Source organism: Haliotis rubra, unplaced genomic scaffold, assembly GCF_003918875.1.
Source record: "Haliotis rubra isolate DU_JTF1 unplaced genomic scaffold, ASM391887v1 Scf434, whole genome shotgun sequence".
Classification (NCBI taxonomy): domain Eukaryota; kingdom Metazoa; phylum Mollusca; class Gastropoda; order Lepetellida; family Haliotidae; genus Haliotis; species Haliotis rubra.
This window is the reverse complement of record NW_025767118.1, coordinates 172-60,989: the sequence shown is the minus strand read 5'-3', so window position 1 is coordinate 60,989 and position 60,818 is coordinate 172. Positions and strand designations below refer to the sequence as shown.

Here is a 60,818-nt window from a genome sequence, read left to right as displayed (position 1 = left end):
CTGTGTTGGGGTGGATACGGCGAAGTCCTGGGATGGTTCGGGCAGTCATCACTGCAGTCTGAAACCTGTGGCGAAGATGGGTCACCCTTATCCATATGTCCTGTCTTGGCGTTGTTACACGTGGACGTCCAGAACGTGGCCGATCGATGACGTCATTTCTGTTCTGGTAGCGTCTCACCAGTGCAGAAATGGTGTTCCGGTGGTGTTGACGTTGTGCAGACGTGAGCCTTGGCATGCTATGCGTTTCAATAGCCGTTTAATTTTTTGAACGATCGCAAGGGCAGGGGTCAGCTTTCCAAAGTGACAGTATTGTGTTGCATTCATTTGCTCTGTTTCTCTTTACCGGAATGCACGTGCAACAACGTATTGCACGTCTCAAGGACGAACCCACTGACGTCACGGAACGTGGCACGTGCATGCATGTTGGATACATGTCACTAATCTCTGAGTTTAAATCCTTATGTGTCTACACTGGTTGATAAATTTAGATTTTAAATTTTTAATGCACAGTTTCTTTATGTGCCTAGTATAGTATATACTTCAAATGAAGCGCCTCGACTTAAGCTAACCGAAGCGAATGGAGATCTGGGCCTCTTTTCACAAAGCACTAAGGTGATTGTAAGTCACTAACGTAACATTCCTGCAATGTTAAAGAATGGGAGTTAAGGTTAACCTTAGTAAAGGTTGCTTCATGAAAGGAGTCCCTGATCCCTAAAGCCCTTAAATCACTCCAAGGATTGATTCATACATTGTGAGCCTTACACACTATGAATCGCCGAACAGTGAAATGTTTTCGTTGTTGCGTAATGTCATAGTCAGTTTTTGTGGGGTAACAGGTTTGCTCAGACAAGTCAGTAAAGTGAGCAGAGACACGGGGAAACTCGACTAACCTGAATAACGTCCGGTGATCAAGGCCTTGCAGGAAAGGCCTCACACTATAAGCCATCTATTAAGACGTGATCCTTCGCAGGGAAGGGTATCCCTTCCTATATCACCATAAAGAGAAGGGCAGCAAAATATAAGCTGCCCTAGTCTGTATCTTACACCCATTGATTGGTGTTGCGTGCGTATTGAGCGGTGATCGTACTAAGGGAGGTAACTCTCAGCTGGTATTATCAACATAACTTTTGTGAGGCTGTTCCACTGTGACTGGACATACATCTCTAAGGTAATAATTATAGTTTAAATGATAAATTCTGAAAAATATAAATAACAGACTGGCGTCCGTAGACTTGCCTCTTAAAAGGATACACAGTGTTTGCCCTTAAATCCTCAAAACCTGCAGGCCCGAAGGACCCAGAACCATAACATATTGTGGGTCCTGATCAGAATGTGTAGGCCCTATATTTTAAAATGGAAATAATACTCTTAGTTATTGGGGATGAAAAAGCTGTCGGCCTGCAGAAAACAAAAGCTGTGGGTCCGAGTGGTTTTAAGCGCAAATGAGGCGGCTTAGGGCCGAAGGGCCGACGTTAATTTCGAACGCTGAGGTTACAATTACCATTCAGCACAGCCTTGGAGCATGGTATCACATTGACAAGCATATACATTGTACTGGCAGCCGGCTATTGAATGGAACACTTGGCACGCGAAGTATTACATTTATTGAACACTGGGGAGTATTGAAGTCAAATCGATGTTATGCTGGTATTGTTACATGTTATTACCTGAGGTACCTCCAGTGTTAAGTCTACTTTTACTTTCAATTCGAGGAAATGAAATCAAAACTAGATAGGCTTCCTCGAAGTGTAGATGACAAATACATTAGGAAGGACCTTTGTTTGCTTGACAACCGCTGATCATAGATTTCTTTCTGCATAACGGTACTACATGTAGTAACACACGGGTAAGTTTGATCATGATCTTATATCCAGTGATTAATATTGTCCTTGTATATATACCGTTAAAGTGTGTTAAGAAAGTTCTTTGGAGGTGTCATGTGTCAAACGTATTGGGCTAACCTTGTGACAGGCGAGTGGAGACACGATTTGTTACTGATAATAACTTTCTTCTTTTTTTCGACCAAAGTAATGAAATAGTTATGATCAATAACTCTGTCTAAGCTTATAAGTGAATGAGTGAGTTTGGTTTTACGTCGCTTTTAGCAATATCACGGTGGGGGACACCAGAAATGGGCTTCACTCATCGTACCAATGTTGGGAATGATCCGAATCGAACCCGGGTCTTCGACTTGACGAGCAGACGCTTTAACCACTAGGCTACCCCACCGCTCCTTAAGCTTTGTATATTTCAATATAAAATCATAAATTTCAAGCATTAAAGCCAGGAGGGCTCATATCGACCCTACCAACCTCAAGGAGAATATTCCAGCCGTGATATTGTTGGAATCTTGCTAAAACCTCCCTCTCTCCCTCCCTCCCATGAAACCCACCCACCTACTCACTCATTCACTCAGATCAATTGCCTCTCCCGACCTTAATCGCAGATATGTACATTGATACTCGTTGATACTGCTATATCTGCACTGGGGTGGAACGCGTGGACTCGTCCATGGTGACGCAACAGATAGTCTCGTGAAATTGATAGACTCGTCCACAGGGGTGAAATCAGTCAACCCGTCCAAGGAAATGCAGTGGTAAGATTGAAATCTCGCTTTGAAACAGACCCCCAGGGTTGTGAAACGAAGCTACACGTCGGTTTGGGAGACATGTTCTGTGCACATTCCTATAGTCACTGCCATGTATTGTAACCCTTCTATAGTGCGTTTGGCTCCAAAGCGGACCGTGAATTGCAATCTAACTCGAAAACTAATAAACATATAATACTCAATGAAAAGCTGATCATAATCAAAACATCAGACCAACTCTGTGATTTGTTTGCAGAATTTATGTCCTAAAATTAAAAAAGTTGTTTAACAAACTATCATTAAAATATTGACACAGTTCACTATTTGTTACGAGGGAGGAGTGCAGAGAAAGGGACAGCCAGGTGTTAGAGAAGCACGTGCACAAGTACCGACAAACTTATTGATTCATTAGCCTGTGCTGTGCCGTCTCCATCCTTTCTCGAACACCTGGCTGTCCCTTTCTCTGCACTCCTCCCTCGTAACAAATAGTGAACTGTGTCAATATTTTAATGATAGTTTGTTAAACAACTTTTTTATTTTTAGGACATAAATTCTGCAAAAAACTCACAGAGTTGGTCTGACGTTTTGATTAATATCAGTGTTTCATTTAGTATTTTCTGTTTATTAGTTTTCGAGTTAGATTGCAATTCATCGGTCCGCTTTTGAGCCAAACGGACTATTGCAATTGATCGGTCCGCTTTTGAGCCAAACGGACTATTTTTAAAAATAATTATTCGTCTTCCCGTAGTGGGCATGTCTCTGATCGTTTGCTTGGTTGGTTGTATATTTGTTGTTTAACGCCGCACTTAGGAATATTCCAGCTGTATGGCGGCGGTCTGTAAATCTTCGAGTCTGGACCGGACAATCCAGTGATCAATAGCATGAGCATCGATCAACGCAATTGGGTTACGATGACGTGTGTCAACCAAGTCAGCGAGGCTGACTACCCAATGCCATTAGTCGCCTCTTACGACAAGCATGGGTTGCTGAAGACCAATTCTAACCCGGATCTTCACGGTTCACACAGGAATACAATCCATGTAATTTGCGTGTAGAAAATAAGAAAGGTTTGCATCATCACAGTGGCAAACTCACTGTTCGTCAAATTGTATTTACAACAAAATAATTTCCTTTGAAATGTTCAATCAGCTCGTTGAAAATTGTGAAAAATATCCACAGATGGTCTTTACAAATTATGCCCATGTCGGGTTTTCGAACCCGTCTCTTTGGTGTGATGAGCGAACACTTTAACCATTAGGCTATCCTACCGCCCCTGAACACGACGACCAAGCTATAACTATAAAGTGAGCGAGTTTGGTTTCTTACACGAACAATATTCGAGTTCTAACGCGTCGTATCAACATAACCTAAATAAAATATAGTGTTTTGCTCGTCACGCCGAAGACCCGGTTTGATTCCTCACGTGGGTACTATGTGTGAAGCCCATCTCTGGTTTTCTTCCGCCGTGATATTGCTGAAAGAGGCTAACATCTACCTGACTATTAAGGTCATTTTTTGTTAAATATGCTTCAAAAACGCTTATGCCCAAACTTTCATGATTCAATCTAGGGCAAGGGTTAGGGTCTCCTTGGTTGCAAATCCCAAACCGGGGTGTTAGGGTAGCGTTCATTCGTCACACTGAAGACTCGGTTTCGATTCCTCGCTTGAATACAATCACATGTATGAAGCCCGGGCCATTTTTGGCGTCTCCCTCCGTGATATTGCTGGAATATTGCTTGAAGCGGCGTGAAACTAAAACTCACTCACGTACATCCTAAACCGACATGTATGTATTGTATTCTACATGCATGATCGATACATGTACAGTCTGCCACCAAATTACATTATAATTACTATTTTCAGCTGAATGGCGCTTGCAAAGTCCCAGAATGGATTCCTTCCCCAAGTGTGTTGTGTGCAGCAACTCCTTCAGGTACAAAGGACCACAGCCGCACATGCTTCCCTGTCTACATCCTGTATGTGAGGACTGTCTTGAGTCAGTAGTACTAACAACTCTGCTCTGTTCCATCTGTATGGAAAGCCACGACCGGAATGGTAGGAACTTTCCCGTGGACGAGGTCGTCCTGGAGGAGGTGTTCCGCGAGACGGCCAAGCATCTTCCTTCATCCTTTCGGTGTGGCAATAAACAGGATGGGAAGTGTCCTGAGGCTGAGTGTTGGTGTGAGGAGTGTGGAATCTTCCTCTGTAAACACTGTGAGAAGTCTCACAGAGAGATCAAAGCAACAAGAAACCACAAGATGCAGTGGACATTCGACCTCTCATCGACAGGTACAGGGTCACAAACTAAGTGTGAGGAACACAGCCTACCACTGGACATCTATGACATAGACTGTGACTGTTTCATATGTCCCCAGTGTTTCTATGTCGAACACGCCGACCACAAGACACAAGCTGCCGAGAGATTCCTCACAGATGAAAAGGATAATCTGAGCGATTACATGAAATCCATTTCTGACAAGACGGAACGCATAGCAGTAGCTCATTCGAACGTGGATAGACAGGAAGAGGTTATTGAACAAAAGCTACATCCCTTCGAGAAGTCATGAAATTCACCTTCTCCGATATGAGAAGTATGCTGGATCAGAGAGAGAAGCAGATGCTTGTAGAGGTGGATCACCTTCTGGACTCCATGAGGATCATCAATGACAATCGACGTCCTGTCCTGAAGTCATCAGAGACCATTTGTCAGTCGCTCCTTGACTACATCAAAAAGACTCTCCTCTATGCATCACCTACCCATCTCCACAAACTGAAAAGCTCCATTACACAGGCGTGTGAGTCATGTATCAGCGACGAAGTTCCAACTGTTCACAGACTCGAGTCGTCTGTTGTCTTCTCAAAGCAGAGGCTGCACGAGTTGATGTTACTGGTTTCGTCCTTTGGGACCTTCTTGACTCCTATAGAGGCTGATCAAGCGGATGAAATTACTTCGCTTGAATCAGGTAACTATGGTTTTGTTTATATCATTATACTCAGGTACCAAGTTCTGAATTGGACTAAAGGTAGACTAACTTCTTTGATCTTTGTGTGGCATTTTGAAGTTGGTGTGATGAACAACTGGGAGAGTTCTAGCGATTCAGGTAGACTAATAATTCATAAAATTGTCAAAAGAATGTACATACTTGTTTCTTGAAATGGTGCAGTGAAATTTCACCTGGCGAATTTTTAATGAAGAACGGTATAATTTATTAATTTAGCACACTCTGCCAAAGGTACGTGAAGCTGACGATACTTTGTCTTTCTGCAGTTCGTGAGATGACACTCGTGTCAACTATTGCAAACCTTCAAACACAACACAAGGATGCAGAGGAGGTACAGTTGTAAACGTAGTCTTGTAACTTATTGAAGTGTATTTGCAGCGCGGCTTCTTATATTAAGAACACGCTCAATGACTGATTAATTTATGCGATTGATTAATTAACATAATTGAGGCAGAAAGTTCACCTCAAAACCGTTCGAACTGGATAATACAATACATTGAATTAAAGTAGCATTGACATGGCGTCCAATCTCATTCAAATTAAATCATATAATTATTTCTCGCTTAGCAATTCTGGGGCATTCTATAAGCAATATTACGGTAAACGTTAAACATCTGTTTAGCGGTAGCGAGCAGTGTGCTCTGATTTTACTAACATGGACACTGTGTCATTGCATGCATTTTATATTGATAAATGAATTGAACGTGACCAATATCTACGTGTACTTGGCCCCTATCCACAAAGGGTTCGTAGCTCTACGCCGTTCGTAAACCTATGATGAAGTATCGAGTTACGATGGATCGTAAGGCTAAGATGTCTTTGTGGATCGGGCCCCTTGACACATAGGGAAACTCCACTTGACTTGCAACAGAAAACTCATACCTATTTTAACGTGTTAATTGTTTTGTTTTTCTTCTTTTTCCCCTTAGAAAATAGAATCACTCACAGGCAGTATTCAGACCCTCCAGGAGGAAATGGACCGATTGCGTAAAACTATTGTCAGTTTAGACAATAAAGGTAATTGTCTATAAACTGATGCCTAATACAGTTTTCTTACTTTAACTTCCCAGGCCTGTTCAGTGACTAGTGTCCTTTGCTGTGCTGTCCCTCTAGCCATAGAGATATAACACAAAATATCTCCACTATTTGATAGTGGCCATTGCTGTACTGCCCTTTGCCATAGAGTTATAACACATGGTATCTCCACTATTTGACAGTGGCCTTTGCTGTACTGCCCTTTGCCATAGATTTATAACACATGGTATCTCCACTATTTGATAGTGGCCTTTGCCATGCTGTCCCTATACCCGGTGAATTATAACACAAGGTATCTCCACTATTTGATAGTGGCCATTGCTGTTCTGCCCTTTGCCATAAAGTTATAACACATGGTATCTCCACTATTTGATAGTGGCCATTGCTTCTGTTCTGCCCTTTTGCCATAAAAGCCATAAAGTTATAACACATGGTATCTCCACTATTTGATAGTGGCCTTTGCCATGCCGTCCCTATACCCAGTGAGTTATAACACAAGGTATCTCCACTATTTGATAGTGGCCATTGTCATGCCGTCCCAATACCCATAGTGATAACACGATTGATTGAATTTATATCTGAAACACAATGTCGTGATGAGTCGGGATAACATATTTAAAGGCATTACTCACGCAATTCCATATTCCGTTCTTCTACACTAGGTAGTACAGGTTTTCAGGTCAGGATCACATTCAGTCACTGGTTTGATCCTCAGTAGGTAACCATGTTGTTTTCAGTCCTCAACGGCCGCACGTACCTGCATGTACTGGAGAGGGACCAGGACTATGCCATTACTGCAATTGAATGTGAGCAAATTTGTATCATATGTACAATGGGATATTTGATATACGAGTGTCTTAATGTGAGAAGACAGGCCAAATCAAAGTAGATCGTGGATATCTATTAAGTGTGGATAAACTGCTAGAAGTGACAAGTGGAAGCAAAGCCATCCTTCAGATATCTATTAGTTTCTTAATACATGCGTGCATGCAGTCATCCGCCCACCCATGTTGTTTTGTAATTGGATTTCATTATTGGTTGGATGAATGCATGAAGTCCTGCTAGCTTGAAATGGATAAGGGAAAAAGCGAAATCGCACTGATTATCTCGGAAAAAGGGGTTTCATTCATCACTTATTTCTCATCTCTTCAGGTCCGGTTATGATGTTTGATCCAGAAAGGGTTAACCGAAGGGAGGTGCACAACCGTGACCAAATGCTCATCAACAGGAGAAACTGGCAAATTAAGAGCCATGGTATACAGTCAGATCCTAGAAGACCAGCTCTGAAGAACTACTACGGCACCTGCAGCACCTCCCCACTGCCCTCTAGCGGCCTGGTGTACTGGGAGGTGGAGGCGGATGTGGAACTGGACAATCCTCTGGGTGATCTAGAGCTTGTGTTGGAGGTCGGGGTGTGTGGAGAGGATGTCATGGACAACGCAGCCTATATTACAGGCCAGCCATCTTCGTCTAGCCTCCTGATTGGTGTCATCGACAATAGCAACACAATTGCACTGTGTCTTACAGTGGATGGACACCCTTTGTCAGAAAGGATGACGTGGTTGACAATGATGCGGGCACGCATGCCAGACTACAGTACGGGGTTCTCCTCGACATTGATCAAATGAAAATAGGCTTTCTTGACATCATCCATCGGGAGATTTTGGGATGCGGACATGTTCGTGTGATGGGTTCCAGTCCTGAATTATGGCCAATGTTTGGGGTTTATCATGGCCCCAGAAGTGTTGCCATGAAGATTGTGTCTTGCCAGGAGATTAAGATGGAAGCCTGGAAGAAGGAACTCCTTCAGGGAGCGTCAAGCCAGTGATGTCATGAAACTGTTGCACATTTTGTGTTGTCCATGCCAACACACTCATATCATTGCAGCATTCTTGTTTTTGTACCTTATTTGTACCAGGCCCATATACATTTGAAATCAACTGTACATAAATATTGCATAATATATATGATTATATCATGGAATGATTTCTCTTCATATTGTCCACAACTTAAATCTCTTCCAGTACAATATTGAAGAGTATGTGCATTCTTTTCTGTTTATTTGCTATAAATGTTTTATATTCATATTTTATTTTTGTGCTTTTAATAAAACAAAAGAATTTTATTTGGAGTCAGTTAACATCTGTTCTGAATTTGCAAATGATCATAGAAACATACTTAGGTTTGTTTATAAAGCAGCTGTGAATAAATTCTGCTTGTTGACAAACAGTCATGTTCTGTTATTGACTAAAAGTAAAACTGTTAATACTGAGAAAACAAAATAACAACCAATGACAATCTACATTCGTTTGCCACACTAAATACATACGTCCACACTGGTACGACATGTGAGGTAAATTGTCGTAGACCTCGCTGTATTACAGCTGAAGTAAGAAGCCACTCCATGACCTCCTCTCGGCAAAAGAGGGTCGGTGGGGTTAGCGTTTGGTTAAAGCGTTCGCTCGTCACGCCGAAAACCCGGGTTCGATTCTCCAAAGGTACAATGTGTGAAGTCCTTTTCTCGTATCCCCGCTAAGATACTGCTGGAATATTGCAAAAAGTGGTGTAAAAACATACCAGACTATACTCACTCATTCACCACTCGATAAGGCGTGGTCTCCTGATATTTTACAACGCTTCGTTCACCAACTGTTATCACGTGTAAGTATCCAAGGGAGGCTACTCTATTGCCTAGCGCACAGTCAACATTGCAGTTTTGTCGTTGTGTGTGGGTAGATCTCTCTTGAGCTGCTATTCAGGTAACGGGAATATTAACTGTGTGTGTGTCATACGAACATGATCCTTACTATGCACTTATAAACTGTCAGATAAAATGTGTGTGTACATCTACATTATACAAACCTTTCTGGAAAACACCTGTTCCTATTTAACCTTTCGATCCCAGAATGTTGCAACTAACGACAGACAGTCAGGCTTGCCTTGCGATCTGATATGTCCGTGTGACATTCCGTGATATTGTATCTGTCTTTTGTTTTCTTTACTGAGTGTTTGTATGGGCGGTTCAGGCTGTTGTTTGTGTTCATGTTGGTATTATACCCCATAATTTTGCTGAAAGGGTCGTTGTCGGCACGGTTACTACAGATGTGTACCCCAGGTACGTTTCTGTATACAGAAATGTACCCTGGCCATAATCAGAATACAGAAATGTACCCTAGGACGATTCCATTCTGCATTGTGGAGTTTTCTTGATCGGAACTGTCATACTGTTGTATTAGATGCATTTGATTGCGTTATATAAGAGCATACACAGTATAACGAATATTTCACGATGCACAACGTACACCACTCTCAATCAGCTGAATGGGAATAACTACATACGGTTTCGGTATTGGGTCGCGGAATATGGACTCGTCCGTCGTTTAGGGTACCGGGTACGTTTCTGTAGTTTGTCTTTGTTTAGGGTACATGTCTGTATACAGAAACGTACCTGGGGTACATATCTGTAGTACATGTGCCGACAACGACCCCTTCAGCCATAATTTCAGGTCGACGTTGAGACAGACACAGCATGTTATTCTAGGGCTTCAACGAGTCCATTTTTGGACTCGAGTACTCGAGGGTGAGACTCGACTCGGACCCGAGTACTCGAAATTCATACCTTTCAAACAAACGATAGCGTAACCGGCATGACATGTGTTCCGATCACAAAGGGAACACTTACTTCTTTCCGACTTCATATCGTCGTAGGTGTGACTAACATTTCCTATTGGTCAGAATCAGTATTTGGATGTTTACTTGACAAACGTTTTTTTCTTCGTACTGCTTGTACTGCTTGCAAAATGCAGTGAGATACGGCACAGGCGGCATTTGGTTATTTTGCTCTTTCACTATCCAGATCAAGACACGCCCATACATTTGATTTTTTATCTTTCTCCATGTCTATCAATGGTCAAGATAGTTACCTAATCATTTTAAAAGTGAAAACTCAAACGATGTATCATATTTAGTCTCATCTGCAGACTTGTAGCAACTAATACCATACAGCCACACCGTGTGAGGAGTAAACTATTTAATCTAGGTGTTAATAAAAACATTATCAGATGGGTTAAAGAATTCAGTGTACATAGAACTCAGTATGTCAGTGTCAATGGCTATCAATCTTCTTTGCTCTCAACCTCTACTGACCCGTGAAGATCCGGGGTAGAATAGGTCTTCAGCAACCCATGTGCTTGCCATAACAAGGCGACTATCTTGTCGTAAGAGGCGACTAACGGGATCGGGTGGTCAGTTTCGCTGACTTGGTTGACAAATGTCATCGGTTCCCAATTGCGCAGATCGATGCTCATGCTGTTGATCACTGGATTGTCTGGTCCAGACTCGATTATTTACAGACCGCCGCCATATAGCTGGAATATTGCTGAGTGCGGCGTAAAACTAAACTCACTCACTCACTCACTCAACCTCTACTGGAGCTCCACATGGCTGTGTTGCTTCATCCGTACTCTTCGTTTTGTATACCAATGACTGTTACTTGTCAATATATGACTTGTTCACTGTGAAATTCGCAGATGACGCCACTGTTACTGGCCTAATTTCTGATTCTGAACATTATTATCGTCAAGGCATTGACAAAACCGTAATGACAGTTTTTTATCAAACCTTTATTCAAAGTGTGTTGACCTACAATTTTCTATGTTGGTATGGGGATCTGTCTCATCGCAACAAAAACAAACTTTTCAAAATTGTTAATACTGCTTGCAAAATTTCTGGAGTGTCTTTCGAGTATACTCCCTTTATCTATGAGCGCCAGATTGTCAAAAAGGGAGCTAAAATTAGATATATTTGATCTCACCATTTTGAACTATTTCCTTCTTGACGCTGTTGACGATTACCTTCCCTCAAAACAAACAGGGCTAGACAGTCTTTTATACCATCAAGTATTCATGAATGCAACAAATATTTTGAATCACCATCATGTGATTAGAACTAGAATTACCTATGTGGTTAATTGAATTATATCATGTCAGTTTTATTTATAAATAGCATCTCGTTTTGAGCATGTAATTATTGTGTATATTTTTGTGAACTGTGTATATATTCATTTTGAGACAGTTTGGATGTATAAGAATTTCCTCCGGGATAATAAAGTTATATCTTATCTTAATATTAGACGTTAACGGCCGCTCATGCTTAGCACATGGCAGACAGTCTGTCAACGTCAAATAATCCGAGTTATCTTCCCTTTTCGAGTCCTCGAGTCCTTGAAAATGGACTCGAGTCCAGCTAGACCCGACTCGTCCTCGAGTACTCGGGTACCCGTGGGAGCCCTATGTTATTCCGAGACAAGCCGAATAGCAACTCGTGCCCCTCTGGAAGGATTTCATATTGGCGCATCAGAAATACTTTTAAACAAGGACGATAACTCTATTCCTGTTTGATTCCAATGGTACTTAATATCACCGAAGCACTCGTATATTGTATTGTTTTGTTTTCGTTTATTTATTTATTATAAAGAATTAAACCTCTAAAACACCTACAACTAAAAGAAAGGTGAACATAATATTATTTGATAAAAACACACCCTAACATAATTATTACCATATGTTGCAAATGTTTATCTCTAAACAGGTTTAAGAATCACCTGTATGGTTTTACGCCGCTTTTAGCAATATTCCAGCAATATCACGGCGGGGGACACCAGAAATGGGCTCCACACATTGTGCCCATGTGGGGAATCGAACCCGGGTCTTCGGCGTGACGAGCGGATAATACGTAATATGTTACACATGACAGTAGTATATAGAGTGGGAGCAGGACCTTCGTTTGGTTGAGGGAAATTAATATGCAGGAGAACTCATTCATAGTCAAATGGGTGCATGACGTCACAGATCAGAAAGTTAATGAGCCGGTGTTTGTATTCATGCGCTCATGCGATCTCGAATGAAACCCTTCATTAAACGAAAAACAAAGGTGTAGTCAATGAATGCCTTATAATAGAGTAGGATGTAACCCGCGCTCACCGACAGCCCGACCTAATTTCTCAAGCTTTCTATTCAAACCTGATTAGAGGGTGTGTGTTGGAAAGTACATAATAATTATAGGATTATTTATTATTATAGGATATTTATATAACGCACATATCCAGGTAACTAGTGCATGCTCAAGGTGCTGGTATTTTTTCCCTCGATCATTGGATGTCATTCTCAACGGCACATCGTATTATCAATCTCAACTCCCTAGGGATCATACAACTCTTGCTGCCACTAGGCGCACCGTTTATTAATTCTAGCCACGTTGACAGCACCTATGTGGGGCAAGATTCGATCGGCCGCGGCATTCCACGGGTCTAAAAACTTATTGCAGCATCTACAAATCATTTCCTCGACAGTAAGCAGGCATTTTCTCCAAACCCATCGGCAATCATACTCACTTGTCGGCCATAGATGGCCTTGACATTTAAATGGCTTCCAATGGCTTCATGACGTTGAGCACATGTTAATCTTGGCATGATGTGCATGTGACTTTCCATGTGAATTTGTGAACGTTTGAATGACCAAAGATCAAGCTTTCGACAGTGACCGACCAGTTGCCAAGAAAGGTAACAATGTGTGAATCCCATTCTTAATACCGTAATATACTGAACATCATTGAAAACGCACCATCTGTAAATTTTGAAATATGGTAATAGGATTGTTTTGAGAGTGAAAATGAACGTTGGAAATGTTGTTAATAACACAAAAGACAGCAAAAGAATGTTGGTGCTAACGGTGGTCATACACGTTACTGACTTTCCAATATGACTCTATCTTTCTTTCATGGTCAGCTGAATTAAAACTTCACTATTTTGCTGGATTGGTTGTTGTTTCTTTCCTTTACCAATCATCGGACTACAAAAGCATGTAAAATTTACACCGATTGCTCATTTATGCTCTTGGAAATCCAAACTAATACAGGTGGTGCGTTTTCAATGATGTTCAGTATATATAGATATTGCCCAAAGATGCATAAAGACCCATCAAATCAAATGATCAGGTTCAAATATTTTTCTAATCTGAAATACTTTGTCAGTGTATGAAATACATCTTCAAAGTTGTAATATGATGAGAGGTCATCGATGTGTTTGTTACAGGATGGATTCAGGCCCTGTGTCCCCCAACTGTGTGGTGTGCAGCACCTCCTTCAGGTACAGAGGACCACAGCCGCACCTGCTTCCCTGTCTACATCCTGTATGTGAAGACTGCCTCAAATCACCGGAAGTCACAACTCTAGATTGAACTGTCTGCTTGAAGAGTCATGATAAAAATGTTGGGAGTTTCCTAGTAGATGATGTTGTTCTTCGTGGGGTCCTCAACCAGACAATGAAGCACCGACCGTCTGACTTCCAATGTACCAACAAGGTGGATGAGAACCAGGCAATGTCTTGGTGTCAGGAATGTGAGGACTATTTCTGCGAGCACTGCCATATATCTCACTCAGAGGTGAAAGCAACTAGGAATCACACAATGAAGTGGATTTCTGATCTTCCATGTACATCGACAAGATCCCAGTCCGTCTGTGAGAAACACGGACAACGTTTGGACGTCTATGATAAAGACTGTGACTGTTTCGTCTGTTTCCAATGCCACTACGAAGATCACACCAGTCACAGAACTGATAGAGCTGATATGTTCTTGAGTCGTGAACAAGACGTCTTGAAGGCATACATAAAATATGCTTCAGAGAAGAAGGAAAAGATCATTTCAGCAAAAGAAACAGTTCTTGTACAAGCAAGACGTACTGACGAGAAGGCCGTTTCCCCTCCGAGACACCGTTCAACACACTTTTTCTGAGCTGAGAGATGTGATAGGTCAGCGAGAGAAGGCGGTGCTTGTGGAGCTGGATCAGATTTTAGACTCCATGAGGAACATTAATGACATGCGACCACAAGTGCTGGAGTCATCAGAGACAAGCTGCCAGTCAGTCCTTGACTACATCAACGAGAGTTTCCTCTACGCCTCACCTTCCCACCTCCACAAACTGAATAGTTCCATCACACAGGCCTTTGAGTCTTGCATAAAGGCTGACGTTCCTGCTGTTCACAAATGCGAACCGTGTGTCGTCTTCTCAAAGCAAGGTTTACCGGATTTGAAATCCTTGGTATCATCCTTTGGTAGTTTCATGACTTCAGTTACCCAGACGGAATCACCTATGGAAGCATCACTTAAAACAGGTAACTGTCGCTTTGTTTTTTACGTTCTTTTTTAACCAGATCGAGGTGAGGATATAAAATGTTATGTGTACATATACCTTCAGATTTTCTAATTATTAATACTTTCTATTATTTGAAAATTATAGTGATACATTTGTTCGAGTGTGTTCTCGGTGGTGTGTTTGTCGGAAGGGTGTATATGTTTACTGAAGGATATTTGTAATTATTACCCACGTGGTCAACGTATGGGTAGTTGCATATTAATCTCGTACGTCACACGAGTGTCGTATCGCGTTGACCTGTGTCGTAACGACTTGACCTGAAATTCTAACGATTTGATTGGATAACCGATGACCTCTCAATTAGGTCACATTCTGACGTAACTATTTTTTCATTCATAACAAACACGTGAATTCATTCATTCTACAACTTAAATGCATTGTGGGAATGTAAACATTGTGAACGTTGCCGTGTCGCTGTTTAATTGTGAGTCGAACTGAGACATTATATCTGTCGAAAACATAAACGCAATGTTTCCACCAGTGATGTTAGCCGAATGAAGCAACTGGAAACCAAGAAACGAGGTGCAACGGAGTAGTTTACTGTAGGAGGCTGTACGAGGCGATGACAACTGACATGCATCGTGACGTCGGTTACCATGGCAGTGACGTCATTAGTGTGACGTCATGCAAATATTGTACTACAGTACAAAACTCTTCCGCAACCTCTTTATGAAACCGGTTTCGGTTTGAAACCAAAAACATAACAAAAATACGCTATTTTGCCAATTTAAATGCATGTAAGACGTGGGTAATAAATAAAATACCACACTCGGTCTCATTACATACGAATTATACGAAAGTCGTGACCTTCCTATGTTATCTGACCTCGCTTTCGCTCGGTCAGATACCATAAGAAGGACACTCGTTTCGTATAATTCGTATGTAATGAGACCTCGTGTAGTATTCTCTATTAGTCACACTCTGCTGTGTCGAACCTATGGTTGTCTAGAAGTGAATGTTTTCCCCTTTGTATGCATTCATTATTCGTAATTCATCGGTTCTGTCGAATCTGGGCTACCTCGAAGTATTCACGCAGGTGCCTTCAGCTTTGACAGAACAGTACTTGTATCAACTACGGTTTACGTTCATGTTATTCAAAAACAAGTGTATTTTACATGCTATGAATTGGTTACTCCTGTTCCATCAATAAGCATGTTTTGGAATGAGGATAACATGTCTAAAGCCCTACTAGCGTTGTACCCTGTGTATTTCCTGGCTATATCTGCTGTTAATGTTTTCTTCAGGTCTTCAGATGGAACTGGAAGCAGATATTCATGACTTTCAGACACAGAACAGAGAGGCTCAGACGGTAAATCCTTAAAATTGGAGTTTATGTTCCAAACTATGAAGGACGCAAGACGCAGACGTACGGTAGCTCTATTGGTTTATAAATTTAATACATTTTGTCTGTCGCAAATGATGTGCTTATTACTAAAAAGAAGTCACTCAACCTATTGTCACTGGAATAACATGTTTAATAGCGATGGTCACAGTTAAAACATATTCAGATGTTGAAAGTGCTCTGTTAGTTTATACCGTCCAGCTAATCAGTGCACTGGAAAAGGAGGCCTCTCAGAATGAACAGAAGGTGAAGACTTTGCAGGAGGATTTATCCAGACTTCAGGGGATCGTAAGTCAGCTGGACCCCATTGGTAAGTTTCTTCAGTGGACTGACTGACTGACTGAGTTTAGTTTTACGCCGCTTTTAGCAATATTCCAGCAATATCACGACACCAGAAATGGGCTTAACACATTGTGCCCATGTTCTTCAGTGGACAATACAGTCGTAGATGATCAGAAACCCTGTCTTGTCATTATTTGCTTCGCTACGAACCTTTTGTTTTCGTGTGTCTCGTGTGGTAACTTTCACACTTGTTGAAATTTGGATTGTTTTACTGTTTCACTTACACTTCACCATTATTAAATAGGCCTCCTCATCATTACGCATAAAATGTGAGTTTGTAACGCCGCAATACTGGGGTTATATTACATCTGCCTGTAAACAATCAAGTCTGGACAACACAGTGCAGTGATTGACATCATAAGTATCAGTCTCGTTACGATGACATCAACCAAGTCAGGAGTTGGTCTCGTTGGTCTGAAGAGTATTTCTAACGCCGACAGGGGTACAATGGGGTGAGAGTAACTGTCCTTGGGTTCTATCTTAACCATGAACCATATTCGACAACCAATTTACCATCCAAACACGAAGGACGATCCACGTCATAAATCGTTATGCATGTAACATTGCATTGGCAGACAAGCCCCAAGCAATTCCAGTAGAATAAATCAAAATTAGTTATCATTCATATTAAACTTTAAGCTTTCTTTCCTTACAAACTCCTTCATCTTTCTTAGAACTGTTATAATTACATTTTTCTCAATTCTCATCTTTTTCAGAGATTTCTTATACATACTGCTATCCATTCACAATTATTCAAAACAATTATTTTTCTATTTTGTTGCTTTACACGCATCAGCCGGAAAATTATCAATGCATTGTCTTGCATTATACCTTTTCTGGTATTAACGTAACGCTTAAGGTACCATTTTTCCAGGCTACGACAAAAGCACGTGTCTGCATGTGCTTGGGGCAGTGAACAGAGGGCGACATGTAGTTGTATGTAAGTATATTTTCCTCTAAGGTTTAAGCATATTCCAGGACAACTAAGCAAGGAAGTGTAACATGACCTGTTCACTTGTTATGTATAAACGAGTTATTATTCACAGCTCGACTGTAATCCGCCAAGTGATGTTTAAGTGCAGATATAGGAAAGGATGGTCATAAAATGTTATAGTTTTTAAAAACTCCACTATCACAATAATGATACATGCTATGAGTTGTAACATCCGATATTTAGGCACGATTGTCGGGAATAGAACTAGGACTTTCGGCGTGACGAGCGAATACCTTTACTAGCGGGCTACCCCATCAGCCCGCTTATATATGATACCACCAGGACGACTGAATGTGTGTATGTCTAAGGCTTGCTAAAACAAGCGTAAGAACATACGCGATGTATGCTGGATATTAACTTTTATTTATAGACATTGTATCTTGTCTTATCCTCTGACAGGTTCAAGGATGATGTTTGATTCCGACAGAGTAAACCTGTACAAAATACACAGGTGACAAAGGCCTAGCTTTTTAGCTTTTTAGCTTTTTTTTGAGCTCTTATGAAGTAACATAGGCAATATGGTTTGGTATTGAAACATTTCATTTAATGTAATTTTTGCTTAAGCCCAAGGTTGACATTCAGTTCATCGTGTGTGAATACTGACCTTACACAAAGTGTACGTATGGCTACAAAATCAGTTTGAAAAGAAGTTAAAGAACAACCATAGGGGGTGGAGGTAGAGCAGGATACGATTCAAACTGAGGTCGGGATACGATTCCCAGTGAGGTAGGGATATAGGGCTTTGTGATTCCATTATTTATCTGACAAAATATGTATATGTCTGAGGCTGCTAAAACAAGCGTAATTTTATAGGCGATATATGTGATAGATATTAACTGTTATCTATAAACATTGTATTTTGTCTCTGACAGGTCCAAAGATGATGTTTGATTCCGACAGAGTAAACCTTTACAGAACACACATTAATTACAAAGGCCTTCTCGTCAACACCCAAAATCCTGAATGGCGAGGAATGGAGGTACAGGGCACCAGTGGGAAGATGTTGAAGAATTACAGAGGCACCTGCAGCACCTCCCCACTGCCCTCTAGCAACCTGGTGTACTGGGAGGTGGAGGCGGATGTGGAACTGGACAAGCCTCTGGGTGGTCTAGACCTTGTGTTGGAGGTCGGAGTGTGTGGAGAGGATGTCATGAACAGTAGTCATTTTATCGGCGATAAGCCTAATTCATGCAGTCTGTGCCTATCAAATGATGAGAACAATGTGAGGAGGTTTATAGCTTTTAATGGAAAGGATATAGCAACATCTGAAGTGTTTGAGAATAAGGTAGGAACATCCGTGACAGTAAGGTACGGAGTTCTTGTTGATACTGACAAGATGGCGGTATCCTTCCTGGACACCAACAAAAGAGAAGTGTTGGGAACTGGATGTATTGCTGACAGCAAGCCACAACATAGTGCTGGGTACAAGAGAAAGATGTGGCCTGTATTTGCAGTTTATAGTAGCCCAAAGAGAGTTGAAATGAAACTCGTGAGTGGACCGGATCTACAGATGGATGACTGGAAAAAGAAGCTTCTCGAAGACGCCATACATGTGTACTGAAGGGAATTGATACTGAGGCTACAGTCACAGCTCCCTCAGGATCACATGAAGTTCAACTGTTTTTGGACATTTGCTTAAATGTTAAATATGTGCAGAGATTATAAATGGCCGTTCCGCATAATTGATAAAGAAATGTGATCTAGCGTGTTCGAAGAATAAGGAACTTGCTATAGGTGATTTGTTTGAAAAGTACATTTGATAGGCAATTAGGTAAGATGCCTTTGGAGATGCTCATGTGGGTTTGGTTCGGAATATTATTGTTTGTTATGATTAGGTCTGTAGATGAGGATTTAAATGTGAATCTATTTGAAATGTGCATATATCTGAAATATGAATCTCTGATTATGAATTTCTTTCTCCCCTCCCTCAGATCCCCACCCCCCAAAGAATTAAACGAAACAATACTAGAAAGATAAATAATATGTTGGCTCGCATATGACAAGTATGAATCGCATGTATGTAACACCACCAAATGAAACTACAGCATTTTTCAATTCAAACAGCCACGATTACTGTCTCCTCTGAGTACTCTGGAACAATCTGACAGCTCTGTAAAAGTCAAACTATCATCGAACAATATCTTTTTTTGCTTATCAAATCGATTTTATTGAACTGAATTGTGAGGGCCACCCATAAAACTTGCGTCAAGCTTGACTCGTATGATAATATTTTGAGAGTCATTTACAAAATTGTTGCGTCAAATACCCAGGAATCACGCGGCATATAAAACCCTGGTCCATCTCACAGCCGTAAAATGCCTCTTGACCAAAAAGTATTGGTTTCAAAGATAATCGAATGAATATAGTCAAATGTATAATCAAACCAAGATCCAGGTTGTAACTGATTCAGGATAGTAATGGATGCTATCTCCTATGAAACCATTTTGTCCTTTTATCCGTTTGACCATTAAATACTTCTTGTATCATTTTGTTGTCGATAGGGCAATGCTAAAAAAATTTGAACATAAAAAAACACACCAAAAACAAACATTTGTGAGACAAGTCTGTGTCGATGAGCCCGGGTTTTGAGTGACAGATGCAGAACGTCGCTGGTTTATTTGTTGATTTATTTACCTACTCTCTGATAATACAAATGAATGAGAGAGTAAACGTGACCTTAAGAGGATGCCAGAACAAGACATTTTTATATATCAGAGACGATATAGCGGAAGAAGTCAAAGTTCGAAATCTTCCTTCGAATACTTATGTTCAACTTCTGAGTCAAGACTGACGATATGAATAGAATAAGTTTGATTTTAATTGTAATAACAAATGTTTGTTTGATATGGTTGATATTGTTTTTAATGCTTTTGTTAGAGCCGATTGTTACCTTTGCATTCAAGAAAGTAAACTGACGTCTTCATTTTCACTTGACTGCCCATGAATCTTATTACTAGTGACCAATGTTTTAGATGAAGAATCTACTTTACTGGAAATTGAAGACGTCATTATTATACTAAGAATCTCAAAACCGTCGTTCCTGATGTTGTTGTACACGGATACATTCCAGTTAGTTTTGAGCTTTCTTTTTCTTTATGCTTATGATATAGAACCATATTTGTGCAATATGGCAGCAGCTGTATTAAACATTACTTGTTTATGTTGTGGATGTTGCATTTTATTCATTAGTATTTTTGTATGAACAGCTCAATTGGCTGCGACACTTAAAATAATCCCACAGAATTCACTAGATTTCTGAAGAACGTATTTTATTTTGTGGAACCTAACCGTAAACACTGATAATAACGAAGATCCATATTTTCTGTGGTACTAAATTTGAGAAAAGGAGGAAATATATTTCGAGTTATGTTTTTATTTTGTGCATTAATATAAATAGCTAGTGTTTATTTCCAAAACATTGACAAATTGTCTAGATCTGTTAAATGTACATTTACCCAATCTCTGTATAAAATGTCACCCCATCTTTAAAGCAACAGTAACAAAAATACATCTGTGTTGATGTGATGCATGGCAAACTGATTGAAAAGGTTCTCATTCAGTTTCTTTGGGACATATTGTGAATAAAAACGGTACACCTTTATATGCCTTATGGTGCACGTACGGAATACCATTTCAGTTGTTAATACAATTGTCATGTCAATTGTCATGTTACGTTTGGAGAGAAATTGTCAGTAAAAAGAAGGAACCATCGTTTTTGTTGTGTTGTGTTTTGTAAAGTCTGTGGCCCTTTAAATGGTTGTCATGAATCAGATATGTATGGATAATATACTATAAGTTTAAAATCCCATTCCATGCAATCTTCCTGATTGAGATGGTCAGTCACCAAAACACTCTCAGACACATATGAACAAAACTGGATAAAGGAAAATTCTGTGAAAACACATCGAAAATCTTAAGAATTCTCCGCATATGAAACATTTACAACACTGGAACGGGTGTTGTTATACGAAATTGGGATTCGAACCCATGATTATCGTATCCCAGGAGCAATGGAACTCATATATGAGTAAACAGAGCTCACAGCAATCACATATATTATACGTCTGTATGATGTAAGATTCTAAGATTTGTTTCGTTTGGTATCGTCTTACATGAACTGTTGGGACGACACGATGTACGGAGCAATGCTGGTGATGCAGTTCCCGAGACCAATTAGGGGTTCCAGAGAATTGCAGTGCGATAGCCTCCATAAGCGAATCCAACCAATCCAACGGCTCCGTACAGCATGGCTATAGCTACCCGGAAGCGGAAGACAGTTTGCCAATGCTAATACGAGCATTGATACGGCCGGAAGCATACATCGTTGAGAACTAGACAAAACGCCGTTATTTCATGCTGCAAAGCAAACTTTCACTTTCACTTACATATAATGTTAGCTGATGATGTTATTGAGAATTGGGAAAAGTAGAAGGTCCTTGAGAGTGAGTGTACATGTATATATATACCACTTATATATCATGTCACGTAACCCACGCACAAAGATGACAATTGGTATGTATACCACATAAATATCATGTCACGCAACACACGCACAGAGGAGAATTAGTACATATACCACCTATATGTCATGTCACGTAACACACAGACAACGATGACAATTGGTATATATACCACATAAATATCATGTCACGCAACACACAGAGAGAGGACAATTGGTATATATACCACCAAATGACATGTCACGTAACACAGACAAAGATGACAATTGGTATATATACCACATAAATATCATGTCACGTAACACACGGACAAATATGACAATTGGTATATGTACCACCTATATATCATGTCAAGTAACACACACAGAAAGAAGACAGTTGGTATATATACCACATAAATATGTCACGTAACAAAAACAGAGAGGACAATTGGTATATACACCACCTATAGATCATGTCACGTTACACACAGACAAAGTTGACGGTTGGCATGTGTACCACATTTATGTCGTGTTGCGTAAGAAACAGAGAAAGGGCAATTGGTGTATATACCACATATATACATGTATCCTGTCACGTAACACACACGCACAAACACAGAGGACAACTGCTATATATACCACATTTAAGTCATATCACGTCACACGCACACACAAGAGGACAATCGGTATATATACCACATATATATCATATGATGTCACGTAATACACAGAGAAGTGGAATATATACTACATATAAACACTGATACACTGGGTAGAACAGGCCAGTGGGTCAGGATCACGTTCCGTCAGTGGTTTACACGCATACGGAAAACACACACACGCACGCACGCACGCACGCACGCACGCACGCACGCACGCATGCATGCATGCATGCATCCATCCATCCATCCATCCATCACTCCATCCAGACAGACATACAGTCCTCTTGCAATGAATCTGACAGTGAATGGCAAACCTTTAACCAGCAAGGATGACGTGGTTGACAATGATGCGGACACGTATGCCAGACTACAGTACGGGGTTCTCCTCGACATGGATCAAATGAAAATAGGCTTTCTTGACATCATCCATCGGGAGATTTTGGTGTGATGTGTTCAGGCCCTGAATTATGGTCAATGTTTGGGGTTTGTCATGGCCCCCAAATTGTCGCCATGAAGATTGTGGGTGGCCAGGAGATTCAGATGGAGGCCTGGAAGAGGGAACTCCTTCAGGGAGGATCAAGCCAATGATGTCATCAACTGTTGCACACCTTGTGTTGTCCATGCCGACACACTCATTATAGCGTTCTGACGACTAAGTAGAAGGTCCACTTACATTCCCCAGAAATCCACAGAATTTGAGAATGACATTTTATTTGAGTTGTTTACGAATTACGATCGTTTACATTATGACATCTGCTTGTGTCCGCCCGTCCGTCCTCTGTCTGTCAGGAATTTTGGGGATGCGGACATCTTAGTATGATGTGTTCTGTCCCCGAATTATGACCAATGTTGGTGGCCAAAAGCGTGTTGGTGGCCATTAGATTCAGAGCGAGGACTGCAAAAGGGAATTCCTTCAGGGAGCGTCAACCCGGTGATATCTTGAAACCGTTGCACACCTTATGTTGTCCATGCCGACGTTCTCATATCATTGTACCATTCTTGTCAACTCCCTAACTTGTACAAGGCCCATACACGTTTGAAATCCATTGTACTTGGGGATAAATATTGTATATAACATAGGATTTTATCTCGGAATGATATTCTCTTTATATTGTTCACAATTTGATTGCTTACAATATTATATTGAACTGTATGTGCACTCCTTTCTTCAATGCATTTTTTATTTTCGTATTTTCTGTTCGTGCTTTTCAATAAGGCACAAGATTTTGGTTTGGAGTCGGTTAACATTTGTTCTGATTTCGATTATGTTCATAGAAATAGATGTACTAAAAGTACTGTCGGAAATAGAAAAAAACTGTATTTTCTCATTTATATCTACAATTTATGTAGTTGATATGTGAAAGTGCGAAATATCTGTTAAACTAACTACAGTCTTAGTGGGAGGGACATAGGAAACGGAGAAAAAGGACTTTACTGAGGGGAAATTAGTGCAGAAATGAGCAATGCGTCCAAAAAGACTTATTTGGAACTGACCATGGCTTTCTGCAAATTAGTGTGCGACGATATTGTATTACAAAGGACACTTTTTAAATGCCCAATTTGAAATTAGACGTAGATTCATTATAAACGATAGCTGACGTAAAAATAATAACTTTTATGCTGAAACTATTAAGGGTGTAGCTTCCATGGAGTCTCACTGTCACTATAAAAAGAAACAGATAGGAGGGGTCGTCTCAAAAGCAAAATCTGGGGTCGGGCTGGGGGATAGGTGAGGTGAGGTGAAATTGGGTTTTACGTCGTGCTTGAGAATATTTCGCTCATATGACGACGTGCATGCATGTGTATGTGTATGTGCGGCTGCTTGTACTAGCCCAGACTGAAGCTGGTTTTATAGTGCTGAATCCCACTGAGATACCATGTTGCAGTGAAGCATGAATACCCCACTCAGACACATTATACTGACTCCGAGCCGACCAGTTCTTGTTGTGCCCATTAATGCCGAGCGCCAGGCAGGGACCAACAAGTACCATGTTTTAACGTCTTATTGGTATGACACGGTCGGGGATCGAACCTGCGACCTTCCGCTCTCCGGGCGGACGCTCCAACCACTACACCACGGAGGCGGTCGCTGGGGGATAGAGATATCAGCTAAGATAAGATAATCCTTTAGGGCAATTATACTGGGGAGGTACACGGCACGTCATAACAATTTACACATAATATCCGGTCCTGTCGATTTTCGGGTGGTCATGCCACCTATATACTACGATGCGTTTCTATGGTTTTCGGGTATCATACTCTTTTACATATCTCAACATAAACTTTATGAAAGAAAGACACGTAAGATGTTAATCAATAGATGAGACATAGTCAACACACATGAAAAAGCACAAAATATCTTTGAGACGACCCCTTGTGCCTGTAGGCAGCACGTGCATTTCATGCCAGGTGGGTCGACGGTCCGTCGTCATACCTGGCTGAGCGACCTAATTGCCATCTATAGTCTGATCTATTGTTTTCAGCAGCTCTTCGTATTTTTGCCCGATTTTTGCCCGATTTTACGAGTAAACATCTTTTTCTGGATATCGTATTACGCATCCCACTGAACGCCCAGTTAGGCCGAAGTCGGCTATTTCGACATATGCTATTTGCAATTGTGTAAATTTTAGGGATACAGAGTAACAGCCTAAAAACAGGGTTTTTTTCTATTTCCGACAGTACTTTAGTATATTTTCGATAGGGATAGTTTTATCTGTCGGTATGTCCTCAGAATATGTGATTACTGTGTATCATTATGTGGAATATTTTAAAAGCGGAGTAAACTTCTACTTGCCTTTGGAGAGGACCAACTGAAATGTGCTGATGTATTTTCTGTTCTATATAAATTTTTCTTGATATATCTTACTGTTCATGTTGACGTTGAAGCAACTTGGCCATGTTTGTCATGTATGTATCTGCAATGTTTCTGTCAATAAATGCAGCATCGGCAAGTTATTGTCTGTGTCTGTGTTGTCATGACAAATTGTGTATTCAATATAATGAGCTATATTGGAATGAGTGAGTGAGTAGGGTTTTACGCTGCTTTCAGCAATATTCTTGCAATATCACGGCAGTGGACACGAGAAATGGGCTTCACACATTGTACCCTTGTTGGGAATCGAAACCGGGTCTTCGGCGTGACGAGCGAATGTTTAACCACAAGGCTACCCTAACGCAATATGTCACGCTGTTGCGAATAAAGTCATGTTTGGAGCATGGTTTTACGCCGCTTTTAGCAATATTCCAGCAATATCACGACAGGGGACACCGGAAATGGGCTTCACACATTGTACCCTTGTTGGGAATCGAATCGGGTCTATGGCGTGACGAGCGGACGCTTTAACCACTAGGCTAGCCCACCACCGCTCATGCTTGGATATGTCATAGAGAGAGAGAGAGAGAGAGAGAGAGAGAGAGAGAGAGAGAGAGAGAGAGAGAGAGAGAGAGAGAGAGAGAGAGAGAGAGAGAGAGAGAGAGAGAGAGAGAGAGAGAGAGATTCACATTGCTACTCCATAAACATCTTCATCACCCAACCTCCCATCCCCAACCCAAGCTATAACTTAAGTACGGGCTGATTAACTGGGAGTTAAGGTTGACCTTAGTAAAGGTTGCTTCGTGGAAGGAGCCCCTGACCCCTAAATCCCTTAAATCACTCCAAGGAATGATTGTAATATTGTGAGCCTTACACACTATGAATTGCCTTATAGTGAAATTATTTTCGTTGTTGCGTAATGTCATACAGGGAGTTGAGTCACTGGTTTGTTCCTGACAAATCAGTAATGTGAGCAGAAGAAACTAACCTGAATTACGCCCGGTGATCAATGCCTTGCAGGAAAGGTCTCACACTATAAACCATCTGTTAAGACGTGAGTCCTCCACAGGGGAAGGCTATCCCTTCCTATACCACCAAAAAGAGATGGGGAGCAAAATACAATCTCTCCCAGTCCGTATCTTACACCCATTGATTGGTGTTTCTTGTGTATTGAGCGGTGATCGTACTAAGGGAGGTAACTCTCAGCTGGCATTGTAAACATAACTTTCGTGAGGCTGTGCCTCTGTGACTAGACTTGCATAAATATTTGAGGAACCAATTAATAGTTTAATTGATAAATTTTGAAAATCATAACAGACTGGCGTTCTTAGAAGTGTCTCTTTAAAGGATACACATTGTTTGCCCTTAATCCTGAAAAGCTGCAGGCCCGAAGGACCCAGAACCATTAAAACTTGTGGGTCCTGATCAGAATGTGTAGGCCTTATATTTTAACATGGAAATACAACTCTTAGTTACTGGGGATGAAAAAGCTGTCGGCCATAAGGACCTGCAGAAAACAAAAGATGTGGGTCCGAGTGGTTTCCAGTCGGCTTCGGGCAAGGACCGACGTTAATTTCGAACGCCGAGGATATACAATTGCTATTCAGTACAGGCGGCTTGGAGTAAGGCTACACAGTGACAGCACATACATTGTCCTGGCTGTCGGCTATTGAATGGAACACTTGGCACGCGAAGTATTGAATTTATTGAACTCCGGGGAGTATTTAAGTCAAATGACGATGTTATACTAGTCTTGTTACATTACGTAACTCGCTGAGGTACCCTCAGTGTTATGCCTACTTTCACTTTCGCTTCCAGGAAATGAAATGAAAACTATAGATAGGCTTCCCAGAAGTGTAGGGGACAAATACATTGGGAAGGACGTTTGTTTGTTGACAACCGCCGACCTTAGCTTTCATTCTGTATAACGGTACTACATGCAGTAACACAGGTAAGTTATTTCATGATTTTATTTCCAGTGATCAATATTGTCCTTTTATATAAACAAAGTGTGTTAATAAAGTTCTTTGACAGTGTCATTTCTCAAATGTATTGGGCTAAACTGTGACAGGCGAGTGGGGACACGATTTGGTTTCCTCGCGTTGTGACTAGTTGTAGATATTTATGTTCTTCTCCTGTTTTTCGACCAAAGTAATGAAATAGTTATGATCAATAACTCTGTCTAAGCTTATTAGTGAGTGAGCGAGTTTGGTTTTATGCCGCTTTTATCAATATTCCAGAAATATCACGGAGGGGGGCTCCAGGAATGGGCTGGACACATTGCACCCATGTGGGGAATCGAACCGGGGTCTTTGGCGTAACGAGCGAACGCTTTAACCACTAGTCTACCCCATCGCCCCCTAAGCTTATTATATTTTATATTTCAATATAAAATCATAATTTTCAAGCATTAAAGCCCATGAGGGCTTATATCCGCTCTTCCAACCTCAAGGAGAATATCCCAGCCGTGGTATTGCTGGAATCTTGCTAAAACCTTCCTCTCTCCCTGCTTCCCTCAAACCCACCCACCCACTCATTCACTCAGATCGATTTCCTTTTCCGACCGTCCTTAAACACAGATATGTACATTGATACTCGTTGATACTGCCATATCTGCACTGGGGGTTGAACGTGTGGACTCGTCCATGGTGACGCAACAGATAGTCTCGTGAAATTGATAGACTCGTCCACAGGGGTTAAATGCGTCAACCCGTCCAAGGAAAGGCAGTGGTAAGATTGAAATCTCGCCTTGAAATAGATAGACACCCAGCAGGGGCGGATACAGCTTTTTGAGAAAGGGGGGTGCACACTATTGAGAATAGGAGGGGTGCACACTTCATTTTCACCCGAGTTTCAATGGCCATTCAATAAACTTTCAGGACAAAAGGGGGGTTCGCACCCCTTCACCCCCGCTCTGGATCCGCCTATGCCCAGGGTTGTGAAACGAGTCTATTCGTCGGTTTGGGTGACATGTTCTGTGCACATTCTTATATAGTCACTGACATATATTGTAACCCTTCTAATTATTCGTCTTCCCGTAGTGGGCATGCCTCTGATCTTGGTTGGCTGGTTGGTTGGGTTGTTGTTAACGCCGCACTCAGCAATTCCAGCTATATGGCGGCGGTCTGTAAATAATCGAGACTGGACCAGGCAATCCAGTTATCAACAGCGTGATCATCGATCAACGCAATTGGGATAGGATGACGTGTGTCAACCAAGTCAGCGAGATGCCTTTAGTCGCCTCTTACGACAAGCATGGGTTACTGATATCAATTCTTACCCTGATCTTCACGGCTCCCACAGAAACAATCCATGTAATTTGCGTGTTTATTTAGATAATATGTAAACTTTGCATCATCACAGCGGCAAACTCTCTGTTCGTCAGATTATATTTACATTAAAATATTTTCCCTTGAAATGTTCAATTAACACGTTGAAAAATGGATGGGCAGAGATGGGCTTCACGTGTTATGCCCGTGTGGGGAATCGAATCAATCTAGGGTTAGGATTAGAGTTTCTTTGGTCGTACATCCCAAACCGGGGTGTTGGGGTAGCCTAGTGGTTAAAGCGTTCACTCGCGTCACGCTGAAGACTCGGTTTGAATACAATCATATGTGTGAAGCCAATTTCTGATGTCCCTTGCCGTGATATTGCTGGAATATTGCTAAAATTCACTCATTCACAACCTAAACCCACATTTGCGTCCAATGCGGAAATGTATATATGTGTGATCGATACATGTACAATTAGCCATCAACTTACATTTTAGATATCATTTTCAGCTGAATGGCGCTAACAAAGTCCCAGAATGGCTTCGTTCCAAGTGTGCGGTGTGCAGCACCTCCTTCAGGTACAAAGGACCACAGCCGCACCTGCTTCCCTGTCTACATCCTGTATGTGAGGACTGTCTTGAGTCAGTAGTACTAACAACTCTGCTCTGTTCCATCTGTATGGAAAGCCACGACCGGAATGGTAGGAACTTTCCCGTGGACGAGGTCGTCCTGGAGGAGGTGTTCCGCGAGACGGCCAAGCATCTTCCTTCATCCTTTGTGTGTGGCAATAAACAGGATGGGAACGAGGCTGAGTGTTGGTGTGAGGAGTGTGGAATCTTCTTCTGTAGACGCTGTGAGAAGTCTCACGGAGAGATCAAAGCAACAAGAAACCACAAGATGCAGTGGACATTCGACCTGTCATCGACAGGTACAGGGTTACAAACTAAGTGTGAGGAACACGGCCAACCACTGGACATCTATGACATAGACTGTGACTGTTTCATATGTCCCCAGTGTTTCTATGACGAACACACCGACCACAATACACAAACTGCCGACAGATTCCTCACAGATGAAAAGGAAAATCTGAGCGATTACATGAAATCCATTTCTGACAAGACGGAACGCATAGCAGTAGCTCATTCGAACGTGGATAGACAGGAAGAGGTTATTGAACAAAAAGCTACATCCCTTCGAGAAGTCATGAAGTTCACCTTCTCCGATTTGAGAAGTATGCTTGATCAGAGAGAGAAGCAGATGCTTGCAGAGTTGGATCACCTTCTGGACTCCATGAGGATCATCAATGACAGTCGACGTCCTGTCCTGAAGTCATCAGAGACCATTTGTCAGTCGCTCCTTGACTACATCAAAAAGACTCTCCTCTATGCATCACCTACCCACCTCCACAAACTGAAAAGCTCCATTACACAGGCGTGTGAGTCATGTATCGGCGACGAAGTTCCAACTGTTCACAGACTCGAGTCGTCTGTTGTCTTCTCAAAGCAGAGGCTGCACGAGTTGATGTTACTGGTTTCGTCCTTTGGGACCTTCTTGACTCCTGTAGAGGCTGATCAAGCGGATGAAATTACTTCGCTTGAATCAGGTAATTGTGGTATTTTGTTTACTCTCAGGAACCAACTTCAGAATTGGACTAAAGATAGAATAACTTCTTTGATCTTTGAGTGGCATTTTGAAGTTGGTGTGATGAACAACTGGGAGAGTAGACTGATAATAAATACAATTGTCGATAGGTTTTACATACTAGCTTCTCGAAATGTTGCAGTGTCATTTTACCTGGCTTATTTGTAATGCCGAATGCCTTTGGGTAATGCCATTGCATGTCTTACTAATCTAGCACACCCTGACAAAGGTGCATAAAGTTGACAATGCTTTGTCTTTCTGCAGTTCGTGAGATGACACTCAAGTCAACTATTACAAAACTTCAAACACAACAGAAGGATGCAGAGGAGGTACAGTTGTAAATGTAGTCTTGTATTAAGAACAAGCTCAATGACTGATTAATTAACTTAATCTAGGCGACTGATTAATTAACATAATTGAGGCAGAAAGTTCACCATCACTATTCAAACTCGATAATACAATCCTTGAATTAAAGTAGCCTTGGCAGGATGTCCAATCTCATTCAAATCAAATCCTATAATTATTTCTCGCTTAGCAATTCTGGGGCATTCTTGAACAATGTTACGGTAAACGTTAGACATCTATTTAGCGATAGCGAGCAGTGTGTTTTGATTTTAACAACATGGACACTTTGTCATTGCATGCATGTCATATTGGATAATGAATTGGAACGTGACCAATATCTACGAGTCCTTGGCCCCTATCCACAAAGCGTTCGTAGCACTGCGCCGTTCGTAAGCCTATGATGAAGAATCGAGCTACGATGAATCGTAACGCTACGATCTCTATGTGAATCGGGCCCCTTGACAATTAGGGAAACCCTACTTGACTTGTAACAGAAAACTCATACCTATTTTAACGTGTTTATTGGTTGTTGTTTTTCTCTCTCTCTCTCCCCCCCTTTAGGAAATAGAATCACTCAGAGGCAGTATTCAGACCCTCCAGGAGGAAGTGGACCGACTGCGTAAGACTATTGTCAGTTTAGACAACAAAGGTAATTATCTATAAAATGATGCTTGATGCAGTTACTTACCTTTATTTGTAATGCATCTTCCCAGGTTCGTTCAGTGAATGCAGCTTGTTCAGCTTGACCTGAGCTTATCTACATATGCATGACCCGGGAGGTCAAATGGCACAAACTGCAGGTCGAGTTAACTTCATTAAATGGAGGAGCAGAGAATGTTATTAATGTTGCGTTCGTACGAAGCATGCATACATGGATTCGTTACAGAACTTGTCCCGGAATATTTCATGCTTTAATTGAATTGTTAATACAGCCATATGCTTTCTAGATTTGGTTCACTAACTTTACAACGTACAGATGTCAGATACTTTCACAATCTGATTCATTCTCGCTATCACTCTCTTCCATCTGCAGCTTCTTTTTTAAAGAAAGTTAGGACATTGCTGACGATTTCTCGACACTGAGATGTCAAACGGCGACCTTGTCTCGTCTGTTCGGACATGTTGACAATCAACTTAGAAACGTCCTACCCTTCACAATAATACACCCAACCAGACGTGACACGGTCACACAATGCATTAGTGTTCACTTGATCAGGTCAAGCCGAACAAGCTGTAGTGTCCTTTGCTGTGCTGCCCCTCCAGCTATAGAGATATAACACATGGTATCTCCACTATTTGATAGTGGCCTTTGCTGTGCTGCCCTCCAGCTATAGAGATATAACACATGGTATCTCCCCTTCCAGCTACTATTTGATAATGTCCTTTGCTGTGCTTCCAGCTATAGAGATATAACACATGGTATCTCCACTATTTGATAGTGGCCTTTGCTGTGCTGCCCTCCAGCTATAGAGATATAACACATGGCGGTATATCTACCATTTGATAGTGGCCTTTGCTGTCCAGCTGCCCTCCAGCTATAGAGATATAACACATGGTATCTCCACTATTTGATAATGTCCTTTGCTATACTGCCCTTCCAGCTATAGAGATATACCACATGGTATCTCGACTATTTGATAATGTCCTTTGCTGTACTGCCCCTCCAGCTATAGAGATATAACACATGGTATATCTACTATTTGATAGTGGCTTGCTTTGCTGTGCTGCCCATGGTATATCTCCAGCTATAGAGATATAACACATGGTATCTCTACTATTTGATAGTGGCCTTTGCTGTGCTGCCCCTCCAGCTATAGAGATATAACACATGGTATCTCCACTATTTGATAGTGGCCTTTGCTGTGCTGCCCCTCCAGCTATAGAGATATAACACATGGTATATCTACTATTTGATAGTGGCCTTTGCTGTGCTGCCCTCCAGCTATAGAGATATAACACATGGTATCTCCACTATTTGATAGGATGGCCTTTGCTGTGCTGTGCTGCTCCTCCAGCTTTAGAGTTATAACACATGGTATCTCCACTATTTGATGATGGCCTTTGCCGTACTGCCTTTCTAGCCATAGAGTTATAAGAAGATTAATTGAATTTATGTCGGAAACACAATGTTGTAATGAGTCGATCATAACATATATTTAAACGCGTTACCCATGCAATTCCATATTCCGTTCTTGTGATACACTGGGTAGAACAGGTCCTATCCAGGATCCCATTCAGTCAGTGGTTTGATTCTTAGTAGGTAACCATGTTGTTTTCAGTCCTCAACGGCCATACATACCTGCATGTACTGGAGAGGGACCAGGACTGTGCCATTACTGCTATTGAATGTGAGCAAATTTGTATCATATGTAAAATGGGATATTTATGTGAGAAGACAGGCGAAATGGAAGTAGATCGTGGATATCTATTACGTGTGGAATAACTGATAGAACTGACAAAACTTATATTCAATATAGATTTCTACAAGGTGTTATTTATACAAAAAGATAATTGCTTAAAATGAAAAAAAGTTGATAGCAGTCTATGTTGTTTCTGCAATGATCTAATTGAGAGTGTTTCTCATGTGTACTGGGAATGTCAGGAGACACAAAAATCTTGGAAAAACCTAGTACACTTTTGGCTGAACAATGTATACCCTCATATATTGCTATCATCAAAACATATGGTTTGGTTTGGTACTCTACATCATTATATATTACTAAATCACATCATCATTGCAGCAAAAAGACACATTTACATATGCAGTATTAAGAATACACATCCAAACATAACTTTATTTATAAAAACTCTGAAAGAAATATTGTTTGTGGAAAACCATATATGCAAAAAAAATAATAAAATAGAATCATAAATGGGCCTTCTCTTCCCAGTACTTTGATGAATTTAAAATGTGTCCATATTCACCTGATATCGTATTTCTCTTTTATTGACTTATATATGTGTATTAACATGTAATTCACATAGTACCTGCACATCACCTATCTGTCTGTACATCACTTTTGTACATATGACATTGTTATCTTGGGAACCAATAAAAAATATAAAAAAACAAGAAAAAAACAACAACTGATAAAACTGAGTGGAAGCAAAGCAAGTTTTCAGATATTTCTTATTTTGTTAATACATCCACACACACGCACGCATGCACGCACACACACGCACGCACATGCATACATATGTTGTTTTGTAATTCTATTTCATTATTGATTGGATGGATGTATGAAGTCCTTCTAGCTTGATAGGCTTGATCACATGAAATGGTTAAGAGAAGTAGCGAGATCTCACTGATTATCTCGTGTTTCATTCATCGCATATTTCTCATCTGCAGGTCCAGTTATGATGTTTGATCCAGAAAGGGTTAACCGAAGGGCGGTACACATCCATAAGCAAATGCTTATCAACAGGAGACACTGGCCAAACAAAAGCCACGGCATACAGGCAGACCCTAAAAGACCAGCTCTGAAGAACTACTGTGGCACCTGTTGCACCTCCCCACTGCCCTCTAGCGGCCTGGTGTACTGGGAGGTGGAGGCGGATGTGGAACTGGACAAGCCTCTAGGTGATGGAATTCTTCTGTTGGAGGTCGGTGTGTGTGCAGAGGATGTCATGGACAGTTCAGCCTATATTACTGGCCAGCCATCTTCGTCGAGCCTCCTGATTGGTGTCAGCGACAATAGCAACACAATTGCACTGTGTCTTACAGTGGATGGACACTCTTTTGTCAGCAAGGATGACGTGGTTGACAATGATACGGGCACGCATACCAGGCTACAGTACGGGGTTCTCCTCGACATGGATGAAATGAAAATATGCTATCTTGACATCATCCAACGGGAGGTTTTGGGATGCGGACATCTTCGTGTGATGGGTTCCGCTCCTGAATTATGGCCAATGTTTGGGGTTTATCATGGCCCCAGAAGTGTTGCCATGAAGATTGTGGGTGGCCAGGAGATTAAGATGGAAGACTGGAAGAAGGAACTCCTTCAGGGAGCGTCAAGCCCGTGATGTCATGAACTGTTGCACACCTTGTGTTGTCCATGCCAACACACTCATATCATTGCAGCATTCTTGTCAGCTGTTTTTTGTACCTTATTTGTACAAGGCCCATATACGTTTGAAATCAACTGTACATAAATATTGCATAATATATAGGATTATATCTTGTAATGATTTCTCTTCACATTGTCCACAACTTAGATCTCTTCCAGTATTATATTGAAGAGTATGTGCATTCTTTTCTGTTTATTTGCTATAAATGTTTTATACTCATATTTTATGTTTGTGCTTTTTAATAAAACAAAAGAATTTTGTTTGGAGTCGGTTAACATTTGTTCTGAATTCGCAAATGATCATAGAAACATACTAAGGTTTGTTTATAAAACAGCTGTGAATAAATTCTGCTTGTTGACAAACAGTCATGTTCTGTTATTGACTAAAAGTAAAACTGTTAATACTGAGAAAACAAAATAACAACCAATGACAATTTACATTCGTTTGCCACACTAAATACATACGTCCACACTGGTACGACATGTGAGGTAAATTGTCGTAGACCTCGCTGTATTACAGCTGAAGTAAGAAGCCACTCCATGACCTCCTCTCGGCAAAAGAGGGTCGGTGGGGTTAGCGTTTGGTTAAAGCGTTCGCTCGTCACGCCGAAAACCCGGGTTCGATTCTCCAAAGGTACAATGTGTGAAGTCCTTTTCTCGTATCCCCGCTAAGATACTGCTGGAATATCGCAAAAAGTGGTGTAAAAACATACCAGACTATACTCACTCATTCACCACTCGATAAGGCGTGGTCTCCTGATATTTTACAACGCTTCGTTCACCAACTGTTATCACGTGTAAGTATCCAAGGGAGGCTACTCTATTGCCTAGCGCACAGTCAACATTGCAGTTTTGTCGTTGTGTGTGGGTAGATCTCTCTTGAGCTGCTATTCAGGTAACGGGAATATTAACTGTGTGTGTGTCATACGAACATGATCCTTACTATGCACTTATAAACTGTCAGATAAAATGTGTGTGTACATCTTTATTATACAAACCTTTCTGGAAAACACCTGTTCCTATTTAACCTTTCGATCCCAGGATGTTGCAACTAACGACAGACAGTCAGGCTTGCCTTGCGATCTTATATGTCCGTGTGACATTCCGTGATATTGTATCTGTCTTTTGTCTTCTTTATTGAGTGTTTGTATGGGCGGTTCGGGCTGTTGTTTGTGTTCATGTTGTTATTATACCCCATAATTTCGCTGAAAGGGTCGTTGTCGGCACGGTTACTACAGATGTGTACCCCAGGTACGTTTCTGTATACAGAATTGTACCCTGGCCATAATCAGAATACAGAAATGTACCCTAGGACGATTCCATTCTGCATTGTGGAGTTTTCTTGATCGGAACTGTCATGCTGTTGTATTAGATGCATTTGATATCGTTATATAAGAGCATACACAGTATAACGAATATTTCACGGTGCACAACGTACACCACTCTCAATCAGCTGAACGTGAATAACTACATACGGTTTCGGTATTGGGTCGCGGAATATTGACTCGGGTACGTTTCTGTAGTTTGTCTTTGTTTAGGGTACATGTCTGTATACAGAAACGTACCTGGGGTACATATCTGTAGTACCTGTGCCGACAACGACCCCTTCAGACATAATTTCAGGTCGACGTTGAGACAGACACAGCATGTTATTCCGGGACAAGACGAATAGCAACTCGTGCCCCTCTGGAAGGATTTCATATTGGCGCATCAGAAATACTTTAAACAAGGACGATAACTCTATTCCTGTTTGATTCCAGTGGTACTTAAAATCACCAAAGCACTCGTATATTGTATTGTTTTGTTTTCGTTTATTTATTTATTATAAAGAATTAAACCTATAAAACACCTACAACTAAAAGAAAGGTGAACGTAATATTATTTGATAAAAACACACCCTAACATAATTATTACCATATGTTGCAAATGTTTATCTCTAAACAGGTTTAAGAATCACCTGTATGGTTTTACGCCGCTTTTAGCAATATTCCAGCAATATCACGGCGGGGGACACCAGAAATGGGCTCCACACATTGTGCCCATGTGGGGAATCGAACCCGGGTCTTCGGCGTGACGAGCGGATAATACGTAATATGTTACACATGACAGTAGTATATAGAGTGGGAGCAGGACCTTCGTTTGGTTGAGGGAAATTAATATGCAGGAGAACTCATTCATAGTCAAATGGGTGCATGACGTCACAGATCAGAAAGTTAATGAACCGGTGTTTGTATTCATGCGCTCATGCGATCTCGAATGAAACCCTTCATTAAACGAAAAGCAAAGGTGTAGTCAATGAATGCCTTATAATACAGTAGGATGTAACCCGCGCTCACCGACAGCCCGACCTAATTTCTCAAGCTTTCTATTCAAACCTGATTAGAGGGTGTGTGTTGAAAGTACATAATAATTATAGGATTATTTATTATTATAGGATATTTATATAACGCACATATCCAGGTAACTAGTGCATGCTCAAGGCGCTGGTATGTTTTCTCTCGATCATTGGATGTCAATCTCAACGGCACATCGTATTATCAATCTCAACTCCCTAGGGATCATACAACTCTTGCTGCCACTAGGCGCACCGAGTTATTGCGGCTTTCTCATCCTAACGAGGTACCCATTCCCAGCTGGTTGGACTGGGACACATAGTCACAGTACATTGTCCAAGTTCACTACACGTTGCTGTACCCGCAACTAGGTGTTTGCACGTATTCATGTGGCCACCATCTGGTAATATACCAACTGATTCGTTGGTTCATTTAAGCACAGGGGCGTATCACGCTTAGAAACAGCCTTAGAAAGACATATAGGTATATAGACCCTACCCTAGTACTATATAAAAAGGAAAGGGATGTAACGACGGAACCAACCCCTCCTCAATCAAAGTTAGATTTCACCACGTAAACTATTTTTAAGGCCCCGTCCAGGCCTACTGATCGAAAGCGAGAAGATTTCCCTACAAAATGAACTATAAATGGTCACAATCGGATCTTTATTTCAAAAGTTATACGCCACGACTCGCCGAAAACAGCTACCTCCGCAATTCCAAGCCAAAATCATGGATCACCCAAGACAGCGAAAACTCACCTTTTTAAATTCGTTTATTAATTCCAGCCACGTTGACAGCACCTATGTGGGGCAAGATTCGATCGGCAGCGGCATTCCACGGGTCTAAAACCTTATTGCAACATCTAAAAATCATTTCCTCAACAGTAAGCAGGCATTTTCTCCAAAATCATCGGCAATCATACTCACTTGTCGGCCATAGATGGCCTTAACATTTAAGTGACCTGAGCAGTAAATTGGTAGGAATAATTTTAGAGGTTAAATATTTATAAATATAATTTCCTAAAAATGAATCAATATCGAAATGCATTTTGACAACCTCTAAAATTATTCTTAACAATTTACTGTTCTGTACATCATCCAAAATAGAAGGAATATGGCAAAGTTCATATACTAGCCACTTAAAGAAACTGTGCACACAGAAAATTCCTTCAGAATTGGAATACAACACAGAAAAGGCGACATGATGTAGACACTTTATAAGCTGAAGTATCGGGCCTCAACAACATGTCAAAAGAACATGAACAATATCCGTAACGATGGCGTCAGAAGTTCAAAATTGAGTCGGGGGTCACACGTCGAAGTCACAAAGTCAATAATGGGTATGACCATCATGCGCGTGAAATACAGCAGTGCATCGAAGCTACCAAATTTTCAAAATGAAGGCCTGGGGAATGGTTTGGGACGTGGTCACTGCCGTCTGGAACCTGTGTCTGATATGAGCCACCCGAATCCATCTGTCCTGTCTTGGCGTTGTTACTCGGGGAAGCCCAGAACGTGGGTGGTTGGCGACGTCATTACTATTACCCTAACGCCTGACCAATGCAGATATCGTGTTACGATGGCACTGGAAATGTGCTGCCACCTGTTGTTGGCTCATGCCTGCTCGAACCATTCCAATGGCTTCATGACGTTGAGCACATGTTAATCTTGGCATGATGTGCATGTGACTTTTCATGTGAATTTGTGAAAGTTTGAATGACCAAAGATCAAGCTTTCGACAGTGACATCAATTTCTGAGTTTCACATGTTGTGTGCAGCTGCACAAGCTGCACGTGCAGTAACACATTGCAAGTCCATTGGCCACCATCAATGACGTCACGTCGCCTGGCACCTGCATGAAAGTGTGATTGTCTCCAATACTTGCTATGTTCACACCTTTATTTATGCATAAAGACGCTGTCTGCCTGTCTTTATATTTTCTGTGTGCACAGTTTCTTTATGTGGCCAGTATATTTCGCGCCCATTAGCAAACAGTCAAAATCTTACAGTATAATATATTTTCCACCAATCGGATGGCCTAATTCAGATTCTGCAGATCTGCTCAGATCACTTGAATGTCAAGGCCATCTATGACAGACAAGTGAGCATGATTGCCGATGGTTTTGGAGAAAATGCCTGCTTACTGTCGAGGAAATGATTGTATGACATATGACAATAATGAATTACTACAGTCTGTGAATAAATGTTCTAAGACACCGAGCAGTTGCCAAAATTCCATGAAAGGTAACAATGTGTGAATCCCATTCTTAATACCGTAATATACTGAACATCATTGAAATTTTGAAATATGGTAATAGGATTGTTTTGAGAGTGAAAATGAACGTTGGAAATGTTGTTAATAACACAAAAGACGACAAAAGAATGTTGGTGCTAACGGTGGTCATACACGTTACTGACTTTCCAATATGACTCTATCTTTCTTTCATGGTCAGCTGAATTAAAACTTCACTGTTTTGCTGGATTGGTTCTTGTTTCTTTTCTTTACCAATCATTGGACTACAAAAGCATGTAAAATTTACACCGATTGCTCATTTATGCTCTTGGAAATCCAAACTAATACAGGTGGTGCGTTTTCAATGATGTTCAGTATATATAGATATTACCCAAAGGTGCATAAAGACCCATCAAATCATATGATCAGGTTCAAATATTTTTCTAATCTGAAATACTTTGTCAGTGTATGAAATACATCTTCAAAGTTGTAATATGATGAGAGGTCATCGATGTGTTTGTTACAGGATGGATTCAGACCCTGTGTTCCCTAAGTGTGTGGTGTGCAGCACCTCCTTCGTGTACAGAGGACCACAGCCGTACCTGCTTCCCTGTCTACATCCTGTATGTGAAGACTGCCTCAAATCACCGGAAGTCACAACTCTAGATTGCGCTGTCTGCTTGAAGAGTCATGATGAAAATGTTGGGAGTTTCCTAGTAGATGATGTTGTTCTTCGTGGGGTCCTCAACCAGACAATGAAGCACCGACCGTCTGACTTCCAATGTACCAACAAGGTGGATGAGAACCAGGCAATGTCTTGGTGTCAGGAATGTGAGGACTATTTCTGCGAGCACTGCCATATATCTCACTCAGAGGTGAAAGCAACTAGGAATCACACAATGAAGTGGATTTCTGATCTTCCATGTACATCGACAAGATCCCAGTCCGTCTGTGAGAAACACGGACAACGTTTGGACGTCTATGATAAAGACTGTGACTGTTTCGTCTGTTTCCAATGCCACTACGAAGATCACACCAGTCACAGAACTGACAGAGCTGATATGTTCTTGAGTCGTGAACAAGACGTCTTGAAGGCATACATAAAATCTGCTTCAGAGAAGAAGGAAAAGATCATTTCAGCAAAAGAAACGGTTCTTGTACAAGCAAGACGTATTGACGAGAAGGCCTTTTCCTCCGACAGTCGACTCCCTGTCCTGAAGTCATCAGAGACAAGCTGCCAGACAGTCCTTGACTACGTCAACGAGACTCTCCTCTATGCCTCACCTTCCCACCTCCACAAAGTGAAGAGTTCCATCACACAGGCCTTTGAGTCTTGTATAAAGGCTGACGTTCCTGCTGTTCACAAATGCGAACCGTGTGTCGTCTTCTCAAAGCAAGGTTTACCGGATTTGAAAACCTTAGTATCATCCTTTGGTGGTTTCATGACTTCAGTTACCCAGACGGAATCACCTATGAAAGGATCACTTAAAACGGGTAACTGTCGCTTTGTTTTTTACGTTCTTTTTAACCAGATCGAGGTGAGGATATAAAATGTTATGTGTACATATACCTTCAGATCTTCTATTTATTAATACCTTCTATTATTTGAAAATTATAGTGATGCATTTGTTCGAGTGTGTTCTGGGTGGTGTGTTTGTCGAAGGGTGTATATGTTTACTGAAGGATATTTGTAATAGTCATACTCTGCTGTGTCGAACCTATGGTTGTCATGAAGTGAACGTTTTCCCCTTTGTATGCATTCATTATTCGTAATTCATCGGTTCTGTCGAACCTAGGCTACCTCGAAGTATTAACGCAGGTGCCTTCAGCTTTGACAGTACAGTATTTGTATCAACTACGGTATACGTTCATGTTATTAAAAAACAATTGTAATTTACATGCTATGAATTGGTTACTCCTGTTCCATCAATAAGCATGTTTTGGAATAAGGATAACATATCTAAATCTCTATTGGCGTTGTACCCTGTGTATTTCCTGGCTATATCTGCTGTTAATGTTTTCTTCAGGCCTTCAGATGAAACTGGAAGCAGATATACATGACCTTCAGACACAGAACAGAGAGGCTCAGACGGAAAATCCTTAAAATTGGAGTTTATGTTCCAACCTATGACGGACGCAAGACGCAGACGTACGGTAGCTCTATTGGTTTATAAATTTAATACATTTTATCTGTAGCAAATGATGTGCTTATCACTAAAAAGAAGTCACTCAAACTATTGTCACTGAAATAACATGATTAATAGCGATGGTCACAGTTAAAACATATTCAGATGTTGAAAGTGCTCTGTTTGTTTATACCGTCCAGCTAATCAGTGCACTGGAAAAGGAAGCCTCTCAGAATGAACAGAAGGTGAAGACTTTGCAGGAGGATGTATCCAGACTTCAGGGGATCGTAATTCAGTTGGACCCCATGGGTAAGTTTCTTCAGTGGAGAATACAGTCGTAGATGATCAGAAACCCTGTCTTGTCATTATTTGCTTCGCTAAGAACCTTTTGTTTTCGTGTGTCTCGTGTGGTAACGTTCACACTTGTTGAAATTTGGATTGTTTTACTGTTTCACTTACACTTCACCATTATTAAATAGGCCTCCTCATCATTACACATAAAATGTGAGTTTGTAACGCCGCAATACTGGGGTTATATTACATGTCTGTAAACAATCAAGTCTGGACAACACAATACAGTGATTGACATCATAAGTATCAGTCTCGTTACGATGACATCAACCAAGTCAGAGTTGGTCTCGTTGTTCTGAAGAGTATTTCTAACGCCGACATGGGTACAATGGGGTGTAACTGTCCTTGGGTTCTATCTTAACCATGAACACTATTCGACAACCAATTTAACATCCAAACACGAAGGACGATCCACGTCTTATAATCGTTATGCATGTAACATTGCATTGGCAGACAAGCCCCAAGCAATTCCAGTAGAATAAATCAAAATTAGTTATCATTCATATTAAACTTTAAGCTTTCTTTCCTTACAAACTCCTTCATCTTTCTTAGAACTGTTATAATTACATTTTTCTCAATTCTCATCTTTTTCAGAGATTTCCTTATACATACTGCTATCCATTCACAATTATTCAAAACAATTATTTTTCTATTTTGTTGCTTTACACGCATCAGCCGGAAAATTATCAATGCATTGTCTTGCATTATACCTTTTCTGGTATTAACGTAACGCTTAAGGTACCATTTTTTCCAGGCTACGACAAAAGGTACGAGTTCTTGTTGATACTGACAAGATGGCGGTATCCTTCCTGGACACCAACAAAATAGAAATGTTGGGAACTGGATGTATTGCTGACAGCAAGCCACAACATAGTGCTGGGTACAAGAGAAAGATGTGGCCTGTATTTGCAGTTTATAGTAGCCGAAAGAGAGTTGAAATGAAACTCGTGAGTGGACCAGATCTACAGATGGAAGACTGGAAAAAGAAGCTTCTCGAAGACGCCATACATGTGTACTGAAGGGAATTGATATCGAGGCTACAGTCACAGCTCTACACTGGTAGACATCAGGATCACATGAAGTTCACCTGTTTTTAGACATTCGCTTAAATGTTAAATATGTGCAGAGATTACATATGGCCGTTCAGCATAATTGATAGAGAAATGTATTCTAGCGTGTTCGAAGAATAAGGAACTTGCTACAGGTGATTTGTTTGAAAGTACATTTGATAGGAAATTAGGTTAGATGCATTTGGAGATGTTGATGTGGGTTTGGTTCGGGATATTATTGTTTTTTATAATTGAGTCTGTAGATGAGGATTTAAATGTGAATCTATTTAAAATGTGCATATATCTGAAATATGAATCTCTGATTATAAATTTCTTTCTCCCCTCCCTCAGATCCCCAGCCCCCCAAAGAATTAAACGAAACAATACTAGAAAGATAAATAATATGTTGGCTCGCATATGACAAGTATGAATCGCATTTCGACTATGTTGCATCTTAATCATATGAGTTGTGATAAATCACTTAAAGTCCATATCACAGCCGTAAAATGCCTCTTGACCAAAAAGTATTGGTTTCAAAGTTAATCGAATGAATATAGTCAAATGTATAATCAAACCAAGATCCAGGTTGTAATTGATTCAGGATAGTAATGGATGCTATCTCACATGAAACCATTTTGTCCTTTGATCCGTTTGACCATTAAATACTTCTTGTATCATTTTGTTGTCGATAAGGTAATAATAAAGAAATATGAACATAAAAACACACACCAAAAAATACATTCGTGAGACAAGTGTGTGTCGATGAGCCCGGATTTGAGTGACAGATGCAGAACGTCGCTGGTTTATTTGTTGATTTATGTACCTACTCTCTGATAATACAAATGAATAAGAGAGTAAACGGGACCTTGAGAGGATGCCAGAACAAGACATTTTTATATATCAGAGACGATATAGCGGAAGAAGTCAAAGTTCGAAATCTTCCTTCGAATACTTACGTTCAACTTCTGAGTCAAGACTGACGATATGAATAGTTTGATTTTAATTGTAATAACAAATGTTTGTTTGATATGGTTGATATCTTTAATGCTTTTGTTAGAGCCGATTGTTGCTTTTGCTTTCAAAATAGTAAACTGACGTCTTCATTTTCACTTGACTGCCCATGAATCTTATTACTAGTGATCAATGTTACGTTTTAGATGAAGAATTTACTTTACTGGAAATTGTAGACATCATTATTATTCTAGGAATCTCCAAACAGAAATTCCTGATGTTGTTGTACACGGATACATTCCAGTTAGTTTTGAGCTTTCTTTTTCTTTATGCTTATGATATAGAACCATATTTGTGCAATATGGCAGCGACTGTATTAAACATTACTTGTTTATGTTGTAGATGTTGCATTTTATTCATTAGTATTTTTGTATGAACAGCAACATTTGGGCGACACTTAAAATAATCCCACAGGATTTACTAGATTTCTGAAGAACGTATTTTATTTTGAGGAACCTAACCGTAAACACTGATAATAACAAAGATCCATATTTTCTGTGATAATAAAATTGAGAAAAGGAGTTAATCTATTTTTAGTTATGTTTTTATTTTATTTTGTGCATTAATATAAATAGCTAGTGTTTATTTCCAAAACATTGATAAATTGTTTAGATCTGTTAAATGTACATTTACCCAATATCTGTATAAAATGTCACCCCATCTTTAAAACAACAGTAACAAAAATACATCTGTGTTGATGTGATGCATGGCAAACTGATTGAAAAGGTTCTAATTCAGTTTCTTTGGGACATATTGTGAATAAAAACGGTACACCTTTACATGCCTTATGTTGCACTTACGGAATACCATTTCAATTGTTAATACAATTGTCATGTCAATTGTCAAGTTACGTTTGGAGAGAAATTGTCAGTAAAAAAAGGAACCATCGTTTTTGTTGTGTTGTGTTTTGCAAAGTCAGTGACCCCTTTAAATGGTTGTCATGAATCGGATAAGTTTAAAATCCCATTACATGCTATCTTTCTGATTGAGATAGTCGGTCACCAAAAGTCTCTCAGACACATATTAACTATTAACAAAACTGTATATCAGAAAATCGGGTGAAAACACACCGAAAATCTTAAGAAATCTCCGCATATGCAACATTTACAACACTGGACCGGGTGTTGTTATACCAAATCGGGATTCGAACCCATGACTATCGGATCCCAGGAGCAATGGAACCCATATATGAGTAAACAGCGCTCATAGCAACACTTTAGACCCGTGAATCACATATATTGTGAGTCTGTATGATGTAAGAGTCTAAGATTTGTTTCGTTTGGTATCGTCTTACATGAACTGTTGGGACGACACGATGTACGGAGCAATGCTGCTGATGCAGTTCCCGAGACCAGTTAGGGTTCCAGAGAATTGCAGTGCGATAGCCTCCAAAAGCGAATCCTACCAATCCAACAGCTCCACACAGTATGGTTATAGCTACCGGAAGCGGAAGACAGTTTGCCAATGCTAATACAAGCATTGATACGGCCGGAAGCATACACCCTTGAGAACAAGACAAAACGTCGTTAGTTCATGTTGTACAGCAAACTTTCACTTCTTCGAGAAGATAACATATAATGTTAGCTGATGATGTTATTGAGAATTGGGAAAAGTAGAAGGCTTTGAGGCTTTTGAGGAGTGAGTGAGTGAGTGAGTGAGTGAGTGAGTGAGTGAGTGATGTGAGTGAGTGTACGAGTGAGTGAGTGAGTGAGTGAGGAGAGTGGAGTAAGTGAGTGAGGTAGTGAGTGATCTGAATGCTATTCAGAGCAAAGTCAAGTATAACAATTGAGACAATAAGAGGAGTATTCCCGACACTACACTATTGCTAATATGGACATTCATCACACGCACTTCCCATGTAATGGTATTTTAGCTTCTTCGTTTGGGACATTTTGAGCTTCTACTAGACTAACAACTAGTCTCTGAAATGAACATGTTTTACTGAAAAAAAATTCATAGTAAAAAAAAAAAAATATATAATGAAAAGGAGCCCTGAGACTTTCTTCATTTTCAGAAGCTGAGGAAATCTAGACTTGCCACATTTTCTAGACTTGCGTGGGCTTTCTTGGATATATTTGCTTCAGGGTCTGTATGACAGACTAAGCTTCTACGTGACACACGAGCCTTCTTCCTGCCCAAATCAAATATTCGGATCCAATACCTCCATAGAACAAAGACAGAGATTACCTAGAGTATTGGGGAACTTCCTGGCAGCACCAACACTTAATAGTTTCCTGGACACCAGACAGTCGGACATCCCACTGGTCAGCACCACGGCACCCCGGAACACTAGGTACGGCAACGCGGAGTATAATCCATTCTGCAACATTATCATCTTTCACACTTGCCGTGAGATGTCGCAACGTAGATGTCGCAACCTGATACTGATGTCCTAAAACACTGCTGTAAAACATCCACACCCAGCACAAAGCACCCATCCACAAGGTGGTTAAAAGTAGAACAATTGGTTTAGATACCACATATATGTCGTGTCACGTAACACACACACAGAGGTCAACTGCCATATATACCACATATATGTCATATCACGTCAAACACACACACCGAGCACAGAGCAACCATCCACATGGTGGGTATATACAGAACAATTGGAATATATAACACACATATATCATGTCACGTAACACACAGAGAGAGGACAATTGGTATATATACCACATATATGTCATGTCACGTTACACACAGACAAAGATGACAATTGGTATATATACCTTCTATATATCATGTCAAGTAACACACACACACAGAAAGAAGACAGTTGGTATGTATACCACATAAATATCATGTCACGTAACAAACACAGAGAGGGAAATTGGTATATATACCACATACATACATGACACGTAACACACACACAGAACAATTGGTATATATACCACATTTATGTGATGTCACGTCACACACACACAGAACATATATACACACAAGAGGACAATCGGTATATATACCACATATATATCATATTATGTCACGTTACACACAGAGAACTGGAATATGTACCACATATATGCACTGATACACTGAGTAGAACAGGCCAGCATGTCCTAATCACGTTCAGTCAGTGATTAACACGCATACGTAAAATACATCCATCCATCCATCCATCCATCCATCCATAGGGGATGGGGTAACCTAATGGTTCGTCACGCCGAAGACCCGGGTACGAATCCCCACATGGGCACAATGTGTGAAGCCCATTTCTGGTGTCCCCCGCCGTGATGTTGCTGGAATATTGCTAAAAGCGGCGTAAAACCAAACTCAGTCAGACGTACATACATACATACAACGACAATAGCAACACAATTGCAATGTATCTGACAGTGAATGGACATGCTCTAGCCAGCAAAGATGACGTGGTTGACAATGATGAGGACACGTATGTCAGACTATAGTACGGGGTTCTCCTCGACATGGATCAAATGAAAATATGCTGTATAGATGTCATCCATCGGGACATTTTGGTGTGATGTGTTCAGGCCCTGAATTATGGCCAGGGGTTTACCATGGCCCCAGAAGTGTTGCCATGAAGATTGTGTCTTGCCAGGAGATACAGATGGAGGACTGGAAGAAGCAACTCCTTCAGGGAGCGTCAAGCCTGTGATGTCATGAAACTGTTGCACATTTTGTGTTGTCCATGCTGACTCACTCATTCTAGTGTTCTGCTGTATACGTAGAAGGTCCACACAAGTTCCCCAGAAATCCACAGAATTTGGAGAATGACATTCTTTTTGAGTTGTCCACGAATTAGGATCGTTTACATTATGACATCTATTTGTGTCCGTCCTCTGTCTGTCGGGAAATTTGGGGATGCGGATATCTTGGTATGATGTGTTCGGTCCCCGAATTATGACCAATGTTGGTGGCCAAAAGCTTGTGGGTGGTCATGAGATTCAGAGCGAGGACTGGAAAAGGGAACTCCTTCAAGGAGCGTCAACCGTTTGATATCATGAAACTGTTGCACACCTTGTGTTGTCCATGCCGACGTTTTCATATCATTGTAGCATTTATATTGACTTTATATTGTTCACAATTTGATTCCTTACAATATTATATTGAACTGTATGTGCACTCCTTTCTGTCTATTTGCAATACATGTTTTATATTCGTATTTAATGTTCGTGCTTTTCAATAAGGCACAAGATTTTGGTTTGGAGTCGGTTAACATTTGTCCTGATTTCGATTATGTTTATAGAAACATACTTGAGTTTGTTTATAAGCAGCTGTGAATAATTAATCGGGTTGACAAACTGTCATGTTTTGCTACCGAATAAAATATTGTGGAAACAAAATAATGATAAAGAACAACCTACATTTGTTCGCCACGTTAAATACATACGTCCACCCTGGTACAGCATGTGAGGTAGATTGTCGTAGACCTCGCTGCATTGCAGCTGAACTTAGAAGCCACTCCATGACCTCCTCTCGGTTAAAAAGGGGCGGTGAAAGGGGCCGAAAACCCTGGTTCGATTCCCCATATGGGCACAATATGTGAAGCCCTTTTCTCGTATCCCCGACGTGATATTGCTTGAATATTGCTAAAAGCGGCGTAAAACATACTCACTCACTCACCACTCGACAAGGTGTTCTTCTACTCGTTGTCACATTGATATTTTACAAGACTTCGTTCACTAACTTCTGACTCTCGTGTCACTATTCAAGGGAGGTTACACTATTGTCTAGCGCACAGTCAACATTGCAGTCGTCATGTCACGAGTTATGCCGATGTCTGGGTAGATCTCTCCTGAGCTGCTATTCAGGTAATAATAGGGAATAATAACATCTCTGTGTCAGTGTGTGTGTCATATGTTTATGATGTTCAGTATGCACATAGATACTGTTAGACAAAATATTTGTGTATGCACACCTTTTCGATAAAACAGCTATTCCTATTTTCACTTTCGATTCCAGGAAATAGGAACTAACTGCAAGCTTGCAAACTGTTATATTTGTGTTACATTCAGTGATATTGCATCTGTCTTTTGTTTTCCTAACTGGGACTTTGTACAGGCGGTTCAGGCTGTTGTTTGTGTTTAAGTGCATGTTGTTTTTGTGCTTAATAATTTCAAGCCGGATATCGACGCGGGTCGATATTGAGACAGACACATCGCCATTGAGCCTGTTGCCAGATATGCGACGTTTGTAAAATGGGGTAAAGGTTGCATTCAATATGCCTGCACTAAAATGCCACGTGAACCAGTTCGGAATTTAATAATAATAGCACATTGAAATACCGTGCTACAGTTCATACTCAACATGGATACCCGGCTCGAACACGATATACTTTGCTGACTGACCCACAGGCCCTCGTGTCTATGCAAGGATTAACGATGTTAAAAAAAACCCCATAAAACATTTGCGATGACCCCCGACTCGAAATACTTCACAGTACAATACATTATGTCAAGGCCGGACACTTCGGTATACCCCACCCGCTTGCTTTGCCGATCGCTACGCTACCATCGCAAGTAATCGATTAAAACTGAACGTGAACATGATCATGGATGATTGGCCTATTGATCCCCACTCACAAATCCTACCAATTCTTTATTGTTATTGCTGCAAGTCTATTGGAACACGATTTTGACCCTCAACTTAACGATCTTGACACAAATGGATGATGAGGAGTCCGCACAGAACGAGGGTGTGGTCGAAGCAATCCTTTTTCTAATTAAGTCACTTGTTCGTTAATTATCATTAGGTATTGCGCACTATGCCTTCAGTTTACAGGGTTCCGGGTAGTCTCTGTCATTGCACTGGATTCCTTATTTTATTGATTATTAGTTGTTGTAATCATATGTAATTAGGTGTATCATTGTGGTACCGATCATCTGTCAGAGGGACTGCCCGCAATCTTTGCGTTATTAGTTTAGGTGTTGATTTCAGGGCTGCGGTGAGGATATATGGCACTCAAAAAGAGGGTAATGTCAATACTTTGATGTACAACAAGTAATTTGTAAAAAAACATTCTAATTGGCGGGCCGGGGGGGGGGGAGGCGGAGCTGCCCCCCTGCCTCCCTGGGCTACCTTCGGCCCTGTCATTACGCCTGTACAATACCTTAGTTACATTTTACATATTTTAAGGTGAAACGCCATTAAACTCACTGTATAAACAATTCATTGACACATTCTAACTAAAACATAGCATAACGGTACAGTATAATACTCACACCAGTCGAATATACAGGAAAACCATCCAACCTAAACTTAAACTTTCTATCTGGTTGCAATCTTTCAAATCAGTCTTTATACATGTACACCCCCAAGCAATACCTGACTTGACTGACCCCGCAAAGGTTACTTCCCAGATACATACAATGGTCTCTTATGCTACACACATCTCCAACACAGACAATCGCTCACAGCTTACATCGCTGCTCCAGCTTGCAAGTCCTCACTCCAAATCTATCACACCTCGAACATAAAATATAGCATACATTATACTAATTGTGATCTTGACAGTTGACACATGTCATCGTATCCCAATTGCGTAGATCGATGCTCATGATGCTGATCACTAGTTTGTCTGATCCAGACTCGATTATTAAGTTACAGAACGCCGCCATATAGCTGGAATATTGGTGAGTGCGGCGTTAGACAACAATCAATCAGTCATGGTTTCGATAAGCCCGTAGTGATGTTGGTCTCAGTAATTTACCACTGTAGTTAGAATCATGAGAATGGGTGTGGTGCTGATGAAGCTGGAAACCAGGATTCAAACCTAAAATTTGTCAGACCAGTCTCAATAACCAGTACAAATGCGTGCTTCCATGATAAATCCATTTTACAATTCCCACAAAGACAGACATGTGTTTCTATGAGAGGAGGATCAAAAGAGTTCGTGTTTCCTGTTGGAAGAGACCTGTGGCGAATTGTTTTTTTTATGTTAAGACACCTGTACTTCACCAGCGGATATAAAATGGTTGATATCCTCAATTGTATAAAAGAATCAGTCGCCAAGTGGTTAAAGCGTTCGCTCATTACGCCAAACACTCAGGTTCGATTGCCCACAAGGGTACAATGTGTGAATCCCATTTCTGGTGTCCCCTGCCGTGATATTGCTGGAATATTGTTAAAAACTAAACATTTCAAGGATATCTTTCTGAAATGTGAGTAGACTGAGGCACATACAGGTAGTCCAATCAAAGGATATTTACAAAATCAGCTTGTGTTGAGTCCGTGTGTTCCATGTGTAGTAACGTGGTCGATTCTGTGCCACAGTTTGTGCTGAAACACTGTTCCAAAAGATACTCTGAGACAAACATTTTCCAACTCGTCAAACTAAATTGTTTGATTTTATACCTAGCAAATATCAGGGCGGGGACACCAGAAATCAAGATTTAATAAGATTTAGCAGCCAGAAGACGGGTGGTCAATTTGTCAACTAGTTATTAAGATATACAGTTCTCACCATATTAAATTTCGTATTATATTATTATATTATATACCGTATTACTGCAATGGTTAACATATAAACTGTGTATATAAATTTTGCAGATGTACGATTACTTGGCCGTAATATATAGATATTGCCCAAAGAGGCATAAAGTCCTTTCAAGTCCTATGATCAGGTTCAGATAATCTTCTGGTCTAAAACGGTGTATGATCGTCAAAGATCCGTATACATCTTCCAAGTTGTAATATCATGAGTGGTCATGGATGTGTTTGTTACAGGATGGATTCAGACTCTGTGTTCCCCAATTGTGTGGTGTGCAGCACCTCCTTCAGGTACAGAGGACCACAGCCCCACCTGCTTCCCTGTCTACATCCTGTATGTGATGACTGTCTCAAGTCACCAGAAGTCACAACCCTGGACTGCTCTGTCTGCTTGAAGAGTCATGATAAAAATGTTGGGAGTTTCCCAGTAGACGATGTTGTACTTGGTGACGTCCTCAACCAGACAATGAAGCACAGACCGTCCGACTTCAAATGTACCAACAAGGTGGATGGAAACCAAGCAATGTCTTGGTGTCAGGAATGTGAGGACTATTTCTGCGAGCACTGCCATATATCTCACTCAGAGGTGAAAGCAACTAGGAATCACACAATGAAGTGGATTTCTGATCTTCCATGTACAACGACAAGATCATATTCCGACTGTGAGAAACACGGACAACGTTTGGACGTCTATGATAAAGACTGTGATTGTTTGATCTGTTTTCAATGCTTCTACGAAGATCACGCCAGTCACGGTACCGACACAGCTGATATGTTCTTGAGTCGTGAACAAGACGTCTTGAAGGCTTACATAAAATCTGCTTCAGAGAAGAAGGAAAAGATCATTTCAGCAAAAGAAACAGTTATTGTACAAGCAACACGTATTGACGAGAAGGCCGTTTCCCTTCGAGACACCGTTCAACACACCTTTTCTGAGCTGAGAGATGTGATAGGTCAGCGAGAGAAGGCTGTGCTTGTGGAGCTGGATCAGCTTTTAGACTCCATGAGGAAGATCAATGGCAGTCGTCATCCTGTCCTGGAGTCATCAGAGACAAGCTGCCAGACAGTCCTTGACTACACCAGCAGCAAGACTCTCCTCTATGCCTCACCTTCCCACCTCCACAAAGTGAAGAGTTCCATCACACAGGCCTTTGAGTCTTGTATAAAGGCTGACGTTCCTGCTGTTCACAAATGCGAACCGTGTGTCGTCTTCTCAAAGCAAGGTTTACCGGATTTGAAATCCTTAGTATCATCCTTTGGTAGTTTCATGACTTCAGTTACCCAGACGGAATCACCTATGGAAGCATCACTTAAAACAGGTAACTGTCGCTTTGTTTTTTACGTTCTTTTTAACCAGATCAGGTGAGGATGTAAACTGTTATGAGTACATATACCTTCTTTCTATTATTTGAAAATTATAGTGATACAATTGTTCGAGTGTGTTCTGGGTAGTGTGTTTGTCGGAAGGGTGTATATGTTTACTGAAGGATATTTGTAATAGTCACACTCTGCTGTGTCGAACCTATGGTTGTCATGAAGTGAATGTTTTCCCCTTTGTATGCATTCATTATTCGTAATTCATCGGTTCTGTCGAATCTAGGCTACCTCGAAGTATTCACGCAGGTGCCTTCAGCTTTGACAGAACAATATTTGTATCAACTACGGTATACGTTCATGTTATTCAAAAACAAGTGTATTTTACATGCTATTAATGGTTACTCCTGTTCCATCAATAAGCATGTTTTGGAATAAGGATAACATGTCTAAAGCCCTACTAGCGTTGTACCCTGTGTATTTCCTGGCTATATCTGCTGTTAATGTTTTCTTCAGGCCTTCAGATGAAACTGGAAGCAGATATTCATGACCTTCAGACACAGAACAGAGAGGCTCAGACGGTAAATCCTTAAAATTGGAGTTTATGTTTCAACCTATGAAGGACGCAAGACGCAGACGTACGGTAGCTCTATTGGTTTATAAATTTAATACATTTTATCTGTCGCAAATGATGTGCTTATCACTAAAAAGAAGTCACTCAACCTATTGTCACTGAAATAACATGTTTAATAGCGATGGTCAGAGTTAAAACATATTCAGATGTTGAAAGTGCTCTGTTTGTTTATACCGCCCAGCTAATCAGTGCACTGGAAAAGGAGGCCTCTCAGAATGAACAGAAGGTGAAGACTTTGCAGGAGGATTTATCCAGACTTCAGGGGATCGTAATTCAGTTGCACCCCATGGGTAAGTTTCTTCAGTAGAAAATACAGTCGTAGATGATCAGAAACCCTGTCTTGTCATTATTTGCTTCGCTAAGAACCTTTTGATTTCGTGTGTCTCGTGTGGTAACTTTCACACTTGTTGAAATTTGGATTGTTTTACTGTTTCACTTACACTTCACCAGTATTAAATAGGCCTCCTCATCATTACACATAAAATGTGAGTTTGTAACGCCGCAATACTGGGGTTATATTATATCCGCCTGTAAACAATCAAGTCTGGACAAGACAATAGTGATTGACATCATAAGTATCAGTCTCGTTACGATGACATCAACCAAGTCAGGGTTGGTCTCGTTGGTCTGAAGAGTATTTCTAACGCCGACAGGGGTACAATGGGGTGTAACTGTCCTTGGGTTCTATCTTAACCATGAACACTATTCGACAACCAATTTAACATCCAAACACGAAGGACGATCCACGTCTTATAATCGTTATGCATGTAACATTGCATTGGCAGACAAGCCCCAAGCAATTCCAGTAGAATAAATCAAAATTAGTTATCATTCATATTAAACTTTAAGCTTTCTTTCCTTACAAACTCCTTCATCTTTCGTAGAACTGTTATAATTACAATTTTTCCCAATTCTCATCTTTTTTAGAGATTTCTTATAAATACTGCTATCCATTCACAATTATTCAAAACAATTATTTTTCTATTTTTTTGCTTTACATGCATCAGCCGGAAAATTATCAATGCATTGTCTTGCAGTATACCTTTTCTGGTGTTAACGTAACGCTTAAGGTACCATTTTTTCCAGGCTACGACAAAGGCACGTGTCTGCATGTGCTTGGGGCAGTGAACAGAGCGCGACATGTAGTTGTATGTAAGTATATTTTCCTCTAAGGTTTAAGCATATTCCAGGACAACTAAGCAAGGAAGTGTAACATGACCTGTTCACTTGTTATGTATAAATGAGTTATTATTTACAGCTCGACTGTAATCCGCCAAGTATACAATGTATTCAAGGACAACTAAGCAAGGAAGTGTAATATGACCTGTTCACTTGTTATGTATAAACGAGTTATTATTTACAGCTCGACTGTAAGGATAGTCATAAAATGTTATAGTTTTTAAAAACTCCACTATCACAATAATGATACATGCTATGAGTTGTAACATCCGATATTTAGGCACGAGTGTCGGGAATAGAACTAGGACTTTCGGCGTGACGAAATCAGCCCGCTTATATATGATACCACCAGGACGACTGAATGTGTGTTTGTCTAAGGCTGTTAAAACAAGCGTAATAACATACGCGATGTATGCTGGATAGTAACTTTTATTTATAGACATTGTATCTTGTCTTATCCTCTGACAGGTTCAAGGATGATGTTTGATTCCGACAGAGTAAACCTGTACAAAACACACAGGTGACAAAGGCCTAGCTTTTAGCTTTTTAGCTTGTTTTAGCTATTATGAAGTAACATAGGCAATATGGTTTGGTATTGAAACATTTCATTTAATGTAATTTTTGCTTAAGCCCAAGGTTGACATTCAGTTCATCGTGCGTGAATATTGACCTTACACAAAGTGTACGTATGGCTACAAAATCAGTTTGAAAAGAAGTTAAAGAACAACCATAGGGGTGGAGGTAGAGCAGGATACGATTCAAACTGAGGTCGGGATACGATTCCCAGTGAGGTAGGCATATAGGGCTTTGTGATTCGATTATTTATATGACAAAATATGTATATGTCTGAGGCTGCTAAAACAAGCGTAATATTATAGGCGATATATGTGATAGATATTAACTGTTATCTATAAACATTGTATTTTGTCTCACCCTCTGACAGGTCCAAAGATGATGTTTGATTCCGACAGAGTAAACCTTTACAGAAGGCACACTAATGACAGAAGGCCTTCTCGTCAACACCCAACATCCTGAATGGCGAGGAATGGAGGTACTGGGCACCAGTGGGAAGATGTTGAAGAATTACAGAGGCACCTGCAGCACCTCCCCACTGCCCTCTAGCAGCCTGGTGTACTGGGAGGTGGAGGCGGATGTGGAACTGGACAAACCTCTGGGTGATCTAGACCTTGTGTTGGAGGTCGGGGTGTGTGGAGAGGATATCATTGACAGTAGTCATTTTATCGGCGATAAGCCTAATTCATGCAGTCTGTGCCTATCAAATGATGAGAACAATGTGAGGAGGTTTATAGCTTTTAATGGAGAGGATATAGCAAAATCTGAAGTGTTCGAGAATAAGGCAGGAACATCCGTGACAGTAATGTACGGAGTTCTTGTTGATACTGACAAGATGGCGGTATCCTTCCTGGACAGCAACAAAAGAGAAGTGTTGGGAACTGGATGTATTGCTGACAGCAAGCCACAACATAGTGCTGGGTACAAGAGAAAGATGTGGCCTGTATTTGCAGTTTATAGTAGCCCAAAGAGAGTTGAAATGAAACTCGTGAGTGGACCGGATCTACAGATGGAAGACTGGAAAAAGAAGCTTCTCGAAGACGCCATACATGAGTACTGAAGGGAATTGATACTGAGGCTACAGTCACAGCTCTACACTGGTAGACATCAGGATCACATGAAGTTCATCTGTTTTGGGACATTGGCTTAAATGTTAAATATGTGCAGAGATTATGAATGGCCGTTCCGCATAATTGATAAAGAAATGTGATCTAGCGTGTTCGAAGAATAAGGAACTTGCTATAGGTGATTTGCTTGAAAGTACATTTGATAGGCAATTAGGTAAGATGCATTTGGAGATGTTGATGTGGGTTTGGTTCAGAATATTATTGTTTTTATGATTAGGGATGAGGATATATCTGAATCTATTTGAAACGTGAATCTCTGATTATGAATTTCTTTTATGAATTTCCTCCCCTCCCTAATATCTCACCCCAAAGAATTAAACGAAACAATACTAGAAAGATAAATAATATGTTGGCTCGCATATGACAAGTATGAATCGCATGTATGTAACACCACCAAATGAAACTACAGCATTGTTCAATTCAAAAAGCCACGATTACTGTCTCCTCTGAGTACTCTAAAACAATCTGACAGCTCTGTAAAAGTTAAACTATCATCGAACAATATCTTTTTTTGCTTATCAAATCGATTTTATTGAACTGAATTGTGAGGGCCACCCATAAAACTTGCGTCAAGCTTGACTCGTATGATAATATTTTAAGAGTCATTTACAAAATTGTTGCGTCAAATACGCAGGAATCACGCGTCATGTAAAACCCTGGTCCATATCACAGCCGTAGATGCCTCTTGACCAAAAAGTATTGGTTTCAAAGTTAATCGAATGAATATAGTCAAATGTATAATCAAACCAAGATCCAGGTTGTAATTGATTCAGGATAGTAATGGATGCTATCTCCTATGAAACCATTTTGTCCTTTTATCCGTTTGACCATTAAATACTTCTTGTATCATTTTGTTGTCGATAGGGTAATGCTAAAAAAATTTGAACATAAAAAAACACACCAAAACATACATTTGTGAGACAAGTCTGTGTCAATGAGCCCGGGTTTTGAGTGACAGATGCAGAACGTCGCTGTTTTTTTTGTTGATTTATGTACCTACTCTCTGATAATACAAATGAATGAGAGAGAAGAGGGGACCTTGAGAGGATGCCAGAACAAGACATTTTTATATATCAGAGACGATATAGCGGAAGAAGTCAAAGTTCGAAATCTTCCTTCGAATACTTATGTTCAACTTCTGAGTCAAGACTGACGATATGAATAGAATAAGTTTGATTTAATGTTAATAACAAATGTTTGTTTGATATGGTTGATACTGTTTTTAATGCTTTTGTTGGAGCCGATTGTTACCTTTGCATTAAAAAAGGTAAACTGACGTCTTCATTTTCACTTGACTGCCCATGAATCTTATTACTAGTGACCAATGTTACGTTTTAGATGAAGAAGTTCACTTTACTGGTAATTGAAGACGTCATTATTATACTAAGAATCTCAAAACCGTAGTTCCTGATGTTGTTGTACACGGATACATTCTAATTAGTTTTGAGCTTTCTTTTCTTTATACTAATGATATAGAACCATTTTTGTGCAATATGGCAGCAGCTCTATTAAACATTACTTGTTTGTGTTGTGGATGTTGCATTTTATTCATTAGTATTTTTGTATGAACACTCAATTTGCCGCGACACTTAAAATAATCCCACAGAATTCACTAGATTTCTGAAGAACGTATTTTATTTTGTGGAACCTAACCGTAAACACTTATAAAAAGAAGATCCATATTTTCTGTGATACTAAATTTGAGAAAAGGAGGAAATCTATTTTGAGTTATGTTTTTATATTATTTTGTGCATTAATATAAATAGCTAGTGTTGATTTCCAAAACATTGATAAATTGTTTACATCTGTTAAATGTACATTTACCCAATATCTGTATAAAATGTCACCCCATCTTTAAAACAACATTAACAAAAATGCATCCGTGTTGATGTGATGCATGGCAAACTGATTGAAAAGGTTCTAATTCAGTTTCTTTGGGACATATTGTGAATAAAAACGGTACACCTTTATATGCCTTGTGGTGCACTTACGGAATACCATTTCAATTGTTAATACAATTGTCATGTCAATTGTCGAGTTACGTTTGGAGAGAAATTGTCAGTAAAAAGAAGGAACCATCGTTTTTGTTGTGTTGTGTTTTGCAAAGTCAGTGACCCTTTAAATGGTTGTCATGATCGGATATGTATGGATAATATACTATACGTTTAAAATCCCATTCCATGCTAACGTCCTGATTGAGATAGTCAGTCACCAAAAGTCTCTCAGACACATATTAACAAAACTGGATATCAGAAAATCGGGTGAAAACACACCGAAAATCTTAAGAAATCTCCGCATATGAAACATTTACAACACTGGAACGGGTGTTGTTATACCAAATCGGGATTCGAACCCGTGAGTGAGTGAGTGAGTGAGTGAGTGAGTGAGTGAGTGAGTGAGTGAGTGAGTGGGAGTGAGTGAGTGAGTGAGTGAGTGAGTGAGTGAGTGAGTGAGTGAGTGAGTGAGTGAGTGAGTGAGTGAGTGAGTGAGTGAGTGAGTGAGTGAGTGAGTGAGTTAGTTAGTTAGTTAGTTGGAGATTGGAGTAACATCTGAATGCTATTCAGAGCAAAGTCAAGCATAACAATTGAGACAATAAGAGGAGTATTCCCGACACTACACTATTGCTAATATGGACATTCATCACACGCACTTCCCATGTAATGGTATTTTAGCTTCTTCGTTTGGGACATTTTCAGCTTCTACTAGACTAACAACTAGTCTCTGAAATGAACATGTTTTACTGAAAAAAAATTCATAGTAAAAAAAAAAATATATAATGAAAAGGAGCCCTGAGACTTTCTTCATTTTCAGAAGCTGAGGAAATCTAGACTTGCCACATTTTCTAGACTTGCGTGGGCTTTCTTGGATATATTTACTTCAGGGTCTGTATGACAGACTAAGCTTCTACGTGACACACGAGCCTTCTTCCTGCCCAAATCAAATATTCGGATCCATTACCTCCATAGAACAAAGACAGAGATTACCTAGAGTATTGGGGAACTTCCTGGCAGCACCAACACTTAATAGTTTCCTGGACACCAGACAGTCAGACATCCCACTGGTCAGCACCACGGCACCCCGGAACACTAGGTACGGCAACGCGGAGTATAATCCATTCTGCAACATTATCATCTTTCACACTTGTCCTGAGATGTCGCAACATAGATGTCGCAACCTGATACTGATGTCCTAAAACACTGCTGTAAAACATCCACACCCAGCACAAAGCACCCATCCACAAGGTGGTTAAAAGTAGAACAATTGGTTTAGATACCACATATATGTCGTGTCACGTAACACACAGAGAGAGGTCAACTGCCATATATACCACATATATGTCATAGCACGTCAAACACACACACCGAGCACAGAGCACCCATCCACATGGTGGGTATATACAGAACAATTGGAATATATAACACACATATATCATGTCACGTAACACACAGAGAGAGGACAATTGGTATATATACCATCTATATATTATGTCAAGTAACACTCACACGCAGAAAGAAGACAGTTGGTATATATACCACATATCATGTCACGTAACAAAGACAGAGAGGGAAATTGGTATATATACCACATACATACATGACACGTAACACACACAGAACAATTGGTATATATACCACATTTATGTGATGTCACGTCACACACACATACACAAGAGGACAATCGGTATATATACCACATATATATCATATTATGTCACGTTACACACAGAGAACTGGAATATGTACCACATATATGCACTGATACACTGAGTAGAACAGGCCAGCATGTCCTAATCGCGTTGAGTCAGTGATTTACACGCATACGTAAAATACATACATACATTCATCCATCCATCCATCCATCCATACATACATACATCCATACATACATACATACATACATACATACATACATACATACATACATACATACATACATACATACATACATACATACATACATACATACATACATACATACATACATACATATACATACATACATACATACATACATACATACATACATACATACATACATACATACATACATACATACATACATACATACATACATACATACATACATACATACATACATACATACATACGAGGCGGTGGGTAGCCTAATGGTTCGTCACGCCGAAGACCCGGGTCTGAAATCCCCACATGGGCACAATGTGTGAAGCCTATTTCTGGTGTCCCCGCCGTGATGTTGCTGGAATATTGCTAAAAGCGGCGTAAAACCAAACTCAGTCAGACGTACATACATACATACATACAGCGGCAATAGCAACACAATTGTAAATGTATCTGACAGTGAATGGACATGCTCTAGCCAGCAAAGATGACGTGGTTGACAATGATGAGGACACGTATGTCAGACTATAGTACGGGGTTCTCCCTCGACATGGATCAAATGAAAATATGCTGTATAGATGTCATCCATCGGGACATTTTGGTGTGATGTGTTCAGGGCCCTGAATTATGGCTTAGGGTTTACCATGGCCCCAGAAGTGTTGCCATGAAGATTGTATCTTGCCAGGAGATGTAGATGGAGGACTGGAAGAAGCAACTCTTCAGGGGAGCGTCAAGCCTGTGGATGTCATGAAACTGTTGCACATTTTATTTTGTCCATGCAGACTCACTCATTCTAGTGTTCTGCTGTATACGTAGAAG

At 40.4% G+C, this 60,818-nt stretch overlaps 4 protein-coding genes and 1 long non-coding RNA gene across 7 annotated transcripts; all 5 read left to right on the top strand.

Annotated features, from left to right (window-relative positions):
* The first annotated feature begins 4,758 nt into the window (after window positions 1–4,758).
* On the top strand, window positions 4,759–8,808 carry LOC124289137. The gene is made up of 5 exons (XM_046725739.1): window positions 4,759–5,550; window positions 5,856–5,920; window positions 6,519–6,606; window positions 7,362–7,430; window positions 7,777–8,808. The coding sequence occupies exons 1-5, from the start codon at window positions 5,151–5,153 to the stop codon at window positions 8,250–8,252; spliced, it is 1,098 nt and encodes a 365-aa protein (XP_046581695.1). The 5' UTR covers window positions 4,759–5,150; the 3' UTR covers window positions 8,253–8,808.
* A 4,906-nt stretch (window positions 8,809–13,714) lies between these two features.
* Window positions 13,715–47,525, top strand: LOC124289134 (protein PML-like). Of its 3 annotated transcripts, XM_046725734.1 has the most exons (7): window positions 13,715–13,768; window positions 29,279–30,303; window positions 30,606–30,670; window positions 31,248–31,335; window positions 32,966–33,034; window positions 34,036–34,640; window positions 47,411–47,525. In XM_046725734.1, the coding sequence occupies exons 1-7, from the start codon at window positions 13,716–13,718 to the stop codon at window positions 47,480–47,482; spliced, it is 1,977 nt and encodes a 658-aa protein (XP_046581690.1). In that variant the 5' UTR covers window position 13,715; the 3' UTR covers window positions 47,483–47,525. The 3 variants fall into 3 exon arrangements, with proteins under 3 accessions (XP_046581690.1, XP_046581689.1, XP_046581691.1); XM_046725733.1 differs by lacking the exon at window positions 47,411–47,525 and having other exon boundaries at window positions 34,036–35,121; XM_046725735.1 differs by lacking the exons at window positions 13,715–13,768; window positions 47,411–47,525 and adding an exon at window positions 27,283–27,379 and having other exon boundaries at window positions 29,211–30,303; window positions 34,036–35,121.
* LOC124289138 lies at window positions 16,919–19,619 on the top strand. The gene is made up of 2 exons (XM_046725740.1): window positions 16,919–17,459; window positions 18,386–19,619. The coding sequence occupies exon 2, from the start codon at window positions 18,394–18,396 to the stop codon at window positions 19,072–19,074; it is 681 nt and encodes a 226-aa protein (XP_046581696.1). The 5' UTR covers window positions 16,919–17,459; window positions 18,386–18,393; the 3' UTR covers window positions 19,075–19,619.
* On the top strand, window positions 41,526–44,748 carry LOC124289139. Its single transcript, XR_006901601.1, has 2 exons — window positions 41,526–41,758; window positions 42,555–44,748. It is a non-coding gene; the product is annotated as an uncharacterized LOC124289139 (long non-coding RNA).
* Window positions 47,526–48,550: 1,025 nt separating the features above from the next.
* On the top strand, window positions 48,551–55,483 carry LOC124289136 (E3 ubiquitin-protein ligase TRIM33-like). The gene is made up of 6 exons (XM_046725738.1): window positions 48,551–48,638; window positions 51,553–52,634; window positions 53,146–53,210; window positions 53,445–53,553; window positions 54,350–54,415; window positions 55,386–55,483. Exons 2-6 carry the CDS (start codon window positions 51,554–51,556, stop codon window positions 55,475–55,477), a joined length of 1,413 nt encoding a protein of 470 aa, XP_046581694.1. The 5' UTR covers window positions 48,551–48,638; window position 51,553; the 3' UTR covers window positions 55,478–55,483.
* The last annotated feature ends 5,335 nt before the right edge of the window (window positions 55,484–60,818 follow it).

Excerpts from the sequence above, each read along its gene's own strand:
- LOC124289138 (XM_046725740.1), top strand. The coding sequence starts at position 18,394 with ATGATGTTTGATTCCGACAGAGTAAACCTTTACAGAACACACATTAAT.
- LOC124289137 (XM_046725739.1), top strand. The coding sequence starts at position 5,151 with ATGAAATTCACCTTCTCCGATATGAGAAGTATGCTGGATCAGAGAGAG. Across the intron at positions 5,551-5,855 it reads AATTACTTCGCTTGAATCAG|TTCGTGAGATGACACTCGTG; the intron begins GTAACTATGGTT and ends GTCTTTCTGCAG. Across the intron at positions 7,431-7,776 it reads TGCCATTACTGCAATTGAAT|GTCCGGTTATGATGTTTGAT; the intron begins GTGAGCAAATTT and ends TCATCTCTTCAG.
- LOC124289136 (XM_046725738.1), top strand. The coding sequence starts at position 51,554 with ATGGATTCAGACTCTGTGTTCCCCAATTGTGTGGTGTGCAGCACCTCC. Across the intron at positions 52,635-53,145 it reads GGAAGCATCACTTAAAACAG|GCCTTCAGATGAAACTGGAA; the intron begins GTAACTGTCGCT and ends TGTTTTCTTCAG. Across the intron at positions 54,416-55,385 it reads AGCGCGACATGTAGTTGTAT|GTCCAAAGATGATGTTTGAT; the intron begins GTAAGTATATTT and ends ACCCTCTGACAG.
- LOC124289134 (XM_046725734.1), top strand. The coding sequence starts at position 13,716 with ATGGATTCAGGCCCTGTGTCCCCCAACTGTGTGGTGTGCAGCACCTCC. Across the intron at positions 13,769-29,278 it reads GTGTGCAGCACCTCCTTCAG|GTACAAAGGACCACAGCCGC; the intron begins GTACAGAGGACC and ends CACCTCCTTCAG. Across the intron at positions 34,641-47,410 it reads CCAGAAGTGTTGCCATGAAG|ATTGTGTCTTGCCAGGAGAT; the intron begins ATTGTGGGTGGC and ends GTTGCCATGAAG.